The following is a 72,089-nucleotide window of genomic DNA, read 5'->3' as shown; positions in this document are numbered from 1 at the left end:
TTGATTTATAAGTATTCTGCACTCGTATCTAACTACGCAGGGATTCCGCACCTGCGCAGATAGCGACATCCCGTGTACGATCCGTCCAGGAACCTACAATTGGTATCAGAGCCATCGGCTCGATTGTGAGGTTCGGGATTTCACGCGGGTGTAGAAAACGTCTCATTCGACCTATTCGCGGGACGTGTTTTTATTGGGATTGTGTTTTACTCGTGTTTGACAGTCATTTTCAAGCCATTACATCGATCAGAAACTGCTAGATTGACGAAATCAGATCTGAACAGTTTCCTTGTTCATCGGGCGAAGTTACCGTTCTTCAGGCGAAGTTGCCGTCACTGGAAGTAGGGTTTCGGCGAAGATATAAGGATTAAGCGAAGTTAACCACAACTTCGCCTACCTCATAAGTTCGCCTTAGCGAAGTTATCCTCAACTTCGCTTACCTCCCAAGTTCGCTTACCTCCTAAGTTCGCTCATCCTAAGCGAAGTTATTCTTAACTTCGCCCAGTCAAGCGAATTTAAGGCCCTGCAAAGTTACACTTTCCAGCGAAGTTATTCTTAACTTCGCCTACTGTGCTGTTTGGAATATTTTTTTTAAAAATTTTCGGGTTTTCGTGTTTTCGCAAAGATGTCGTCAATTAACATCTCCGATTTAGTCAAGATGGAAGTAGAAGCGGGGTCAGCCACTAAGGCCCCGAGGTTAATGAAAGGAACTGACTTCGTGGCATGGAAGGACAGATTCATCCAATACATTAAATATCAGGATGCAAAAATGTGGGTGTGCATCCAGGATGGATATATCCCTCCAACTATGCAATACGAAGGTCATGATGTGGTTAAGAAGTATAGCAAAATGGAGGACGAAGAAAAGAAAATGTATGAGGCCGAGAGCAAGGCCCATGCTGCTATAACAATGGCACTTCCTCAAGAGGTTCTCCATACGTTCCGAAAGTACACTTCTGCGAGAGAGCTTTGGGATGCTCTTGAAAATAGATTCGAGGGGAACGTGGGTATCCGTGCATCAAAGATTAAACTTTTGAAGACCCAGTTCTCCGTCTTCAAATATTTGAAGAACGAATCACTGGATGATATTATCACCAGATACTATCATCTAATGACAGAGCTTAACAATTATTCGATTGCTTACCGAGAAGAAGAGATCGTTGAAAAGCTTCTCGATGCTCTCCCACCGAAGTGGGAAATGTACACCGTTCTTATGAGGGAAGACAGAGACTTTCCAAATTATGATCTGGAAACGGCAGTAAACAAGCTCAGAACTTATGAGCTTAATATGGTTCGAAAAGAAACACCAACAGATCAGATACAAGACCCTGGTATGTATGGTGCAAAGGTTAACTCAGGCTCAAGTTCGAGGCCTGAATCTGCTGCTTTTTACTCAAAAGGGGAGTCAGGTCCTGACTCTTCTCATGAAGGAAACGTTTCTGTGAACTTGAACGGTGATGTCTGTTTCGTTGCTGGAGGATCAAGTACTTCAAAGCCTCAAGCATCCACAAGTGGTTTCTCTGCACATGCCTCAAGCAATAATTATTCCAAGATGCCTATGAGTGTAAAATCTGCTGAAGAGCAGTTTGCAGTCTATGCATCATTTATTGCTTCCTACGAAAACTACATCCAGGGGAAGATTGTGGACCCTGCTGTTCTGGATGAGGATTACGACCAGATCGATGCTGATGATCTGGAGGAGATGGATTTGCAATGGCAAATGGCAATGATTGTGAGGCGAGTTAAACGGTTTATGAAGAAAACTGGGAGAAAGTTTGTTGGAGGTAGGCCTGGTTTCGACAAATCTAAGGTAAGGTGCTATAATTGTCAGCAATACGGGCACTTTGCCAAAGAATGCAGAAATGAAAGAGTTGAACGTGGACAAGGTCGGCCTACACAACACTCTGGAATTAATAGAGAGATTAATGCCATGTTGACCAGAGAAGCAGGTGAGTACAACTGGAACCTGCATTCAAATGAATCTGGTGAGCAAGCGAACATGGCTGAGGCTGAAGTTGAAGAATGTGAGAAGGTTGATGGAAATGAGAAAGCTACTGAAGAAGAAATAGCTTTCATGGCAGATGACAAGGATAATCGCTCCGAGGTAAGTAATAAGAATATTTGTACTAATTGTGAAAATTTGTCTGAGCAACTAACAACAATAACTGATCAGTACGTCCGTTTAGATGCTGATTTTAAAACTATTAAAGAAGATCACCATTTTACGAAAGCAAGAGAAAACAGTTATAAAATTAAAATAAAAGCATGTGAAAAAGACATTCAAAGCTTAAAAACTAAACTTGCTGAGAAAATTGAAATAATTGATCTTAGTTATGAAGTTTTAGAAGAAAAAACTAAATTGATTGCTGATCGGGATAAACAGATTGCTGACCACCAGGTGAAGGTGGTGGAACTGAACCGCAAACTTGAGCAGTTCAGGAATTCCTCGGCCATCCTTGATCACCTCGTGAGTGATCAAGGTACCTCTGCAAAGAGGGGAGGAATCGGTTATCACGAGGTTCCACCACCCTTTAACCACAACTATACTTATAATCCGAGTGTTCAGAAATCTGTTGATTTCGAGGTTACTCAGACAACTCCCATCAAGGTTACAAATATAGAACCAAGTGTTAGCTGTGGCGAAACGAGGTCGCCTGATTCAAATGTGAAAGTTTCTGTCTCGAGTCCAGTCTCATCGGAATCAGATAAGTTGTCTGAATCTGGTCAGACAAAAGAGAAGGTAGGGTTACCCACCGGTGGAGATAAAAATAAAATTTCTAAAAAGAGTTCTCCACTCAATCCGTACGTCCCACCTTATGTGAGACGAACGGGTGGTAACACTGCCTCTACATCCAAACCAACATTTGACAAGAAAAAGGAGAGTCGGTGTTGCTTTAGATGTAACAAATTAGGACATCTAGTTGCAGATTGCCCTCTGAAGCCGAGATTCAGAGGTGTGAGGCCAAATAAAACTGAGGATAAGCGTCATTTTGTTACTGCTAAAAATGAAAACTTTTCAAAGTGCCAAAATGTAACTAATTCAAGTTTTTATAAAAACAAACCTCAGTTTTTCAACCAAACCACAAGATATAACACTTTCAATTCACATAGGTTTGGGAGGCATTACACTCAATCTGCAAGGAGATTTCCTAACAGGACTTACAGAAATTATCCTGATGCTAACTTGAGAAAGCCAGGGTACGGGACGTATCGATCCAAGACCAATTGGTCTTGGGTCCCAAGATTCTAACTCTTTGTTTTATTGTGCAGGAACAGTTGAACAGGGCTGCCAACAGTCTTTGGATTGTAGATAGCGGCTGTTCCCGGCACATGACGGGCAACAAACACTTGTTGCAAGATTTAAAACCTGTTCAGGGAGCAAGAGTTAGTTTTGCTGGTGAGAGCGGAGGAAGGATTACTGGTAGAGGAACAGTGTCGAATGGGAGAATGACACTAGAGAATGTGAACTTTGTGGAGGAATTAAAGCACAATCTGCTGAGTGTGTCGCAGATTTGTGATAAAGATTACACTGTCCATTTCACGAAGAATGAAGCGATCGTATTGAAGCCTGGTTTTCAGATACCAGACGAATGGATAGTAATGAAAGCTCCACGTGAAACGAATACATATGTGATGGACATGAGGTCTACTGAAATGGCCACCGGAGAATCTTGTTTAATGACAAAAGCAAGCGAATCAGAATCAGAATTGTGGCACAGGAGAATGGGACATATTCATCTTCGGAAGATGAACTTCATTGTCAAGAATGGGCTTGTGATGGGCGTTCCCTTAAAAAGTTTTAACTTTGAAGACAAATGTATAGCATGCAAGAAGGGAAAACAACACAAGAAATCCCATCTCACCAAGAAGATCAATTCAATTGCAGGTACTCTAGAACTACTTCATATGGATCTCTTCGGTCCCGTGAATGTAAAAAGTCTAGGAGGTACTTCTTACTGCTTGGTGATCACTGATGACTACTCGCGATATTCGTGGGTATATTTTCTGAAAACGAAAGATGAGACGGCTCAAATGGTGAAGAATCTAATTACAAAAGTTGAGAACGTCATGAGTAAATCAGTTAAATACATCAGAAGTGACAATGGGACAGAGTTCAAGAACTTTGAAATGGAAATCTTCTGTCTTCAGAAAGGAATTGAACATCAATACAGCGCTCCGTATACTCCGCAACAGAATGGAGTGGCTGAAAGGAAGAACCGAACGTTAATTGAAGGAGCCAGAACTATGCTGGCAGACTCGAAGCTTCCTGTGATGTTCTGGGCTGAAGCAGTTGCTACAGCCTGCTATGTTCTGAATAGGGTGTTAACCGTTAAGAGACTTGGAAAAACTTGTTACGAGCTTATGCATGGAAGGAAGCCCAACTTGTGCGGTCTTGAACCATTTGGGTCTCCTTGTTCGATTTTGAAGACTAATTCGAAATTTGGTGAAGTAGCCGATGAAGGAATCTTAGTCGGTTATGTAGTTGGGACTCCCAACAGACGGGTCTTCAATACTTCGACTTGCAAGGTGGAGGTGGTTTGTAACACCGACATTACTAGTTACCAATCGCCAAAACCAAGCAATGGACCTGCTGAGCTTTTCGACTACGTTAAGCTTTTTAAGTCGTTTAACGTACCTGATTTGGAAATTTCTGAAGAAGACGAAAGAGCTGTGACGAAGATGATACTTGATGAGGAAGAGAATCTATTGCAACAACAGCTTATTGAGAAAAGTCAACATTCCACATCAAACACTTTTGATACCCCTGCTGCCTTACCTGAAGATGAGTTTATCAATCCATTTCACTCTCAGCCAGAAACAACCATTGATGAGATCTCTTCAAATTTGGAAGATAATTTGCATGTCGGTGTTGTTCCGACCACGAGAATTCACAAAGATCACCCATTGGAGAATATTATAGGTGATGTGTCCTCCAGTGTACAAACCAGAAGTAGCTTGAATGAGCACACCTGTGTTTATACAAGCATTAAAGAAACGGGTATACTGAACGAATGTTTGTACTCCTGCTTTATAAGCCAGATTGAACCAAAGAATTATCAAATGGCTTTAAAGGACAGCTCGTGGGTCGAAGCCATGCAAGAAGAGTTGGCTCAGTTCGAGAAGATGGAAGTTTGGACTTTGGTTGAAAAACCAAAGAATGTGCATGCTATAGGCACAAAATGGGTGTTCAAGTGCAAGAGAGATGATAAGGGGATTATCATAAGGAATAAGGCGAGGCTGGTTGTTAAAGGTTTTAATCAGCAAGAGGGTATTGATTACAATGAGGTGTTCGCTCCTGTCGCCCGGTTGGAGGCGATTAGATTGTTTTTGGCATTTGCTTCTTTTAAAAAGATGAAGGTATTTCAGTTGGACGTGAAGAGCGCGTTCCTAAATGGGAAAGTTGATGAGGTTGTGTATGTTGAGCAACCTCCGGGTTTTCCTGACCCAGACTTTCCTGATCACGTATACAAGTTGAGCAAGGCGCTGTATGGTTTACATCAGGCACCTCGTGCCTGGTATTCAACGTTATCGGACTACTTGCTCGAAAATGGTTTTGAAAGGGGATTGATCGACAGTACGTTGTTTGTGAAGAGAGAAGGATGTGACTTCCTGCTGGTTCAAGTCTACGTGGATGATATCATTTTTGCTGCATCAAGAGTATCCATGTGTCAGGATTTTGAGGCTGTCATGAAGAAACGATTCGAGATGAGTGCTATGGGTGAACTAACTTTCTTTCTAGGATTGCAGGTTGATCAGAAGAAGGACGGGATGTTCATTCATCAGACGAAGTACGTTCATGATGTGCTGAAGAGATTCAAGATGGAGGACAGTTCTCCATATGACACTCCAATCTGCGTCAATCACAAATTGGGCGCTGAATAAGATGGTGACGCAGATGTGGACCCAACTCTGTATCGGGCGATAATAGGTTCATTAATGTATTTAACTGCTTCTAGGCCTGATATAATGTTTGCTGTTTGTCTTTGTGCACGTTTTCAGGCAAATCCGAAAGAATCTCATTTGAAAGGTGCAAAGAGGATACTACGGTATCTCAAGGGCAAGCCGAAGCTGGGGTTGTGGTACCCGAAGGGAGGAGACGTTGAACTGGTGGCATATACAGATTCTGATTATGGAGGATGCAATCAGAGTCGGAAGTCAACAACAGGAGGCTGTCAGTTTCTTGGAGGAAGATTAGTTTCCTGGCAGTGCAAGAAACAGACATCAGTTGCAATTTCAACATGCGAAGCTGAATACATGGCAGCATCCAACTGCTGCTCTCAGGTTTTGTGGATTCAGCAACAATTGCGCGACTATGGTCTGAATTTCTTACTCACTCCTATTTTAATTGATAACACTGCCGCCATCTCAGTAATTAACAATCCCGTGAAGCACAGTAAAACTAAGCATATTGACATTCGTCATCACTTCATACGGGATTGTGCTGAGAAGAAACTGATCAAGATCGAAAAGGTTGATACACTGGAAAATTTTGCTGATTTGTTTACAAAAGCGTTTGATAAATCCAGATTTCAAAACCTAATTGAGCTGAACGGGATGATCAATCCCGAGTAACCATGTCTTTGTGTTTATTTAAAAAAAAAAATAATAATAATAATAATAATAATAATAAAAAAAAAATGTCATTATTGCTGAAAATTAGTCGGTTACCTCAGTTTGATGGACATATCCTCAGGATATGTTTTGGTCCTCGTTTCGACTTAGAGAATGAGGATCGCCATTAACCAGAAGACTGAAAGTGATCTGGGCAGTTATGACGTGTGTTCTTTCAGTTGCTGAAAATTAGTCGGTCATTCTTAGTAAGAAGGACACATACTTGTATGTGGTCGGTCCAGTTGATCCATTGGATCTTCAGGATTGCCGTTTACCTGAAGACTTTGACGTGATCGGGGCGATTGAAATCAAAAATTTTATAGGGAAATGAAATTACTTTTCAAGTCTAATACTTCGTAAGAAGTTCTTTGCTTGTTTAACAGAAAATTGATCCAACCTTGGAAAATGATATATATACTGATTGTGTGTGCTTAACTAGTGAAGTTATTAAGCTTAAAAGGCTTTAGAACAGTCATTGTATGTCATGGTACTTTTTATGGTGCGTAAAAGTAGATGTGATACAAACTAATTTTACTTGATTTTACGTGGAAACTCCTTAAGAGTTTTGCGTGTCTTCATATATATCTTTTCGAATGATAGGCAGAAAAGCGATTACCCAGTCATACACGAGCCCATGTGTGTTCTGATTCCCGTGAAGAAAGCGTTTCAAGACACTGCAGTGATCCAGATTCGGGACTTGCAGTAAAATTCTACTTTGAAGTATATGTTCAAAAAAAAAAAAAAAAAAAATGAGTTATTGTAACATATTAGTGATCATAAATTCAAGACTTCTCTATCTTAGAGCAAGATGAAGAACGGGAAACAGAAGAAGAATACATACAAGTTAATCAGACACTATGGGTCGAAGTCAATTCGGGGTGACTTGGGGAAAGCCAAATACGCTTTGAGGATAGATAGGAGGCATCAATATTTCTGAGTTGTTGCCCACTTAAATTTTAAGGATTAATTGAACATAACTCGTATCATAGAAACGATGAAAACCATCTTAAGTATATTACCTGCTTACAACCTGTCTCTATATGTCATAATACAGCTAAACACGGATCTATGTGACAGTCACGTAGTTAGTATGATTCCTGTTAGGATCTTTTCTAAAACATAGCTGTCCCTACCAAGACTGAAATTTGATCCCTTATTTCGTTAAATTTTTATAAGTTTTTCTATTTTTGCAGTTGTATTATTTTATAACTGGTTACTTGGACATGATCATATTTGTTTAACTCTTTTTGGAAGCTTCTAATGTTAAGTGCAAGATTCTTCAAACTTAAAGGGTTGATTTTGAATTTACGGGCGAAGTTGTTGAATCAGGCAAACTTGTGCTTAACTTCGCCTAGGCGAAGTTAAGCGTAACTTCGCCTGACCAACACTGACCCTATATAAGGATTTTTAAACAGTAACAATATCATTATTTTCAACTTTTTCCGGCGAACTTATAATCAGAGAATATTTTCCGGCGATCTTGTTTCCGTTCCGATTTCGATCTTTGATTCCAGTTTCTATTATTCAGTGAGGGTATGTGTTGTCGATATCCTTCATAAACATACTCGTTCTTTATAGTTTTTACCCGGTTCGAGACCTCGGGTCATCGGACCTTCAAAACCTAGTTTTTCAACCTGGTGTTACGTGTTCATGGACAAGCTTTTCGTCTTAATACCATTATTATGTTGTGTTCTTCTCTCCTGGATCGTCAATTAGTGCGAAAACATCGGATCTATGGCCTTATGAATCGGAACAGTCGCCGTTTCAGATTCAGGCGAAGTTAGGGTTTAGGCGAAGTTATCCACAACTTCGCCTGAAGCTCAAATTCGCCTGGGGCGATGTTGTGATAAGGCGAAGTTATCATCAACTTCGCCTATACCAATTTACTTAACAGTTTTTAGACGAACTTACAGATGAAGCGAAGTTGTTCCTAACTTCGCCTCACCTTTAAGTTCGCCTGTAAAGGTTTAATCACAACTTCGCTCGTGGTACAAAGCGAACTTGTGAGTTGCTTAACCGTTCTCTAACTTGTTTGGTTTTGTGCAGATATGGCTGCTGTTGGCGGTGCTGGTGGTGATGACGGTGATGATCAAAGACAGTTCTTTCCGGCCCATAACCAGTACATCACGTTAGATCCAGACGCAAGAGGTGTGGAAGACTACAGGGAGATAATCACGTTTCTCCAGCGCTCAAGGATCTTTCATGCGATCACAAATACCCTGCCCATGTCACTGCCTAACATAGAAGACTTTTGGCAGATGGTATATTATGATTGCAGGCCTGAGCCCCCGGTGATGCGAGCAACCGTAAATGGTCATGATATACAGTTTTCTTCTGAAGATATACGGTTGGCTTTGCAGTTTGGAGAAGAGACAAGGGATGACCCAACGGAGTTCGTAGCTCCTTTTCGTGATGGAGCGTACCTTAGGATGGGTTATTCAGGTCCGTTGGGGGACACACAGAGGAGGAAAGGTTTTTTACGAGATCAGTGGCGCTTCCTAATGCATGTCTTGATCGTATGCATGTCTGGGAGGAAGGCAGGAACTGATGGGATGGGCGCGACGATGCAGTCTGCCATGATTGCCCTGACCTACAACCGACGATATTCATTTAGTCAGCTGATATTTTACGAGATTGATCGTCAGAGGAGGGCTGTGGCGCGCGAGCGATTTATTATGTATCCTCGGTTCTTACAGATGATCCTCAATCATGTCGCTCCGTCGCTACCGCAGAGACGCCCTATAAGATACGTCTAATGTGTGACGAAACGTATCTTCGCTCAGTGTCAGACTTCGAGCACACGTAGCAAGCCTGAGCTGCGTCCCAGGCATACTCCACTGTTCGGGTATCTTATCAACCCGGGGTATGTTCCTGCAGGAGGGGACGAGTTCAGAGACCCACAGCCACATCAGGCGGCAGCACCCCATGCTGTACCAGCTGCTCCTGTTGTATCTACTGTTGCTGCTGTGCCAGCTGCTGCATCTCCTGCTGTGCCTACTACTGAAGAAGTAGATCTTGATGCTGCTTTTAGCGGCCATGGATTGTTTGATATGGATGTCTCGGGTTCTCAGGTCATGGAGGTTACTAGAGCAGTTACTTCGGTAGCTGACTCCGATCTTGACGAAACATTTGCTGAAGCGAGACGACTAATGGTGTCTCGGGAGAGAACGACTGGAAAGAGGCCAAGAACTGTTGACGAGGATGATGAGGAAGTTGATGAAGAAGAAGCAGTTCAACTAGTGCTCAGGCGTTCAAGAAGAGAAAGGACAGGTATGGGTTCGGGAGCTGGAGAATCTTCAAGGCTGGTACGTTTTGCTCCACCTGCCTTGTCTGGTATGTCTCTTATTCCTTCTACAGCACAGGTTACTGTCGTCGAGACGTCGGCCCCAGCAGTTGTGTCTCTACCACCCCAATCGCTTACTCCACCGGTGGTAGTTGCACGATTTGTTGAGTCGACCGTCACTACTACTGCAGGGTTACCAAGTGTACCACCTGCGGTCACTTCTGCTGCTGATGTCCCGCCGACTCCAACGCCTACTTCTGACTCCGAAAGGATTGCATCGCTAGAGCGGATCGTTGCTGAACAGTCAAAGACCATTCAAAGCCTAGTGGAATCCAATCAACTGCAAGCCTCCCTCCTGGTTGAACACGGGAAAGTAATAGATGCCTTCAAGGCATTCTTGGCATCTCAGGGGGAGAAGACTTGTAGGGGAGATGAGTTGAGGACAAAACGGAGAGAAGATCAAGACGATGATCCCAATGCACCGGAAGGTGCAGGTGGTGAGCTGCCAAGAACCTCTCAGGCTCTTGGGGCTTCCACAGCTGAGGGGGAGTCTACAAGCGCAGCCGGTAACGACGTGGTAGATGTTGATGATGATGCTGATGTTGAAGATGTGATCGACGCGTTAAAAGAGCTGGATGAGGATGATGATGAGTTTATGATTGAAGAAGATGTGCTGCCGGTTGATGAGATCGAGAGGATCGGAGAGCAAATTACTGTTGAAAACGTGATAGAGGAAGGGGAGATTGTAGATGACTCCGTGGAACACGAGATTCCGGAGGTTGAGAGACCAGAGTTGGGTGATGAGAGCGTGGTGGAAGATACTGAATGGGAGGAACAACCGAATTGGAAGGAAGGTTGTGCTCACTGGTTCATAAAGACGAAGAAGCCGGCGGTCCCTAAAATGTTCAAAACAAGTTACAATATTAAGGGATACGCAGAAGCAAAGAAAGGTATTATCTGCTGGATATATGATGAGCAGCTGCGGCTCTTCGTGATCAAAAGATACGATGGAATTCAGTACTTCAGGAGAACGTTGAGATCTTTAAACACACTGCCTGAATGTGAGGTAAAAGATTTAGCCAGATTGGGATTGATAAACCGAAGTGAAGACAACATGGCTAGAATCATCGGGAAGATCGTGTGGAAGGAGTGTATCAAGGAGAAGAAGTTTGAGCTGATGAGACCACAAAAGGGGAAACTTGTCGAAGACAAGGATAGAGGTCTGAGAGCTGATGGAAAATCTTGGATGGTTATGAAATATAAACCGATCCGGTGCCTTAAAGAAGTACCGATGAAGCTCATGCCCAAGGACGTGCTCAAAGACCTAAAATGGTGGTTTGTGGACTGTGAGACAGCGGAGGCGGTAATGGAAGATGAGGATGAACAAGAAGTGCTTAGGGTTTACGACCCGATGCATCTTGTTAATCTATCGCAGGCTGATCTGAAGGTGCTCAACGAGAAGAAGATCTTCTACATTCCTGCTTGGAAGGATCAAGCTAGGAAATATCAACGGGTGGTGTCGGTGTGTGTTAGAGAGGGAGCGCACGCGTAGAGATGCAAGATTACAAAACTCAAGATTTAAAGATCAAGATATGAAGCTACTGCCAAGGGGGAGTCTGTTGGTACATGTGTGTCAGTAGTTCATAGTCTAGCATTTGTAATCGAGTCTGTAATGTAATTATGTTTATGATTATGTTTATGTTTTTGTATGTGCGAAGTTGTCAACAAGTTCGCTTAGGCGAACTTGTCAAACAAGCGAAGTTATGGACAACTTCGCCTGAGGCGAAGTTGTCGTGCTTATTTAAACTGTTCAGCCGTAACAGTTTGGTGTTGATCAGTTGAGCGTTTTGAGAGCTAGTTCAGTAAGTAACGTGTTTTAGAGTCTGTAATAGTGACCTCGAGTCACGGGTTCGGTTATCAATAAAACGTGTTCGTTCATTGCTCGTGTGTTTGATTTATAAGTATTCTGCACTCGTATCTAACTACGCAGGGATTCCGCACCTGCGCAGATAGCGACATCCCGTGTACGATCCGTCCAGGAACCTACACTCCTGAGCAAAGGTCACTTTAAAGAACTCTTGGGTAGGAAGAAATCTATGATCCAGGATCCTGAAGATCTTCCACAAAAAAGCGACACCACCACCGCCAGACACTCACGTAACCAACTTCGTCTCCAGACAATACGACATGATTCAAACTTCTTGCCCCACAGAAGAATTCGAGTTGGATGATGAAAGAATACCGCTTATCCCCACTACTCGATTGATTGATCAAAGAATCTTCTTCGATTCGAGGATCCAGAATCCTCACCAGAATAAGCTGGATGTCCGAATTGTCAATTTCATCTCTGGAGGTTCAGACATTTATGGAACTTCTTTCTCTGCAGCAAGAAGACTTGCCAAAGAGATCAAGATGGATAACGAAAACCGACCAATAGTATCCACCACTCTAACAACCGACAAAAGGATCTTCTTCGATGAGGAAGATAAACTAAAATCCAGGATCCTCACCACGACGGTTTGATTATTACTTTATTTATCGCTAACCATTATGTTCGCATGATCCTAGTTGATGGTGGAAGCTCGGTCAACATCATACAACATGATGTGCTCTAGAAAATGAATATCCCAGACTCGGAGATCATCCCGAAAACGTCAGTGCTAGTTGGTTTCAGTGGAGAAACCAAGAAAACATTGGGGGACATTAACCTCCCAATATACATCAAAGGGTTAAACTCTTACCAAAAATTTTGTGTTATTGACAATCTGTCTTATTGCAATGTTATTCTTGGCAGGCCTTGGCTACATGGGATGAAGGCTGTAGCTTCTACTTACAATCAGTGTATTAAACTACCAACTCCTTGGGGAGTAGTAAGGATAGATGGTGACCAAGTGGAAGCCAAGAATTATTATTCTTCATCCATGAAGCCGACAGCTAAACAGACGATAGCATAGCAATTACAGCAACATCCTAGGGATGTACTGGAAGCTCAGGAGAAAGACATTAAAGAAGTATTCTCAGATCCCGAGGATCCAGATGTAAAGGTGTTCCTAGGATCCTGTATCCCTGACGAGATCGAGGAGGATATAATATCCTTCCTAAAGCGACGAAAATCCACGTTTGCCTTCAGACATTCAGACATGACAGGTATTTCTAAGGAGGTAATTACTCATAAATTGGGCCTTGATCAGTCTATTAAACCCGTCCATCAGAAGCGAGGGAAATTCGCTCCTGAAAGGAAAACGATCATACAAGAAGAAGTTGAAAAACTTCTTAAGGCCGGTATGATCAGAGAAGTTAAGTATCCTCGATGGTTAGCTAATGTGGTTGTTGTTTCTAAAAAGAATGGAAATTGGAGGGTGTGTGTCGATTTTACTGATTTAAACAAGGCATGCCCCAAGGATTCTTTCCCGTTACCACATATAGATTCCATGGTGGATGCAACGGCATGACATGAAATGCTTACCTTTATGGATGCTTCCTCTGGATTTCAACAAATTCAGATGGAACCATCTGATCAAGAGGATACAGCATTTGTGACTCCTACCGGCATATATTGTTATACTGCTATGCCATTCGGACTAAGAAATGCAGGGGAAACATATCAAAGACTGGTGAATATGATGTTCAAGGATCAGTTAGGAAAAACCCTGGAAGTATACATAGATGACATGGTGGTGAAATCGAAGAAAGCTAAGGATCATCTCAGAGATCTTGAAGAAGCATTCAATATCCTCGATCAGTATAACATGAAGCTGAACCGTTAAAATGCCATTTTTGTGTTAAGGCTGGAAAGTTTCTAGGATACATGGTGACTAAAAGAGGGATAGAAGCAAGCCCTGAGCAAATAGAAGCCATTATCAACCTAAAGTCTCCTGCAAATGCTAAAGATGTCCAAAGACTGACAAGAAGAATAGCTGCTCTCAACATATTCATTTCCAGATCCTCCGAGAAGTGCAAAGATTTCTACGACTTTCTTAGGAAAAATAAGAAGTTCGAGTGGACGGAAAAGCATGAGGCTGCACTCAAAGCCTTGAAGGATTACTTATCCTCAGCTCCAGCTCTGATGAAGCCTGTGGATGGAGAATCCTTATACTTGTACCTAGCTGTCTTTGGAAACGTTGTAAGTGATGTCCTTGTGAAGGATCATGAAGGTGAACAACATCCCGTTTATTATGTAAGTAAAAATCTTTTAGATGCAGAAGCCAGGTATTCTCATTTAGAAAAGTTAATTCTTGCACTTATTATGGCTTCTACTAAATTGAGACATTACTTTGAAACACATACTATTATTTTGAGAACTAACTATCCTGTTAAAGAATGTTCTTAGAAAGCCAGAATTATCAGGTAGAATGGCCAAGTGGGTTGTGAAGCTGAGTGCATATGATATTCAGTATGAGCCTAGAACAGCCATTAAATCACAAGCGCTTGCAGACTTTGTGGCTGATTTCAGTAGTGACATGCAAAATGAAGCTGATCTAGAGGTCCAACAACTTGAAGAAACCAAGGATCCTTGGATCCTCTTCACAGATGGAGCATCCAATGTAAGAGGAACAGGTTTGGGCATACTACTAAAATCGCCACAGAGGGACATAATACCCCAGTCCATTGCATGTGCATTCCAAGCCACTAACAATGAGGCAGAATATGAAGCTCTGATCGCAGGTTTGCAATTAGCCAAAAGCATGAGGATCAGGTATCTTCAAATATATATAGATTCTTTGTTAATAGCTAACCACTTTAACGATTCTTATACTGTGAAAGGTGAGAATCTGGTCAAATATTTAGAAATTGTGAAGGAATTGGCAAAATCCTTCGAATTGTTTAGTATAATACAGGTACCAAGGGAAGAGAATGCTGGGGTAGATGCCTTAGCAAACTTAGCATCATCGTTGAAGATCCCGGATGATGTAAAGATACCCATCATTCATATATTGTCTCCGGCAATGGAGAACAAGAATCCGTGAAGATAACAGTGGATTGCGCAGGAGAACATACGGATCCTCCATCCTCTTCAAAAGTAGGATCTTGGATCCTTCCAATAAAAAAATTCCTACAAGATGGAGAGATCCCTACAGGGGAAAATCCTAAAGCTTTCAGATTAAAGGTATCACAATTCATTATTTTACAAGATATTGCGTATAGAAAATCTCTTGCAGGTCCCTATCTGAGATGCATTGAGGATCCTGAAATACAAGAGGTACTTCAAGACTTCCACGAAGGCGATTGCGGAAACCACATAGGGGGAAGAGCATTATTCTCCAGGATACTTAGGACTGGATACTTCTGGCCAACAATGAAGAAGGATGCTATGGAATACTCAAAGAAGTGTGATGCTTGCCAAAGGCATGGAAACATTCTTCACCAGCCAGCAGAACCTATGTATCCTATATCCTCTTCATGGCCTTTCATGAAATGGGGAATGGATATTGTAGGCAAGCTACCAAAGGCACCTGGCGGAAAGGTCTTTATGCTTGCTATGGCAGACTACTTCTCTAAATGGATTGAAGCAGAAGCATTCGTGCAAGTCCGAGAAAGGGAAGTTATATCCTTTATTAAAAGAAATAGTATAACTAGATTTGGTATCCCTTTTGAAATTGTTTATGACAATGGTTCCCAGTTTATCGGGAAAAGAACCACTAACTTTTGTGACAGTTGGGGCATCAAGATGATCACTTCTACACCAGTTCATCCTCAAGCCAATGGTCAAGCAGAGTCAAGCAACAAGATTATCATCAACAACTTGAAGAAAAAGCTAGGATCCAAGAAAGGCAAGTGGGCTGAGGAACTTCCTTATGTTCTTTGGGCTGATAGAACAACACCTAAGAATGCAACAGGTCAAACACCCTTCTCATTGGTGTTTGGATCAGAAGCTGTAATCACTACAGAAATGGTGGTTTCTACTGCTAGAACAAGCATCCGTGATCCTGAGACCAATAATGAAATCTTTCTCCAAGATCTAGATACTGTTGATGAGCTCAGAGACCTAGCTAAGATCAGAATGGCAGCATATCAACAAAGGGTAGCTGGGGCATACAACAAAAATATAAGGATCAGAAGATTTCAAGAAGGATATTTGGTATTGAGAAAAGCCTTCCAAAATACAACCAACCCGGCAGATGGAAAGCTAGCACCCAAGTGGGAAGGTCCTTATCTTATCGAATCGGAGGCAGGAAAGGGGGCATATCATTTGCTCATAATGGAAGGCAACAGGTTACCAAGAGCATGGAATGCTATCCATCTCAAGAAGTACTTTTTCTGATCAGGATCAAGTATCCTGAGAGGATCGAGTATCCTTAAATGATCTAGGATCCTAAAATCGGTAACATCTTAATGATCACTTACCCTTTTCAGATTCTTACTAATTTAAGGATAATATATTTTTAACGTTTTTCTTTTCCAAGTTTTTAAGTAACAATGCAGGTTTCAATAAGAGGTTCAATGTCTAAGAGGTTGGCCATCTCTCCCTCACGCTTAAGGTACATTGCTATTTTCCTTGGCCTAGCTCACGATTGGATATGACCCCCGATGGTCATATCCTCCAAGGTTTAAAGGTTTTCACATTTCTTATAAATATAGTTTCTACACTCTCACCTGGAGCGCACACTATCCAACGTATAGTCCGGGGCAGCGAGACCAGTACACGCTTAGTGGCTGACAATTTCGTTGTCTTCGACTACATGGAGGATCCTACGATTTATGGTAGACGTACCATACCACCGGTTTATAACGTTTTCACGTTATCTCAAGACAAAGGTTTCTAACATTTTCATGTTAGCTAAGGTTTATAACATTTTCACATTATCTCACGTTTGGGCTAAATCCCGGTTTGGGCGAGTCCCCAGTTGACATCCGTATATTTGGGCTTGTCCCCAGTTTAGGCTTGACCCCAGTATTTGGGCTTGTCCCCAGTTTTTGGGCTTGTCTCCAGTTTAACACTAGTTACACGGGCTTGTCCCAGTTTATTTTATGGGCTTGTCCCCAGTTTATTGAGTTTAATCCTAGATAATATCATAAGTTATTTGCATCAGGTATCATAAATTAGATTCTGAAGATCACCAAAGGATCAATATTTATGGATTCAAAATCCTTTAATTCAGTTTTATAAGGATTTCAAAAGGATCAATAATTATGGTAACTTAGGTCTAACCAGACCTTACGGTATGATTTCTGTTTATCGGTTTACACTTATTTGATTTCAGTTTATATCTTTATAGATATAAGGATTCATTATTCTCAATTTATTTTTATAAGGATTTAAGATCCTGTTTTATTTTTGCAAGGATATTTTATCCTAAAAACTTTTTACTAAAGAATATTTCTTAAAACTTTCAACAAGTCTAAAGCTATATCAGACAAACTTCAAAAATAACAGACAATCAACAGATAGTTAAAAAATATTATCTATTAAACTTACTTGCAATTACCAAAAATCTTTAAAACGGATTTCACCATTTAAAAGTGGACCATCCACCCGGGTTACACATGTGTTACTAGTTGTTCATGATTTGCAGGAAAGAGGATATACAGCCAGAAGGGAAGTTCCCAAGGAAACTCCATTGATATGTGACAATTATATCCAGCTTGTCAAATCTCATATGTTTTTGCAGGAAGTTTGAATTCAAAGGAAAAATGACAGTTGTGATCTTATCACAACCGCCATTTTGGGGGCAATTGTTAGTGCACAGAAATTTGACACTGTGGATACGTTATCCTGGCATATGTTCTTGGATCAGTGATCCTTAGTTAGATCCCCTCAGGATCAAGGATCCTCAGTACTTATTATTTACTAACGATTGTTTCATGTGTATAACATTATATATAACAGATGTAACGACTAGAAGACCTGGTCTACCACCTATTTCGCAGCCTAAGTGATGGGGCACGTGGTCAAAGTGGCTGTTACAAGTATATTCAAGATAAAGGCGGATTTTTAGGAAAAATAGTTAATTGTCTTTATTATTGATAACTCCAATGAGTTATTATCTTATATATATAATTGAGATATGATCGATTAGGACTACACATGTACTATCACACACACTAGAGCAGAAGCAAATAATTCTCTCTACTCACTAGTTTACTTTGTAACCTCGATCATAAACTCCACAACACTTGTAACCACCTTTTTTTATCAATATAATCGACGGTGATAGTTTTCACTGTCCAGGGGTTTTTTGTGCCGGAGATTACTATAATCACGTACTATCCGACAAAGGTTACCTCGTTGATCCTTGACCGAAGTGATTCGACCAAAGATTATCTAGTTAATCCTTGACCGAAGTCAATCGATCAAAGATTACCTTGTTAAGTTTTGACCGAAGTAAGATTATCGTATTCAAGGGATTTTTCCCTCGTGATCAAATCCTCGTGTTCATCAAGATTTCGATTATACATTCACTATTATCGTGTTAGCACTAGACCTCACAATTACGAATTTGGATACATTATCCTTGAGTGATTTTTGTCCAAAACAAACACAAGCTCAACTTTTAACATTATCTAAGATCAATGTAAAAGTAAAAAAAGAGTCAATCACAACATACATTATTAAGATTTAGAGGAAAAATAAATGAGAGTTCAAACTTTATATTTTTAATTACCACATGAATAAAAGGTGTAGGTGTATAATAGTCTTTTCATTGGAATTCAAACAAATGGTAAACAGTGGGGGTATGGGTGTTTTGGATAAAAATCTATTAAGGATAATTTATCGAAATTCGTAAAAGTGAGGTATAGTGCTAACACGATAACAGTGAATGTATAAATGAAATCTTGATGAACACTGCGATGTGATTACGAGGGAAAAAAACCCTTGATTATGATAATCTTGCTTCGGCCAAAAATTAACAACGTAATCTTTGGTCGAATTGCTTCGGTCAAAGACTAACAACGTGATCTTTGGTCGAATTGGTACGTGATTACGATAATCTCCGGCACAAAAAACCCCTGGACGGTGAAAACTATCACCATCAGTTTTATTAATGACAAAGAGGTGGTTACAAGTGTTGTGGAGTTGTTGATCAACGAATGCTATATGTGTGATTACAGATAACTTAGCAGCTAGAATCTGTGTGAATATGTGTGTTCTAGTGTTGATCACAACTCGATATATAAAGAAAAACACAAATAACTAACTAACAACTAAGTCCTATAAACTCGCTAGTCTTCCACTCTCTTCCATCGTGCTCTTTGACCACGTGCTAGTAGACGTTTAATGTCAAAATAAGTGGTGGACTAGGTCTAGGAGCCATTGTTGTTATTTAAACATCGGTCTTCATACGAAAATTATCCATTAATAGCTATGTTAAATAAGGATCCTGGATCCATACTTCAGCTAGAGAATACTTCATGAGGATCATTGATCCAAGAACCTCTCCAATGATAACATATCTTCGTCTTTAGTACTCAGTAATTGGTCTTATCATCTTGCTGCTTCTTTTTTTAGCTTACTCTTCAATCTCGATCATGCACTACAGATGCCTTGTAGTGGGATATACGGTAGACTGGATTATTAAGTTGTTATACCTGGCTAACACATCACCATACTAAACGCTTTCATTAGTAAACAAATAATATCGAGGATCATTGATCCTTCATAACCTAATACATATCTTAAGGATAATCTATCCATAAGATAGTTAAGGATTAAGGATCCTCAGCATAAAATTCATGCCCTAACAATTGCCCCCAAAATGGCGGGTGATTATGTAAAACAGCTGTCATTTTGAATTTCAAATCCCTGCAAAAAAGAAGATGATTAGACGTGTGTCAGGCGGTTATTATTAATAAACCATAATTATACGCCGCCTATACATGCGATGATCATAACTTTCTTATAACGACACATCCAGCCGTCTTTCAGGTATCCTTCTTTCTTCTTGTTTATTTTCTTTCAATATGTCGACTGTTTCTGTATCCTTTTCCTCTTCTTCTTTCAATCATATCGACCCCGATGATCTCTACTCACAAGGTATCCTTCAAGCCCCTTCCTTTGAGATCAATAAGTTCACATATCCAGAGATTGACAAAATCCGATCACACTTCCCGGCCAACACAGTTTTCCGACCCTTCGATTCTTCAGCCCGTAGTGACAGTATTTCGAAAAACTGGGTTTGCTTTCCGTCCCAACCGTTTCTCATAGGCTACCGGTATCCTTTCCCGATTTCATCCAAAGGTTCTTTACCTTGACGGGATTAGTTACATCCAAACCATGCCGATGTTGCGGAGAGTCCTTCATACCATAGAAAGAATAATCGTAGAGGAGGGTGTTGAGTTCGGCTTGGCAGAGTTATCATACCTATACAATCTGGTTACCCATGGTTCCAAACGCTTCGTCTTCAAAACAAAACCTCACCAAGTGATCCCCATTTCCAAAGTTACTCTAAATGGTACCCTCTGGAGGAACCAATTTTTCTTTGTTAAAAGGGATTCCATTCTGGGTGGAACTGACCTTCCCAAAAAGTGGATACCAAAGGGTAGGATCTAGGATCCTTAGGTAACCAAGGTAGGATACTTTATTCTTTTGCTAATATCTTTCATTGCTTGTGTAGTTGAAAATTTCGATTTGTTGTCTGATCTACCTAGAGTTGAAGATAGAGTCGAGAAGTTCTTATCACTGGATCCTGCAATCAGAACCTTTCAAGCCAAGTTTATTGAAGCTTTTCAAGAGTCAAACTCAGAGTCAATCATGTCAAGTAAGGATAACATTTTTTAATATAAAAAAGATAAATATTTGAAAACTTATCTGTGAATTACTGTTTACAGGCGCTCAAAAGTCAGGAAAGTCTGCTTCCAAGTTCTCCCTTGAGGATATCGATTGCATGTTTACCAAGAAAGAGACCCCGAAACCAACTCCTACGTCCGTGCCTCGTCCAATCACAACTCGATCCAAGTCAGGAGCTAAGAGGAAGAAGAGTTCAGATCCAGAGAACCCCTTTGATGCCGAGAAACAACTTCTGGAAATGCTTTCTACTGTAAGGATCCTTTCAATATTCACTGTCTAAGCATCCTTTTTAACTTATCCTGTTTTCTTGTTATAGGTCATCAACTCTGCTCAAAGCCATTATGAGAAGACTGTTGGAGAGTATGAGGAGACCCTCGCTGCGATGAGATCCATGGCTGCTACCAAGGACAAGGCCCTCTCCAAGATGAACAAGGAAAAGAAACATGCAGAAGACCATGCTTCCACACTTGCAGTCCAAATGCAGGACGAGATCAACCGAGCCACTGAAGAGGCAAAGGTCTGGGCAGCTAAGTCAGTTCTCCAAGCTAGAATCAAACTGGTGACTGAGGCCAATGATCCATCCTTTGACAAATCTTCATGGGAAATCAAGAAGTGGAAGCAAGCCTTGATCGACTTGGGTGGAGGCGAGGATGAAGCAGAAGGTGAGATGATTGATGCAGGTGAAGCAGGGACGAGCGGTTTGAAGGATCAGAATGAAGCTGAAGGAGGCAATGAGGCAACGGTGGAGGTGGAAGCTACCGCATGAACAGGCGATGAAGGATACAGAAGACAAGGCCCAAGCCCGTTTTATTTTGCTTTATGATGTTTTTATGAACAATAACTTTGGTTTGTAATAGACAATAGTAAATAGGGTAATGGATCCATGATCCTTAAGACAATTTGCGGGGGTAACAAAGGTGGATGGATCCTCTGTTTGTGGGGATGAAACCTTTGATGCCCATGTTTTTAATTTTCCTGAACTCATGAACAGTTAGTAGTACTCACTTAACCCGGGTGGATGGTCCATCTTTTGCATGGTGAAGTCCGGGTTAAGAATTTTGGATAAGTCCTGGTGACTTATTTTAAATAATATATAAAACTTTTAACTATTTACTTGTTATTGTTATTTTGAAAGTTTGTTTAATTATAGCTTTAGCTTGATTGAAAGTTTGGGGAAAATGACTTTGAGTAAAAGATTTTTAGGATATAATATCCTTATGAAAATTATTTAGGATAGAATATCCTTAAAGAACAAACCGTAGGATAAAGTATCCGTAAAAATTGATAAAAGTTTATATAATAGAACATCCTTAAAGGGATAACCCTTAAAACGTTATAAAAATTATTGCAACTATGACAATATAAATTTGTTAATAGAGACCATTACCAAAAGGTCTAGGTAGACCTAAGTCACCATAAGTACTGAATCTTCAGTGATCCTTGAAGAAATAACTTTAGGATTTTGGATCCTTAGAATTTTGATCTTCATAATGAACTTAGAAAATCTGTTGCAAACAACTCATAATGTTAACTGGGATTATACCCATTAAGCTGGGGATAAGCCCAAATAATAAGCTGGGGACAAGCCCGTGCAACTGGGGACAAACCCGTGAAACTGGGGACAAGCCCGTGAACTGGTAACAAGCCCAAACTAGTGTTAAACTGGGGATAAGCCCAAATACTGGGGACAAGCCCAAACTAGGGACTGGCCCAAATATATGGATGTTAACTGGGGACTCGCCCAAACCGGATTTAGCCCAAACATAAGATAACGTGAAAATGTTATAAACCGGTGGTATGGTACGTCTAACATAAATCGTAGGATCCTTCATATAGCCGAAGACAACGAAATTGTCAGCCACTAAGCGTGTACTAGTTCCGCTGCCCTGGACTATACGTAGGATAACGTGCGCTCCAGGCGAGAGTGTAGAAACTCTATTTATAAGATAGGTGAAAACCTTAAAACCATAGAGGATATGACCATCGGGGGTCATACCCAAACGTGGGCTAGGCGAAGAGAAACAGTATAGTACCTTGAATGTAAAGGAGATGTGGCCAACCTCTTGGTTATTACACATCTTATTAATATCCTGCAATAATACTTAAAACTTGGAAGAAATAAATTGTTAAGAATATGTTATCCTGTAATTAATAATAGGAAATTGTAAAGAATAAGTAATCAGATAGATACTACCAATTTGGGGATCCTGGATCCTCTAAGGATAACGTATCCTCAAGAATACTTGATCCTGATCAGAATAAATACTTCTTGAGATGTATAGCATTTCATGCTCTTGGTAAACTGTTGGCTTCCATCGTGAGCAAATGATATGCCCCCTTTCCTGCCTCCGACTCCATCTGATAAGGACCATCCCATTTGTTTGCTAACTTCCCATCAGCCGGATTGGTTGTATTTTGGAAGGCTTTCCTCAAAACTAGATCTCCTACTTGAAATCTTCTGAGCCTTGTATTTTTGTTGTATGCCCCAGCTACCCTTTGTTGATATGCTGCCATTCTGTTCTTGGCTAGGTCTCTAAGTTCTTCAACAGTATCCAAGTCTTCAAGAAGGATTTCTTAATTGGCCTCAGGATCACGGATGCTCGTTCTTGCCGTAGGAACCACCATTTCTGTCGGGATTAATGCTTCTGATCCAAATACCAACGAAAAGGTGTTTGGCCCGTTGCATTCTTGGGTGTTGTCTTGTCGGCCCGAAGAACATACGGGAGTTCCTCGGCCCATTTTCCTTTCTTGGATCCTAGCTTCTTCTTTAAATTGTTGATGATGATTTTGTTGCTAGACTCCTCTTAACCATTAGCTTGAGGATGCACTGGAGTACAGGTTATCATCTTGATGCCCCAGCTGTCACAAAAGTTAGTGGTTTTTTTCCCGATAAACTGGGAACCATTGTCACAAATAATTTCCGACGGAATACCAAATCTAGTAATAATATTTCTTTTAATAAAAGATATCACCTCTTTTTCGCGTACTTGAACAAAAGCTTCTGCTTCTATCCATTTTGAAAAGTAATCCATCATTGCAAGCATGAATACTTTTCCTCCTGGTGCCTTAGGTAGTTTGCCTACAATATCCATACCCCATTTATGAAAGGCCATGAAGAGGATATAGGATACATAGGTTCTGCTGGCTGGTGAAGGATGTTTGCATGTCTTTGACAAGCATCACACTTCTTTGAATATTCCGTTGCATCTCTCTTCATTGTTGGCCAGAAGTATCCTGTTCTCAGAATCCTAGAAAACAGGGCTCTACCTCCGGTGTGATTACCACAATCTCCTTCGTGAAAATCTTTGAGCACCTCTTGGATTTCAGGATCCTCGATGCACCTCAGGTATGGACCTGCAAGAGATTTCCTGTATAGCACATCATCTAATAAAATGTATTGTGATACCTTGAGTTTGAAGGATTTGGGATTCTCAGGGGTTGGAATTTCTCCTATTTGAATGTACTTCTTGATCGGGAGGATCCATGATTCTTGATTATTTTAGGATGATGGATCCCAAAGTACAATCTCTTTGTTATTCGTTATCTCCCCAACTTCTTATTCTCCTATTGCTGGTGAGAGAACATGAATGATTGTAATCTTCATATCTTCTGGAATTTTCAGAGCTGAGGCTAAATTTGCCAAAGCATCTGCCCCGGCATTTTCTTCTCTTGGTACCTGTTCAATGCTAAATAACTCGAAGGATTTTGCTAATTCCTTCACGACATCTAGGTATTTGATTAGTTTTTCTCCTTTAACAGCATATGAGCCATTAAAGTGGTTAGAAATCGATAATGAATCTATATATACTTGAAGATACCTGATCTTCATGTACTTAGCTAATTGCAAACCTGCAATCAAAGCCTCATATTCTGCATAATTTTTCATTCCTTGGAACTCACAGGCTATAGATTGGGGTAATATGTCCCCCTGTGGCGATTTCAGTAGGATCCCCAATCATGTTCCTCTTACATTAGAAGCGCCGTCAGTGAAGAGTATCCAAGGATCCTTAGTCTTTTCTAGTTGTTGGACCTCCAAGTCAACTTCTTTTTGCAGGTCACTAGTGAAATCAGCCACAAAGTCTGCGAGTGCTTGAGACTTGATTGTTGTTCTTGGCTCGTATTGAATATCATATGCATTCAGTTTCACAGCCCACTTAGCCATTCTACCTGATAATTATGGCTTTCTAAGAACATTCTTAATAGGATAATAGGTCACAAAATAATAGTATGAGTTTCAAAGTAATGTCTCAATTTAGTAGAAGCCATAATAAATGCAAGAATTAACTTTTCTAAATGAGAATACCTGGCTTCTGCATCTAGAAGACTTTTACTTACATAGTAAACGGGATGTTGTTCACCTTCATGATCCTTTACCAAGACTGCACTTACTGCATTTCCTGAGACAGCTAAATATAGATATAAGGATTCTCCATCCACAGGCTTCATTAGAGCTGGAGCTGAGGATAAGTAATCCTTCAAGGCTATAAGCGCAGCCTCATGCTTTTCCGTCCATTCAAACTTCTTATTCTTTCTAAGTAGGTCGTAGAAGTCTTTGCACTTTTAGGAGGATCTTGAGATGAACCTATTGAGAGCGGCTATTCTTCCTGTGAGCCTTTGGACATCCTTTGCGTTTGCAGGAGACTTCAAATTGAGGATGGTTTCAATTTGCTCAGGGCTTGCTTCAATTCCTCTTTTAGTCGCCATATATCCCAGAAATTTTCCAGCCTTAACACCAAAGTGGCATTTTGACGCATTCAATTTCATGTTATAACGGTCAAGGATATTGAATGCTTCCCCAAGGTCTCTGAGGTGATCCTCAGCTTTCTTCGACTTTACCACCATATCATCTATGTATGCCTCCATAATATTGCCCAACTGATCCTTGAACATCATGTTGACTAATCTTTGATATGTTGCCCCTGCATTTCTTAGTCCAAACGGCATAGAAGTATAACAGTATATGCCGGTAGGAGTCATGAATGCTGTATCCTCTTGATCAGATAGTTCCATCTGAATTTGTTGAAATCCAGAGGAAGCATCCATAAAGGTAAGCATTTCATGTCCTGCCGTTGCATCCACCATGGAATCTATATGTGCTAATGGGAAAGGATCCTTGGGGCATGCCTTGTTTAAATAGGTAAAATCGACACACGCCCTCCACTTTCCGTTCTTTTTTGAAACAACGACTACATTAGCTAGCCATCGAGGATATTGAACCTCTCTGATCATACCGGCCTTAAGAAGTTTTTCAACTTTTTCTTGTATGATCTTATTCCTCTCAGGAGCAAATTTTCTTCACTTCTGATGGACGGGTTTAACAGATAAATCAAGGCCTAGTTTATGAGTGATTACCTCTTTTGAAATACATGTCATGTCTGAATGCTTGAAGGCAAAGGTAGACTTTCTTCGCCCCAAGAATGATACCAAATCCTCCTCGATCTTGCCGGGGATACTGGATCCTAGGAACACCTTTACCTCTGGATCTTCGGGGTTCAATGATACTTCTTTAAGATCTTTCTCCCGAGCTTCCAGCACATCCCTAGGATGTTCCTATGGTTGCTATGCTATAGTTTGTTTGGTTGTTGGCTTCATTGATAAAGAATAGTAGTTCTTGGCCTCCGCTTGATCACCAACTATCTTTACAAATCCCCATGGAGTAGGTAGTTTGATGCATTGGTGATATGTTGAGGCCACCGCCTTCATTCCATGCAGCCAAGGCCTACCTAAGATAACATTGCAACAAGAAAGGTTATCAATAACACAAAATTTTTTATATGAATTTAACCCATTAATATAAATTGGGAGGTTGAAGTCCCCCAATGTCTTCTTGGTTTCCCCACTGAAACTGACTAGCACTGATGTTTTAGGAATGATATCCGAATCTGGTATGTTCATCTTTTTGAGGACATCATGCTGGATGATGTTGACCGAGCTTCCACTGTCAACTAGGATCCTGCGTACAAAATGGTTAGCGATAAATAAAGTAATAATCAAACCGTCATGATGAGGATCCTGGATGTTCAGTTTGTCTTCCTCATCAAAAAAGATCCTTTTGTCTGTTGTTAAGGTGGTGGATACTATTGGTCGGTCTCCGTTATCCATCTTGAGTTCTTTGGCAAGTCTTCTTACTGCAGAGAAAGAAGTTCCACAAATGTCTGAACCTCCAAAGATGAAATTCACCATTCGGACTTCCAGCTCGTCCGGGTGAGGATCCCGGATCCTCGAGTCGAAGAAGACTCTTTGATCAGTCACTCACGTAGTGGGGATGAGCGGTCTTCTTTCATCGTCCAACTCGAATTCTTCTGAGGGACAAGATGTTTGAAATATGTTGTATTCTCTGGAGACGAAGTTGATCACGTGAGCGTCTGGTGGTGGTGGTGTTGCTTTTTGTGGAAGATCTTCAGGATCCCGTATCTTGGATTTCTTCCTTCCCAAAAGTTCTTTGAAGTGACCCTTGCTCAGGAGGTAGCCGATTTCTCTCCTCAAGCCAATACACTCGTCTGTCATGTGGCCAAAATCTTCGTGAAAGGCACACCACTTAGACATGTCTTTGAAGGTATTCGTCTTCGCGTTCTTCCAGGGCCACCTTGCTTTCTCCCCTAGATCCTTCATGGCACAGATTAAGCCATGAGTATCTACGGAGAAACAATAGTCGGAGATGCAGGGATAGTCTTCATCATCATCTCCCTCTTCGACTACTCGTACGTTCTGGTTGTTGAACTTGTTATACGGCTTTGTGTTGTTGAACTTGTATGAGGATCCTTTACTCTTGTCGGGGGTTTCTTGCTTTGTCTGAGCCCCTAATCTTTCATGGACCCTTTTGTCATATTCTAGCCGTATAAATCTTAATGCTCTGTTCCTTACTTCATCTAGAGACCTGCAAAGAGTCATCACAAGATCATCATAAAAGGGGAGCCCCTCTGAAGTCCCATCTTGAAGGCCTCAACAGCCGTAGCCATATCAAGATTAGGGATTTTCATAGCTTCCTTGCCAAACCTCGTAACAAAATCCCTAAGGGATTCATCACTCAGTTGGATAACTCGGTATAAGTCACTAGTTAACTTTTCAAATTTCCTGCTACAGGAAAGTTGACTGTTAAATAAGTTAACTAAATGAGAAAAAAAAGTAATTGAAAAGGGGGGAAGACTTAGTAGCCATTTTAATGCTGATCCTGTCAATGTGGATCCAAAGCCTTTGCACAAGCAAGCTTCCTTGAGTCTCTCAGGAATGGGGTTGATCTCCATCCTTTCTCTGTATTGTGCCACATGTTCTTCAGGATCAGTGGTCCCATCGCAAGTCTTCATGTTGGGAGTTTGGAATCGCTTCGGGATTTCAACATCAAAGATAGGTGGAGCAAATCTGGATAACTTGTGGCTTCCCTCAAGTATCTCGGGGATTGGTCGTATCACCCCGGGAACACTGGATATCATATCCTTGAGCTTCTGTAGCTCCTTGGCCATAGTTTGGTTGATACCTGCATCCTGTATGGAACCACGGTTAGCATCTAAGGATAAAGGATCATACAAATTACCTCTTTGTTGGGCGTAGGTTGGCATCTCGGATGAGTATCTGGGATGAGAAGAGTCAGCGATAGGAGTTGGACCACCCGACGCGATAGTCTGCATGGGGATGAAATCTCCTTCATGGACCTCGGAAGATCGTTGATGTTGGGCTCCTGAGGATCCTGGATTCTGAAAGAAGGATCCTTGAGGTTGAGAGTTATAGGATCCTTGGTGATATGATCCAGGGGATCCAGGTTGAAGGATGGATGATCCTTGCTGAAACAATGAGGATCCTTGAACCTGTGGACCCATGGACCCCGGTTGAAGGATAGATGATCCTGGCTGTAACAGTGAAGATCCTTGAGCCTGTTGACCCATGGACCCCTGTTGAAGGATAAATGATCCTGGCTGAAACAGTGAAGATCCTTGAGCCTGTTGACCCATGGACCCCTGTTGAAGGATAGATGATCCTTGCGAGAGCTGAGCCATGGATCCTGGACTAGTGAAATCCAGCATCCTGGGCATCAGGGGAGTGTGATCTTCCGCTGGCCTCTTAGTCTTCTTGAGATCTTCTATCTCACGAAGGATCCTCTGGTTAGTCTTGTTCTGCTGTTCCATGTATGCTTTAACCTGCGAAAACATAGATGAAACATCACTGTTAGTATTAACCACTTGGGTAGCAACAGCGGTTTTCGAGCTCTGGAAGACTGGTAGTTGCGTCTTGCTTCCAGTAGTAGCAGGCCGTTGTGCTCCCGTGATTGGCGGAGGCATCGGTGGCAAAGTCCTTGATGAGAGAAGGACCGATAACGGCATGGTTGATGAAGCAGAGGTTGATTGAGAGGCCATTGATAGTGATATGGGTATGAAAAGTTCGAGAATTGATAGGAGTAATATAGATTATAGCACCAATTACCCCACGGTGGGCGCCAAATTGTTTTGGATAAAAATCTGTTAAGGATAATGTATCCAAATTCATAAAAGTGAGGTATAGTAACACGATAACAGTGAATGTATAAATGAAATCTTGATGAACACAGCGATGTGATTACGAGGGAAAAAACCTTGATTATGATAATCTTGCTTCGGTCAAAAATTTACAACGCAATCTTTGGTCGAATTGCTTCGGTCAAAGATTAACAACGTAATCTTTGGTCGAATTGGTGCGTGATTACGATAATCTCCGGCACCAAAACCCCCCGGACGGTGAAAAGTATCACTGTCAGTTTTATTTATGACAAAGAGGTGGTTACAAGTGTTGTGGAGTTGTTGATCAACGAATGCTATGTGTGTGATTACAGATAACTTAGCAGCTAGAATATGTGTGAATATGTGTGTTCTAGTGTTGATCACAACTCGATATATAAAGAAAAATACAAATAACTAACTAACAACTAAGTCCTATAAACTCGCTAGTCTTCCACTCTCTTCCATCGTGCTCTTTGACCACGTGCTAGTAGACGTTTAATGACGAAATAAGTGGTGGACTAGGTCTAGGAGCCGTTGTTGTTATTTAAACATCGGTCTTCATACGAAAATTGTCCATTAATAGCTATGTTGAATAAGGATCCTGGATCCATACTTCAGCTAGAGAATACTACATGAGGATCATTGATCCAAGCACCTCTCCAATGATAACATATCTTTGTCTTTAGTACTCAGTAATTGGTCTTATCATCTTGCTACTTCTTTTTTAGCTTACTCTTCAATCTCGATCATGCACTACAGATGCCTTGTAGTGGGATATACGATAGACTGGATCATTAAGTTGTTATACCTGGCTAACACATCAGCATACTAAACGCAATCATTAGTAAACAAATAATACCGAGGATCATTGATCCTTCATAACCTAATACATATCTTAAGGATAATCTATCCATAAGATAGTTAAGGATTAAGGATCCTCAGCATAAAATTCATGCCCTAACAATGGGTAGGGCTCAAACTGCCCCATTTTGAAAGATCAGGGTGTAGGATGTCCAAAATTGGCCATTGGGGACGAACCAGCAAAACCGTGTTTACCACAAGATTGCAAACTGCAATCAACTCTTTTTAGTTTAATATTCTCAATATTCCAGGAAGAACATTTTCTAAGAATTTGAGAAGGAGGTGGAGAGACCTACCACAAACATAAGGGGTACGGTTTTAGAGTTAGGCGAGACGGCCCATGAAGTTGAACTGTTTAGATGGATCATTGTAGTAACGAATAGGAATTAAATTGATGTTCCTTTTGATCCAAGTGGCTCATGGTCCAAGTTCGTGTTGCAAAGCTTACGCAAACTCAAGATCGATTTTCTTCGAAGATGTGGAGTATGCAAAAGAAATCATGATACGAACCAGATCCGGAACGAGATGCGTGAAACATGGGGAATAAAACTTGTCGGGATTCGGAAATATATTAATTTGATTTTCTTTAGTTAGCCCATATGCTGGGCGGCAAAAAAGGCGACAAGGGGCAAATTGGGGCGCGAACACCGCCCCTGTGGGCGATTTTTGGGGAGAATTGTAGGGACCACGGGGTATTTCTCGCCTGTATTGTGTGTGTGTGTGTGTGTGTGTATTATATATATATATATGGCTACAACACCATTACACCTTAAAAACAAAAACCACTCTTGCTAACTGTCACCACATGACACAAAACTCCCAATTTTATATCTGCTTCACTACACATAGCCTTATCTGTTTGTTTTTTATTAGTTTGTCTCCCTATTTTATTAGTTGTATTTTTCTCAAAGTTTCGTAGACCTACAAATATTGTGGGATTAATTGTGGAAAGGGGCTTAAATTTTTATATTAAATATTATTTGCATAAATATTTGGGTTTTGATACTTTTGTGAGAAAGAGACATGTAGTCATTTGATTTTTTTCTTTTTTTCTTTTTTGGATTCGGTGTCAATTTTCTTGTATTGAAATTACCGGTTCATTAGACTAACGTAGCAGTTCTTGTAAACATTTAATTATCTTAAGCTAGCAGGTTGGAAATTCGGATGTATCGCACTTTGATCATCTAAAAGTCGTATAGCACTTTCAGATTGAAATTATTTAGTAGTTCTCCATATATTTAATTGAATAAAACGCATAACGACAAGACCTTCATATAGTGTTCTCTGAGCAAATTTTGAACCAGAGAGATGACCAAAATGGCTATCAGATCGTATAAACGAGATTAGGGTTGGAAATAATCAGTTACAGCCGTCCTCTTTTAATTCGAATTTCATTAATATTGTGCTTATTTTGACTTAATGTGACAAAATCCCAAAAATCATTTTTTAATGCAAAGATAATTGTCAAAAATTCAAAGATTTAATTTGGCTTTGCTCATTCTCCTAGGGATCCGGATTGGCTAGAGGTTCATCTGCAACATCTTAAGGCTATGTGTGGTGGAGAGGCTATAAAATGGAAAGTTTTGTGTCATGTGGCGTTCAATTGGAGTTTGTTTTTGTTTTAGTAGTGTAATGGTCAGTGGCGGACTCAGGAATTCTTTTCTTGGGGGACGACATCGGAACTTAACACTAATTTTAAGGGGGCGATCGAGATTTTCACATACAAATAACACTAAAAAATATTTAAGGTGGGCAGCCGTCCCCAACCTAACACATAGGTCACCCTGGTAATGGTGTTGTAGCCCCATATACATATACATATATATATATATATATATATATATATATATATATATATATATATATATCACACAGACACACAACAATAAAATATTAATATTTTCTCAAACATCTCCGGCGACAAAATCTCCTCGCCCTGCCCCTTTTCGCCCCTCTTATCGACCAAGGGGGCGGTGTTCTTGCCCCCTATAGCCCCTTGTCACCCCTTTTTCTCGCCCATTACACATAAACTCAAACAAAAATATATCCTGCACATACTAACTTATTTATGTATATTATGATTTATATTGGCTGACAAGTTACATTAATTACACTAAAATGTATAAATAGCATGTACATGTATTTGTATTTTTGCGTTCTTAATATTAATAAAATCGATGATAAAAATGTATGACCATCAAAAGTTGTTTTAAACATTTTGTATCGGTTGATTGTTGTGATGTTCTTACCCACTAAAAGTAGATTTTTCTGCATATGCAAGAGTGCAACCGGTTATGAAGTATTCTATTCCATTGGCCTCATGAACAAACGATAGGATCATAATTTGCACCTTTTCTATGTATTGAGAAGGTATTTTGATGAGCTTACTTCTTTAGCTTAAGAAGAGACATTATTAGCATATTAAACTCATATTAGTGAAGTTGGTACTTTTAAGCTTATTGTTTTATTTTAATTAAAATGATTATATATAATGTTGAGCCTCGTGCGTTTCCAAAACAGTTATTAAAACAGCATGGTCTTAGGTTTCTCAACGTGGGATTATATTACTAATACTAAAAGCAATCAGACTATAAATTACGTGGACGTGGCGATTGCAGCGACTGAGACTGAGAAATTTATTTTTTATTTGATAGAAAGATTAAGGCAATAACCATTCGAGGAAGTCATTGGTTTTGTTGAGCCACTACTCATATAACAATTAGTTCCGTAGTTCGACAACAAAGACATATGGTGACGGTATAGATTCCTTATGCATGTAATAGTGGGCAGCGATGTTGCTATCCTTGTACAAGTTAAATGATGTTTGGTCGACTATACGATTTTCGTTCTTAACTGATATTAAGAGTAAAGTGTCAAAATCGTTCTTGATGTTTGGTCGACTGTGATTTTCGTCCAAAAAGTTGTTTTTTTTTCAATTAGGCCATCGAAGTTTCCCATTTCTTGTCAATTACGTCCATATCGTTAACCTTGTTAGTTTTTTATGTTAAGTGAGGGATAAATTTGTATTTTTATATAAATAAAGACAATATATAAAACCTAAAAAATACAGATAACTAAAAGAATATGACCCATCACCACAACTTCATCTTCTTCATTCTTACTCACACCCACCACTACTATGGCAAGCCTCCATCTCCAGTCAACCACATCATCGGAAAACTAAGCATCAGAAATTTTGTTCTCTCCTTGATTTTTTGACTTTATGTTGCCACCCTAAATTCACATTCCACCCCTACGATCAGTGACGAATACAGAAAATTTTGTCAGTGGGTGCAAAAAACGGTCAACATAGAACGGGTCAAGTCAAACGAAAATATGTCAAACCAAAATGGGTAAGGTCAAATGAAATTGCATTAACTAAACCACCTATAAAAATGTAAGCAATAAATTTCCTCAAAACACAGTAACAAAATACGTATTACAGTTGCTAAAAACCTTTGCATAATTGTTACGACACAAAGCGTTTTTATGTACAAATAAACAAAAATTAAAGTTAAATAGTGTATAATTATAAAAAAGAAATGATACTCTGAATACTATCATGTTTTGGTCTATTTTTTATAATGGTCTGATTAAACTAACAAAATATCACTATATGAATAACTAATTGATGAAGTGGTTAGAGTATTAAATAATCAAAGCTTAAATGTTATTTTGTGAAAGAAAAACTACACTTGCATTTGAAAAGTTGGCTTGGAAAGTTGAGTTTGGGGTACTAAAAAAACACGGATGGGGCACTTGGGGGTCTTTGAACCTAATATAGTAGAAGTTTATAGAAGAAAATACTAATTTGAGGGGATGCATACGTTCCCCCTGGCTCAATACTTAATCTGCCCCTGCCTACGATGTCCCCCCAAATCACAACATCTTACCCCGCTCGATGGCACGTCGCTCTCCTCCACCTCCACCACCTTATCATCCCACCTATAATGCTTCTTCAGTGACGATAATCTTTGGTCCAACATCTCCAAATCCACGTGAGGCATTGTTGGCATCATCTCCGTTTTCTCCTCCGGCCGCAGGAGCTTCTTCGACTCATTCCGGCTCTAGTCACCTATGTCAAACCACTTTCACCGTCAATATACGCCGCAGAAACAACTTCACTGTCCATCTAAATTCATCCCCAGTGTCGATATCGGAACAACGTCGTTTACTCCGCTGTACAATCTAGATCTGAATCAGAGGTGGGGTACAATAATAATCAAGTTCCTATTCATCATAAACTAGTTAGGGGAAGCAGTGTGTCGAACCACGAGGAGCATGCGGTTAGTGTGCAGTGAGACCGGTTTTTAACATTATGAAAATTATTGTTTATGAAGATTTAGTTGAGTGCTGATCACACTAGCAATAACTTAAGATTTAAATTACACGATCGATCGCTTGACAAGTTGTAAACAATTAATGAAAGACAAATCACACCCGGGTTCAGAAATATGCAACACTAGAGTAGCCTACACAGTTGACTTGATTTCAGTTAAACACAATTGAGAATTCAGGTTAATCAACATACATTCCTAATCACAAGTGTCAACAATCGTCTATCATATGTAATTGGCGCAAGAAGACCTTCAATATATGAATCACACACAATTGTACACTTCATAAACCAGAAACAATTTACAAACCTAATCTAAATCATTCTTAATAGCAATCCTCATTTCACAATGTTACTGATGCAAGGAAATCTTAACAAATATGAACCCAAGACAATATTAACAACTTAATTTAAATTGTTTAGTCTATTACAGATGTTCAAATCAAAGCAAAAGTGTAGACCAATAAATCCTAGGTTACATAATCTTACACCCAGATGTGACTCGAGTGGAATTAGTCTCTCATGGTAGCCATTAGATCTTCAATTGATGATTGGAATTTGTTAGGCATCGATTGAATGATGTTTACTGGTGTTTCCTAGCCCCAAAAGTCGTCCCAAGATGGCAAAGAGAAGTTCCGAACGAGTTAGGGTTTATTTTTGCCTTTTATACCCTAAAAAACTTGAGTTCGCGTCACATATTTGTACCCGGCGTAAGTTACTCCCTACCCGACGTAAGCTACGCCGTATCTTTTTTTCCAACACCAAGCCAAATTGTTTTAAAATTGATTACGCCCTTTATGTTAGGTCCTGGAGTAAGCTACGACAGGCCTGAAGTAAACTATACTAGACCTGAAATTATTTTCATATCCTTTCCAATCCAATGCTTGTATAACTCGCTTAAGCTCAATTTTCTACTTTGGTTAGTTTCGACTTACTCCTCGAGACTTAATCCCATGCTCGTACAAGTCCCAATTTAGCATCTTTAACGTTCAACGACTTGCAACATAAAAACACATATGAAGTACCATTGTTCATGCTAAAAGCTAATTAAAACTAATAAAATAATACAAATAAATACATAATTTATAACCGACCATCAAGAATGTAACTTTTGTTCTTTAAACTTTTATCACAATACATTTAGTCTTAAATTTTTTTTTAGTCAAAAGCCTTCCCCACTAATGTTATAAATACTTGTTATATTTAAATAATAATAATAATAATGTCCACTTTTAACTGAAAAAACGGTGTATAAAAATAGACAAATAGTTTGGTTACACCACACAAACAAAACCATTGTTTTCTTCCCCCCTCACACACACTTCAAATAATCTCTACCTCTCAACACATTCCCTTTCTCTCTCCCTGCCATTCAATTCCCCTCTTTCTCCGTCACCGCCACCGTCACCGTCGTCGGAGCTTCGGGCCATCATATAATTATCAAATCAACATTTCTTCAATCCGGAAAAGGAAAGAAAATATCCCACTATAACTCAAAATGAAAGGTAAACTAACTGTAGGTCGCCAGAAACTCTCCGGTCGTTTCATGAACCGCGAAAGCCGGAAGGAGTCAGATGAATTAGGCTTGGAAAGTGATGATCAATCGTCTCCACGAGGTGTACTGGAAGCATCTGGATCATGTTCAGATTGTGATAATGGCGATGGGGCGCGGAGGAATTTGATTGATAATTTGAAGCGGAGGTTTTCGATGGCGGGGTACGAGTTTTCACGGAAGGGTTTCATGAAGAAACTGGGACGGCGTAATAGCTCCGATGCTTCCATTAATGAGTTCTTTATGCCTAAACCTTCATGGAGGAATTTCACGTTTCAAGAACTTGCAGCCGCGACTAATGGCTTCTGCCCCGGTAAGTGTCACGAAATACATACCGGTTTTGAGTTGTCATATTTAACATATTTGATATCTCAAATATGAACTGTGCTAAATAATATTTATTAAATGGGTCGTGACTAAGCCGACTTGTCTAACAAATTTAATTAAACAGGTCGGCCCATCAACTTATTTACCTTTAGATAAATAAGTTAAGCGAGTCATTTTATTGTATAATTTTAATGTGTATTGGTTAGATTGATGTTTTTTACGCACAAAAATATGCGAGTTGTATCTATAGGATGATGTATTTCAACTCGAGTGCAAAAAATGCATCCAAACTAATTATTTTTAGAGGTATTATTCATATTTCTATTTTAAGTTCTATAAAAATAGCGGTTCCCTTTTACATTTCCAATTCTAACATTATTATATATATTACAGATGAGTAATGTCACAAAATTTACATTTTATTTATTTAATTTAATATTAGTATTTAAATACATAGAATTATTTCTTTTTATGAAAAAATTCTTTGGACTATTGATAAAAAACAAAATATAAACACATGTGAAATGGCGACAAACAAACATGAGGGAGCAACTTTATTTAAAAAAACCGTTACTTGTGTTTATTGTTACACATAGTTAATGTTATGTAATTTAATGACGTTAGATAAATTAATATTATTATTATTATTCATAATAATTTAGAGCTTTAGTGCCGTAAATTCTCATTGGGCCACTTTGCAGCACCTTATTGGTGCAATTTTTTTTTGTTTTAGATCAAGTTCGTAAAGTCGTAACAAAAATCGATCGAAAACCTATTTTGTTTATGTTTAGTTTTGGTTATGATATCGTAACGAACATGACGAACATTCACCAGATTCGCGTAGACTCACCGCGTTTTGTTTTAATTTTAGTACTATAGCGAACGTGACGAAAACCAACCGAATGCTAATTTTTTTAGTTCCGTTGCCATAACGAACATGATGGAAACCGACCGAATTCGCATAGACTAGCCGCTTAGCCGCTTCAATGCCTGTGATCGATAACAGCTAGGTTTTAACAACGATCGAGTTTTACTGACCGACTCCATCCCGTTGGTCCGCCTCAAGATTTTACTTCTTTTTTTCTATTAGTTCCGTACAATATACATGTAACCGAAACCGTCCGAATTAGTGTCGACTTACCGTCTCAATGCTTAAAACTGACAACGCTTGGATTTTATCACAACCCGAATTTTACCGACCTGCCACGACACAACGCGCCGAATAAAATACTAGTTATAAATACAAACGAAGGGTGATTTTTAAATTGCACTATAGTTATAAATAATATAGAAGTTGAATTTTTGTGTTTAATTTTACAAATAACAATTGAGATATCTTTTGTTTAAACGAACATCGAATTAATAAAGTCTGGTTAGTTGGGGTAACCTAATGCAAAAGACAACCCATACACACGTTATCACATACAACAATGAGTAGCTCAAACTCACCGTCTCCGGTACTGGGAAAATCCCGCCACCAAGTGAGAGATCAACAATCTTTTCTGTACGGGCCATATTTCAACTAATCAATTTCAACTTTTTTGACGTTAATACTAAACACAATAATGAAGCATTGTGGAATTAAAGAGAGAAAATGAATACTGTTTTAGCCTCAAGGGCACGCGCAATTTATTAAAGTTGCAGAGGTTTTGTTCATTGTGTTACCTTTTAGTAATTCAACTTTCGTTCTCCTATAGTCTTCCGATTTACTTTTATTAATTTTATTAACATCTGTTTTTCTCTGAACTATGTTAATCTTTTATTTATATATGAATGAACTAAAATGAAAACCACTAAATATTTAAAAATCCTTAAAAACAATTTTATATACTATTTTTTATGAGCGGCTAGTTTTATTTACTGATTAACACATTTATGTATCAACAATTGCACCATCTAAATTATTTTTAAAGTAACAGTATACTCACCGTGAATACATATAGTAACATATTTAATAGACAACTAGTTTATTCACCTGTTAATAAAATATTTATATATTTTCAAATATGAATTGCTTTTCATTTGAACAAATATATATATATATACATCAATCGGATCCTAAGAGAACCCTAGGCAAATTGAGAACTTTGAGAACCATTTTGAACCACTAAAAACACATTTAAAAAAAATATTTAAAAAAATCATAAAATAAAAAATAATAAAAATTTTAAAAAAGTAAAAAAAACCAAAATTCTTATATTTCATTCTGGTTTCATTAAAAAAAATAAAAATAAAATAAAATAAATAAAAAAAACGTCGTATTATACACATATGTATAATTTTATATAATCTTTAGTTACGTAATATACACATATGTACAGTATCATTTATTTTAAATTATACTCTTGTGTACAAAAAAAAACATGTAAATGTACATATATGTATATATTATACATATGTGTATATAATTTAGCTAAACCGAGTTTTTTTTATGAAACCGGGATGATAAAATAAAAATTTTGGTTTTTTTACTTTTTTGATTTTTTTGTTTTGTTTTATTTTATGATTTTTTTTATTTTTGGGTTTTTTGTGATGTAAAATGGTTTTCAAAGTTCTCAATTTCAAAAAGGTTCTCTTATGATCCTGATCATATATATATATATATATATATATATATATATATATACCCACATATATTTTTATAATATACCATAATATATATCATTTAAAACAAATATATATAATATTTTATATTGTACGTGGGATCAAGAGAACTTGACAAAACTTGACAGTTGAACCGGTAGAAGAGCATATGTGGTAATCAAATCCAGGTGTTGTGTCACTTCACATTTCACACTAGCTTGCAAGTAGTTGCACCCTGCTTTCATGACAATTTATTTGCGTTGTTCCTTAATAGTTATCTGAATTTTAAATTTTTTATAAAATCAAAATATGTTTTTTATATTATCTTATTTTATGATTTAGTTTACCACTTATATTTGATAAAGCAGAGATCGATCTATTCAAAGTAGCCCATACTTCGGTTTATCTAATTAAAAGTAACTTTTATACGGTTACAGATTTTATTGCACAAACATATTCAAGTGTAGGTTGTTTTAGAACAAAATTAATTTTAGTTATAATATTGTGAAACCTTGTCATATATGAAATAATTATGACTTAAGACAATGAGACACGAGTTGCTTGTTGTAAACTAGAATTATTATATACATCAGTATGTTAGGACTTAGGAGCACTTAGGATATTTATATTAGTCACCTCAAATTTTTTAGACTCCATCCAATAATATCCAATAATAGGTGTAAATCCACTTGTGAGTGACTCAAGATTAATTTGCTAAATGTTTAGCATCAAGCCATTAACAAGGTCTAGTCCGTGATTGAGCTTATATTTGAGTTCTTTAAACAAACGAACTCAAGCTTTGTGTTTCATATATTGGCTTTGACTAGGCACGTCACCTTAAGCAAGTCTAAACTAATCTATTATTTATATATTCTTCATTTTATACATTAAAAACAACTTAAAAATATGTAAACAGCCGAACTCAAATTCATATGAGTCGGCACATTTAAGATGCTTAGAAATTCTGACTTTTTGTATGCGGAATTGTCCAAAAAAACCCCACATGTTCTACACATCAATTCTCTTCAATCCCATCATATAAATGTACATGGCCAATATGCGCCATGTGAGCATGTTTCATTAATCATCACCCATAAACAAAAAGAGAGTTAACTTTTTTGAGTCCCTACAGTTTTATAAAACAACTGAACAGTCCCTCACTATGAAAGAACGTAGCTTTCAACCATAACTCATCGTTTTCTTTTACGATCTATATGTAGACAACTTGCTCGGAAAAGGTGGGCACGCGGAAGTGTACAAAGGATGTTTACCAGACGGTCAAATTGTGGCGGTCAAGAAGATTACAAAGAAAGAGAAAAAGGACGAAGACAGGGTTGGAGATTTCTTAACTGAGCTTGGGATCATCGCACATATCAATCATCCAAATGCTGCTAGGTTGATTGGTTTCAGTTCTGATAATGATTTGCACCTTGTCTTACAATTCGCGCCTCATGGTAGCCTTGCAAACGTATTGCATAGTAAGAAACCACGACTTTAAGTTATTATACATGAAAACCTCATACGTATAATGTATTATTAATTAACTACATATAAAGATCTAATTATATAACTACACAAATCGTATCCAATTATATCTATTAAGTTATAGTAAAAGTTGATGTTGTACACACACATAGGGTTTTGATCAAATATAAATTAAATATATGTGTTAACTATACGAATCAAGTAATGTAATTATAAATACAACATAGTGTAATTAAAGTGTAGTGTGATTACAACATAGTGTAATAAAAGTACGATATAATTACATAATTACACTACTTATATATACAAGTATGCTACTGGATTCGTACAGTTAGCACACTTTTTTAGTTTGTATGTTATTTTCTAGCAACACACACACACACACACATAAGTCTCTTAACGTGAAAAGTGTAAGAAACATTAGAAAATTTATGCTAGCACTAATGTAATTATTATTGCATTATATATTTAAATTAGAGTATTTATAATTACTTTACACTACAACTAGTAGTTTCTAGTTAAAGTGTAATGATAATTACTCTAATACTTCTTAAACTTTTCATGTGTAAATGTTGTGTGTATCAAATCTCATCTTTATACACACACCCACACACACACATAGGGAAGGGTTCAATGGAGAACTCTAAAAAAATGGGTAACTTTGGAACCATGCATTTTACATGTAAAAAAATAATATAAAACTTGATTTCACATGTAAAAAAAATTAGTTTTAACATAAACTTTTTTGGAGTTTTTGATTATAAGTACATGTGGAAGACAATTTAATAAAAAAAAACTAAATTTCTAAAAAATATATTTTTTTCTCTTTTTCTAGACGAAATTTTTTAAGTTTTTTTTTAAAATGAATTCTACATGTGTTTATATGTAAAAGTTTAAAAAGATTATACAAAACTGTGTTTTATACATGTAAAAATGATTTTTTTTATTATTTTTTTAAAATATAAAAGACATGGTTCCCCAGTTCTTTATTTTTTGAGGTACCATTTTGAGGGTCAAGTTATTCTAAAAATAGTGACAAAAATGAGAATGATGAAAAAAATTTATAGGCGCTTAAAAACCCCCCCTAAAAATAATAAAAAAAGGTCATAACTCAAAATTTAATAAAAAAACCTAAAAAAGTAAAAACACAAAAATGTTTCCACCATCTTCCTCGTTTTAAAATAAAAAGAAACAATGTTAAGTGAAAATATCATTGTGCCTTTTGGTGAGGGGTGAGCAAGATAGGGGTCAGACCCTTGAAACCCAGTTACCCGACTCGTAAAACCCTTAATTAGACCCGAATATATAATATAGGTCAGGTTAAGAATATTTAAATTTCAACTTAAATGGTAAAAAGGTTTCAAGGGTCCGACCCTTGACCCGTTTACTAATTTCTAGATAGATATATATCAGATTCGCGATTAATCTGAAATTTAGGTGAGATTTGTATTTCATATATGATTCATTCATCTGAAATTTTGCAATTACTAATAAAAATAAAAATAAAGGGCCATTCTACTGATTGAAAACATATATATGAGAATCACTGAATTGTTCTCTACATATAATTTGTGAATGTAAATATTTTTTGCATTAGTTCAAATGGTTGATAACTTTCGAAGTTTGACTTTACTATATTATTAAATGAAAGTATAATTGTTATGGGATTCATATATTAAATTCATATATAAAATATGCAACAAGCAAATGTAAATAAAAGAGATGTGATTACTGCCTTAAAGGGTTGAACCCTTGACACCCTTATTTATACCCGACCTTTCATTGTTTAGATAGTAGGGTCTCAGGTCCACGTTTCTTCCTAAAGGGGTTAAGGATCCGGGTAGGGTGTTAGGTAAAAGGGTCAGGTCTTACCCTTTAAATAGTCATACTTTTTGTGTTATTATTGTGTTTTGTGTTTATTTTCTTCATTAATTGTATCTTTTTTCCTTCACATTTTGTCTTTTTTTCTTGATATTGTGTTATATTACTCAACATTGTGTTATATTTTGTTTGGCATTGTGTTATATTTTGCGATCTATTTTGTATGTTTTAGTTATAATTTTTATTGTTTTTTGAATTTTTTGTTGAGTAGTTTTTGTGTGGCTATAAATCGTTTTTATATTTCTTATTTTTGTCTTCATTTGTATTTTAATTCCCTCTCTTTGTTTAAACCTACAACTATATATATATGAATGTATATATGTATTTATTATGTATGTACATATGCATATATATACAGGGCCGACCCCGAGAAAGCGAAAAATATTTTAGGGCTCAAGTAGAATGAGTATTTTGTTGCGTTTAAACAATTTAATTTTTAAATGAACATACTTGGTTATGATTTGGTTTGTGTAAAAATTTTTTATATAAAAATATGCTTAAACATGTCTCAAAAGATATTAGAACTCATAACATTTTGGTTGAGAATCATACCCCTTTGCCACTAAGCCAAACTAGTTTTCATGTAATTGAGTTTAAACATTAAATACACCTACTATATTTCAAATATATACATATAAATATTCTTGTTAACAAAATTCGAGCATATCAGGGTGTCAGGCAGGGGGGCGTCGACCACCCAGCGCCCCTTAAGACCGGCCACACACAAACACACACACACTATATATATATATATATATATATATATATATTCTATTTATTAATTTAATAATATGATATTTTGTAGCCGGCTCGGGCTACCTTTAGCCAATGGGGGCCGCGTACAAAGTACCCGGCGTCACTTAGTTGGTCGTTAAAAAAAAAAGAGAGAGACACATGATAACTACATACCTATATGTATGTTTGTCGATTACTCTATTCATGAAATACTCTGGAGCCATATAATAGTGGGCCTAAATAACTAGACAAATTACCACTCGCTCAATAGTGGGGCTAAATAATATAGAGGTGAATTTTCAAATTTATTTTAATTTTTTTGAGAGGCAAATAATATTTCATTAAGTTACACTAATAGCTCAAAGCTCTTCAACGGTTTTGTATTAACTTCAAATAATTTTGATTTTCAGCTTCAGAAGAGAACTTAGAATGGAATATAAGGTTTAAGATTGCTATTGGGATTGCAGAAGGTTTGCAGTATCTCCATTACGAATGTAACAAACGTATAATTCATCGCGATATCACGGCCTCAAACATTTTACTAGTTAAAGATTATGAACCACAGGTTAGTTTCTACGTTTCACTACATCAATCAACACTTTCATATTTCCCTACAATGTAACATTTGGTTATCTACATTTGATCAGATATCAGATTTCGGTCTAGCAAAATGGCTCCCAGAAAGGTGGGCTCAACAAATAGTATCACCCGTTGAAGGGACTTTCGGGTACTAAAACTCTCATCAAATTATTCTTTTACATGTAACCAATAAGATCTGTTAATGTTATTTTATAAATTTAAATATTTTTTTCTAGATATATGGCTCTAGAGTATTTCATGCATGGAGTAATCGATGAAAAAACCGATGTATTCGCTTTTGGTGTTCTTCTACTCGAGCTTATCACAGGTCGTTGTGCTGTTGATTCCCGTAGACAAAGCCTTGTTATATGGGTATGTACGAATTTTGACCTATTTAGTATTAATAAGTTGATTTCTCTTATTTTAACATTAACATGTCACATTGGTAAAATATTATTTAGCTAAACAACAAAACCAATCGAATGTGTACGTATTTTTTTTCTTCACAAAGCATAAAAGATTTTACAAAATAGTTATTATGATAATACTAACGTACGTAGTTTTTATAATAATTATATACAAAAATTAAAATGTAGGACAAAACTATTTTATGTTAGTAAGTATCAAAATATATTCGTTTTAATTAACATATTACCCAACCTCGTTTGTCTCATTTATGTACCAAGAAACTATTGACAATCTTGGAAGATTGCTACAAAATGTCAAATATTTACGTTTTCTCACAGGCAAAACCATTACTTGAGCAAGGTAATATAACGGAACTTGTGGACCCAAAATTAGGAAACCTCTATGAACTTAACGAGGTAAAACGGGCCGTTGTGATTGCTTCAGCATGCATTCATCACACGCCCGACATGCGCCCAAATATGAAACGAGTGGTTCAAATACTAACGGGAGAGGGTGCAGCCATGGAATTGAGACAAAATACATTTGATGGGAAATCGATCATTTTAGAAGGTTGTGATTTGGAGGGTTATACGTCTACAACGTATCTACAAGATCTCAATCGTCATAGACAACTAATTATGGAATGATAATTAGAGCAAGAGGACGGGCAACTTTCCGCTCATTTGTACACAAAACCTCGATGGTTGGCATCAAAGATGCTGTGTAGCATTCAAGCATCACCGAATACAAGCTTTCGCAAGTGTTCTTATGAAATTTCCTTCATTTTCCGTTTTCATTTCTCGAATGAGCACTCGTTTATCTTGGAATGAGCACTCATTCGAGTTGATTTGGGCTGCAGTTTAAAGCTACATAGGGTTTGTAAGTTCTATATTTAAAATACATAACATATAACTTGTACCTATCGAACCATGCCACCATAAAAGTTATTTTGCATATTTTATCGTATTCAGGCGTACATTATGTACGTGCTCCCAAAGGAACAATGTGCTTTTGTACCTTTTAGCTTTTATCACTAATGCTAAGACCGTTCGCTATGGGAGCGGAAGGGGCGGCCATGGGGTGCCTTCGGCCCTGCACACCGTTAAGGGGCGCGGAGATGTGGGTGGGGGGCTTCTCAACGACCGGGACCTTTGATGGATTTTTGTGGGCCCTCCTCCATTCCAAAGGAATTATTACCGTTTCAAAATAAAATAAAATAAAAACAAATTAACCATTTTCTACAATTCAAACCATTTATTCTCAAACAAACACCCTTTTTTACTCAAACAACTCTCTCTACATTATCATTTTACTCTACAACTCTCAACTTTCCACAACCATGAATCCGAGCTCAAACCGAAACCCAAACCCGAACACAAGCACGAGCTCAAACTTGAGCTTCTATTTTTAAGTTTTTTTTATTTGTTTGTGTTTTATTTTTATTTAAATTTTAATTTTAGTATTGTTATATTATTATTTAGTTTTTATTTTGTTGTATTTGCTAAAACAAATAAATAAAAGGTTTAAAGCCCCTCAGGGCGTTAGCCATAGAGGGACATTATAGTGGAGGGATTTTAAATCCTCTAGTGCCTACGTGGTGCTGACGTGCCATTATGGAGGGGCTTTAAAGCCCCCCCACCATAGTGAAGTGCTTAGGGGGTATGACTCATTTGAGTTATTCCCCTCATTTGTCACATGCGCCACTGTCATTTTTCCTCCATAATTCAACCTTATCATTCACCTAAGAGTATACATCAGTGAGCGGTGCCTTGCTGATCCTACGTGGCACACATTTTTCATAATGGTCGTATTTGAACACCCACTCCTCTTTCTCATTTTAGTAGTGAAAAGAGGAGAATGACCATAAACGGGTGTCTCATTTCAAAGGGGAAGGATTTTTTTTTTAAATCTTCAAATAATGAAATGGTGAAGAATGAATGCCCGCTCACTGATGTATACCGGCCCTTGGCCTAAAAATTACTGTAATGAAAATGAAAGTCATTGTATTGTTAGTGTCAACACAATATGTACACAAACAAATATGACATTTTGCGAAATACTTTTAATTTTAAAACATGAATCTAGTTATATAACTAGTATTGAGTTGTGCACGTTTACAGCTCGTTAAGACATGTACTTACGAAATTTAAACCGAAATGTAATACATTATTGTAGAAGACAAAAACCAAGTCGTAAGAGTAAAAACCCCACGTAAAGGTAAGTAAAAAGTTTAATATTTTTTAGAGTTGTTCGCCTATTTTAAACAAAACTAGTTTTTAGACCCTTCACACTGTGGGGTTGTGAATATTTGTAGAGGTGATTTTATTATTCAATTAGTTATGGTCGAACATACATAATACTAAAATTCATTACTTGAATGAGCACTCGTTTCTCTTGGAATGAGTATTTGTTCGAGTTAACATGGGCAGTAGTATAAAGCTACATAGGGTTTGTAAGTTCTATATTTATAAATAATACATAACATATAACTTGTACCTATCGAACCATGCTACCATAAAAGTTATTGTGCATATTTTATCGTATTCAGGCGTACATTATGTACGTGCCCCCAAAGGAACAATGTGTTTTTTGTAACATCCTACTTTTGATAATAATTAATAAAATAAATTTCGTTTATTTTATAATGTGTCGTGTATCGGTTTAAATAAGTAAACTAATAGAAGGTGGGCTTGAACTTTAGAAGATGACATAAGAAATGGAATGGGCCTTAGGTCCATGGGCTTAAGGGAGTATAAATACCCTTAAACCCTAAACCTTTTCATTTTCTATCAATCTCTACACCAGAGCCTACACCTTGGAAAAACACACACAAACCCGAACCAAGATCCGAAGGCGAAAACCCGAGCTTGTTGGTGCTAGAACGTCGTGACGGACCAAAAAAACATCAAAGACCAACTCGTGTTCGTATACCAACTCGTTTAAGGTACGTTTATAACGGGATCTTGTTTATATAGGTTCGAATACATTTAATAATCCTAGATCTGAGTTTATTAGGTAAAAACGAATCCAACGAAACAAAACCCACTCAAATTGGTTAATATTCTATGGGTTAATCGATAGATAACGAGCTGTAGGTATGTATGAACAAATCGCACCCACTAAACGCGAATGTATGGATGTTTGGATGGATAGGGTTTCTAGGCGAGGTGAATCCGAGTTGATTGATACCAAACTCGTGTGTTTTCGTTGAGATTTGAGGCTGAATTGCTAATCTGGTTCGTGTTTACTGTTATTGTTCTTGACAATTTTGAATTTGACCCAAGAGTCAAAGTCTGGATAAGATTGGTGTAAGGTAACGAATCAACTAACAATTCGTTAAGGCGAGATAACGAATCAGTTCGCCAATTCGTTATGCCCAAACAACGAATCAGTTAACCCCTTTCGTTATGCCCAAATAACGAACTAGACAGCGAACCAGAATAACGAATCAGCTAGCGAATCTGATCAGGAAAGGTAATGAACTAACCTAACGAATCCAATGGTGATAAGATGACGAATCAGGTTAACGAATGGGGATTTATCAAAGACGAACAAGGGTAACGAATCGGAATAAAAAGTAACGAATTAGTTAACGAATCAGGCCTAATTCGTTATAGAGAATGAGTTAGCGAATTAGAAAATAATTAAAAATCCTAATGGAGAATGTGTTAAGACAGTTAATGAAAATAAATTAGTAACCCCAGTCAGGGGCTCTGCCCCTTGGAACCCGCTAGGGGCTGCCGCCCCTACAACTCCGCTGCCAAGGGCGCTGCCCCCGGACCCCCGTTCGTTGAGGGTAATAATTAAACTAGAAAGACGATATGGTAGTGATAGTAATTAATACGTGTAATTGTTATACAGTTAGTCGTGCAATGCTAAGGAAAGGGATTACCATTAACGGTGAACGTAACCGCATTCAGGTGAGTTTCTAGCCCCATTTCTTTGTTATGTTTTCGGGGCTGTGTGCATACTCGATGTGATAGTTAATACACTTGCCTTAAATGGTAAGTGTATGCCTTGTATGGTTTATATGTTATGTATGTATATCTTAAATGTGAATGAAAGCTTGTTGGTACGTGAACGATCTTCGGATATTGCACTTGCTATCAAGGGAGGTATTTATATGATAGATGCATGTGTATGATAGATATATATACAATATATGAATATGTATGAATGATTAAAGAAAGTATGTATGTTATGGGTATGTAAAGACAGTATACACGAAGATGAAGAAAGGGGGATCAGACCCTAATAATATCTGAGATAGAGAAGAAAGGGATCAGACCCTAATAATATCTGAGATTGAGAAGTAAAAAGGGATCAGACCCTAATAATATCTGAGATAGACAAGAAAGGGATCAGACCCTAATAATATCTGAGATTGACAATGGAAAAAGGGATCAGACCCTAATAATATCTGAGATAGAAAAAGAAGGTATCAGATCCTAATAATATCCGAGATAGTAAATGACAGTAATTTATATAGTATGAAAGTATTAAAGTAAGAACGTGTGTATGAACTTATGTAATGAAAGTAAATTAGTAAAGTAATTATTATGTATCTTCGGATGCATAATTGAAGGTAAGTGTATGTATTGTATTATGTGTGATTCACTAGAACTCACTCAGCGTAGCTAACTTTTAGTATGCACGCAGGTGAGTAGAATGAAGTAGTTCGCTTGACGAGGACACATGGCATCGAATTGAAGACACTGGCGTCTCAAGGAAATGTTATAATGTTTTAAAGACTATGTTTTGTTTTTAAATGACTATGAATGTTTGATGAGACAAGATTTGAAAGTTATGTAATGTTTTATGGTTAAAGTTTTATATTTCGCGTAAAGTTTAAATCAACTATTTAGATCTATGTTTATAAGTAAATCCAACACCAAATGTAGGACACCGGTAACGGGGCCTTACACTTTTGTACCTTTAAGCTTTTATCACTAAAGCTAAGGGGTATGGCTTTTTGAGTTATTCCCTTCATTTGTCACATCTGCGTCATGTGAGATTTTCCTCCGTCATTCAACCTTACTCCTCATTCTTCACCATTCCATTATTTAATAATATAAAGTAGGGATGAGATATCGGTACCATACTGGCACCGAAAATCCTGATCCCGAAATCACAAATTCTAGGAACCGGTACCGAAATATTCGGTTCGGTACCGGTATCGAAGGTAAAAATTCGGGAAATACCGGTACTGTACCGTACCGATCCCAAAACTCAAAACTTTGGTTACGATTCGGTACTGGTACCGAATTTGTTCATCCCTGATATAAAGAATTGAAAAAGAAAAAAATTGTTATTGGCTCTCACCCCTTCCCCCTTGAAACGAGGCACCTGTTGATGGTTATTCCCCTCATTTCACTACTGAAATGAAAGAGGGAGTGGTGTTCAAATAAGACCATCATGAAAATTGTGTGCCACGTAGGACCAATGAGGCAGCTCTTACTGATGTATACCGATCCTTAGCCTAAAAACTACTGTTAATCAAATATGATATTTTTCAAAATACTTTTAATTTTAAAGCATACATATAACTATATAACTAATATTGAGCCGCGCACGTTTACGGCTCTTTAAGACATGAACTAACAAAATTTACACCAAAATTTAATACACTATTGTACAAGTCAAAAACCAAGTCGTAAGGGTAAAAACCCCATGTAAAAGGCAATTAAAAAAAATTCTATAAATGATAGGAGTTTCACTCCTTAAGAAATAATCCATTCCATTAACACATGATAATCAAACATGTTTAAATTCATTCCATTCCACCTTTCATTCCTTCATAACAATCACTACCTAAGTTTTTAAACCAAAACGTATAATTACATGAATGTTGAGGGTATTTCTTTGTTCTTTTATAAATAATGTCAATATAAAATAATTTATACCTATAATAAAAATTTGTAACAGTTTGATTATTTTAATGAATGTTGAAAGTATTTTTTTGTTCTTTCTTAAAATATAGACATGCCATTATAAAAGAATTACATTGAATGTTGATTTATTGTTTTTTTTAATTGGCACCGTTTACTTCAATGATGCATAATTGCGCAAAGGCGGGCTACGAAGATGATGTAGTCATCAGTAACGAACTCAGGGCTAATGCTATTGCATATGGTATTTACAGGCTAGTATTGATATTTTTAAAAGAAGTGTTAAATTAATATTAATTTTTTAACTTTTCTTTTGTTATTTATTGATATGCGGATAATTTTGTGATTCCACAATTGAATAAAATTTTATGTGCGGTATAATATTATATTGAGTTGATTTTATTCTTATGGTTTTGTAATTTGAAATGTATAATTGGGAGGGCTGGTTTTGTAATTTCATAGTTATAATGTAAAATAGAACGAGCGGTGTTTAAAAACATTTTATAGGTTTTTAGTTGCATATATAAGTTGTACTTTAATGCTTCATAGACGTGTACATAATAATCTACAAATCGGTTTTAAAATATTTTTATATTGAAACGTCGACAAAAATAATCACGTCGTAATGTTTGGTTAAATTTTTTTAAGAACATTATATATTTAAAAATATGGACGAAAGCAAAAAAACAAGATAAGTTTGTCAAATAGTTTAATAAAGATGGGGGATAAAATGTGTAAACAATTTCTAGATATTACAAATGTTAACTAAATTTTAAGGGTATATATTGTAAGTTTTAAGGGGTATATATTGTAAATAGAAAATGATAATTAGAAGTTATGGGTTAGTGATTTGTGTAAAGTCAAAAATGCCCATAATATATTTAAAAATTATGCATTAGAAATTGTACAAGTTGCATTATTATTTAGATCTCTTAAAAACAAAGAAGTCCGATGATGATGATGATGATGATGAAAAATTAAGAAGTCCTTGCCCTGCTGGCGGTGCACGCATATAATGTATATATGTGTGAACTCTCGGGTGGGCAAAAGTAAAATTGCACTAATTTTGACGTTATTTTACTAATCTCGTGAAAATAACGTTAAAAGTGGGGGAATGTTAATCATGCATCATGTGGTGGCGTTGATAGCCGAAAGACAAGGGCACATGCATCAATCAGCCGGTGTCCCGATGATTGAGTGCTATGTGCCTTATGTCCAAGGCTTGATGCAAAACTACTATCGAGCCGGGGGTCTCATCGGAAGCAGCCTCTCTATCCCTATGGGGTAGAGGTAAGGTTGTCTACATCTTACCCTCCTCAGACCCTACCATAGCATTGCTATTGGTGGGATATACTGAGTACGATGATGATGATGATGATGATGATGATGATGATGATGATGAAAAATTAAGAAGTCCTTAAAATTCTCTTTATATATAGTATATATGGATTGATAAGGCAGTGTTGAAGACTAAGTTCTTTCAAATGGTGGAGTATACGTGGTTCTTATATTTTTACCTAAGTTTGAAAGACACTCAACCTTTTCATCCCGGCCACTTTATATAATGGAATTATTGTTGACATATTTGAGTTATATTTATTAGTCAAAATCGAGGGTGGATATAAGTTTGTGGCAAAGTTCTATTTGTGGGGTATCATTACCGCTAACATGGGAAATAGATTGAAGATAGAAATACACCGAGTATGGATGTCCTGATGTGACATTATAATGAACACAATATAAGGGAATTGGAACGATCAAGTTAAAGGCGAGTGCAGTAGCCCAACACCTCGTGGTACACAAAGTATGGATGAGTTATACAACAGGACCGAAGGAAACTATGCGCCCTACATGGGCCATGAAAAGAAGGGGCAAAGAATTTTGGAAACCGAAGATGTTTTGATTTCCAGGCCATAATTGAAACCGTGAAGGAAGCACATGCATCTCCTATCTCATTGACTAATGCTAAGTTTAGGGGATAATGTTGAAACATGATTTAAACTTGGCGTTTACGAACTTATTTATTATTTATGTTTTTATGTTTGTATTAATAATGCTACATATTAGATTATCCTAGGTTAGATGTTTTGCAATTAACAATGACAACGATATTATCTCTTCAAACTGTCATAACGGTTAATCTCAGATACACATGATTCAATTGCCGCCAAGACATCTATATGTATTCTATTAGCATGTATTACTTGTATTGATATTGTGTATACGTGTAATAGTTTAGCAGATCTCTTTTTCTTATTTATGGTTAGGTATTCCCTATATTATAATCATATATGTAAACCATTGAGGCAATCAACAACAGACATATTTTCATAATACTTTCATGGTATCAAAGCCACACCTAACTATAGATAAATCCTTGCCAACATATTAAATTTTTTTTTCTGTTCTTGCTCATGGCCGGCGATGCAAATAATTCCGGTGGCAACCCTCCCAAACCAGATACCAAACCCATCACCCCGTGTATTCGGTTACGAACATATAAAACAAAATCCGGCTCTTGGATGGTTAAGAAGTTACATATTCAGCCTGGATCAAACTTTTTATACTACATGCCAAGGGTTACAAGATCTTGCATCATATTGATGAAACACCACCGCCGGCTGTCACTGATGACACATACGAGTCTTGGGCTGAAATTGATGCCATTGTTTTACAATGGATCTATGGCAACATCAATAATACAAATCATGGGTCGGGTTCTTGAAGCTAACTCAACCGCTCAAAAAGCTTGGAATACGATCAAAGAAATTTTCCTCAACAATATGGCAGCCTGAGCACAACTACCGAACACAGGTTTACTAATCTTACTCTTGTCGCATGTTCATTGTTATATGATTAATCTCAGCAGTTAAAAGACCTAGCATACCAATTGGAAGATGTTGAAAGGCCGGTGGACTAATCCCGACTCGTACTTCAGACGATAAACGACCTTCCAAGTGAATATAACTCGCGACCGCCATCATCAATCAAGGTCAAGCTACATGGGATCATGCCCGAAATCAGGTCGGGTTGGAACAATTACGGTTGTTGGCTCAAGCCAAGGCTTACGCTACTCAGGCTTCCTTGCCCCTGCCCAACCATCTTCTACTACCACGGCTCCACCAAATCAAAACCCTAATTCGAATCATCAAGGAACTCCACATCTAGGTAAGGGTCATAACAGGGGCGGTGGTCACGGATACTATGGCCGTGGTGGTCGAAACTCGACCAACTAAACATGGGTGATTTGGGCCTCCACATTGCCCATATCCAGCCCAACTGGAGTTCCCCATGGACAATTAATCAGAAGCTTCAAATATGCCACCAGGCTTTGCGGCCCAACCACTGCAGACCCACGTGACGTCTAATAGGTATGGTCCGAACCCTCTTTGTCCAACTAAACTTGGGGCTGCCCTTCAAGCCATGCAAATCAATCAAACTGGCTCGCCACATGGACTCCAGTGCAACATCTCATTTGACGACCCACCCAGCTAAAATTCAATCCCCATATACTATTCCTTTTAACGGCAATATACTCGTAGGTAATGACCATACTCTACCTATATCATATCTGGATCGGGTAATTCCACTTACCACCTCCTGTCGAAAACCATTCATTTAAATAATATTCTTCTAGCACCCAACATTTAAAAATTTAATTGCTTTTCGTAAATTTAGTCGTGAAAATCTTGTTTCTGTTGAATTTTACCCGCATGATTTTTCTTTGAAGGACCTTACAACAAGAAAGATTATTTCGCGCCATGACAACACGGGGACCTATACCCATTTACCGAACCTACGGTCGCTTACACAAGCTTCTTACTCACAACTACTACCAACAATTGGCACAACTGTCTCGGACATCTGGGACATCCTATCTTATATTTACCTTCTAGTCTATTTCCAATGTTTGTCATTCATGTCAAATTTCAAATTGTAAATGTTTACCTTTTGTTGAATCTAGTTTTATCACGGTTGCACCTTTTGATATTGTTCATTTTGACTTATGGACCTCGCCGGTCCATAGTAACTCAAGCTATAAGTATTACATGGTATTGACGATAACTTTACCAATTATGTGTGGGTTTATCCCCTTCAATTTAAATCTGAGGTGTTTGCCAATTTCATGAAATTTTATAAATTTGTTCAGACCCATTTTCATCGTAACATTAAAATCTTTTAATGTGACTTGGGTGTCGAATTTGATAACCGTGACTTTCACAATTTTGCCTCTACCCATGGACTCGCTTTTTGGTTCTCATGTCCTCAAGCTTCACCACAAAATGTTCGTGCCGAAGGTATGATTCCGCATCTTAATGACATCATTCGCCCACTTCTTATGCATGTGCACCTACCACCACCAATTTGGGTTGAGGCTCTTCACACCTCAATTTACCTACACAACATTCTACCCACTAGAATACTTAACTACCTCACCGCAACTTATGCTTTATACAATCACCGCCCCACTTACAATCATCTTCGAGTGTTTGGATGTGCATGCTACCCAAACCTTTCTGACACTGTTCTACATAAACTCTACCTTCACTCTACCCGATGCATCTTTCTTGGCTCCCCGCAGATTTTCGAGGCTACTGCTGTCTAGATCCTAATCCCGATCGAGTTCATATCTCGCTTCACGTCGTCTTTGACGAGTTCTAATTTCCCTATCATGAACCCATTGCCAATACTCAATATAACTTCCTTGACGATGAACCATTTTCACACCTGGTCTCATTCCCTAAGCTGATACCCAGAACCCGAACAATATCACCATGCCCAACACCGCCTCCACCTCCACAAGCCCACATCAACCCAATCCTTCAACCTTCCCCTTCAACACAAACTAAATCCATAAATCAATCTTCTTCGCCCCAGTACACCGATCCACAACCCACTGCTACTTTTTCTCCACATTCTGCCACAAATATTAATACACCACCTCCACCCAATATTCACACATGCAAACTAGAGCTAAATCTAGGATCCCTAAACCAGATCCTAAATATAATTTTCACACTACCCGTTCCGCTAGTCCGATCTCCCCAATACCCACCACTTACCAAAAAGCGCTATTCGATCCGAACTGGAAACTGGCCATGATAGACAAGTTTAAAGCGTTAAAAGAAAGTGGTACATGAGATTTGGTGTCTCTAATCATCATGTTATCCGTTGTATATGGTTATTTCGTCATAAGTTCCATTCTGGTGGAACTTGGAACAATATAAAGCAAGATTAGTCGCGAACGATCAATCTCAAATGTTGGGTATTGATTGGGACGACTTTTAATCCGGTTGTGAAACCTGCTACGATAAGTACCGTTCTCTCTATTGGGTTATCAAATTCTTGGCCGATACATTAACTCGATGTGAAGAATGCCTTTCTTCACGGTGACTTACATGAAAATGTCTGCATGCATCAACCCGCTGGTTTTGCTGACCCAAATGCACCTCATCTAGTGTGTAAATTACGGAGATCATTATATGGACTTAAATTACGGAGATCATTTTCTAATTCATAATTAGCAAAAGTTTTAAGGGAAGCACTTGTGATAACTCATTATTCATTTACGGAGATCATTTGCTTTTGTATGTTGATGACATTGTCTTAACAACATCTTCGACAACATTTTTAAACAGAATTATTCGTCGTTATCACAAGAGTTTTCAATTAAAGACTTGGGGCCACTGCATCATTTTCTTGGCATCACTGTCACACGTGACAGAAATGGCTTATTTTTATCTCAGTCTCAATATAGTTTGGATATCATGGAACAAGCCTCCATGCACTCTTGTAAACCTTGCGCTCCTCTCGTGGAAACCAGTGCTAAACTTGGTGCTACTGACGGCCGTTGCTTGAAGACGGAATATTATATATCGCAACTTAGCAGCATTTCTACAATATCTCACATTCACTCGCCCGATATTGCCTACGCGGTACAACTGGTATGCTTATTTATGCACGCTCCTCAGAAACCTCATCTTGCTTTCATGTAAAGGATATTACGTTACATTCGAGGCACAGTTGATTACGGTATACGAGTTAAACCGTCAGCTCTTACGTTTATGACTGCGTACTCGGATGCAGATTATGGGGGTTTCCCTGATTCGTGACGCTCCACGTCCGGATATTGTGTTTATTAGGGAAGCAATCTTGTATCGTGGTCGTCGAAATGTCAACCCACAATTTCTCGGTCTAGTGCAGAAGCGGAATACTAGGATGTAGCTAATGTTGTTGCTGAAACTACATGACTTCGTAATATGTTGTTGGAACTTCATGATTCCATTACTCGTGAAACGATCGTGTGCTGTGATAATGTATCTATGGTTTACATGTCTGGTGACCCCGTACAACATCAACACACAAAACACATTGAGATCGATATTCACTTTTTCAGGGAAAAAGTCTGCATGGGTCATGTTCGTGTTCTCCATGTTCCGGCTCCGTATTAGTACTCCGACATATTTACAAAAGGTTTACCACGTGATTTGTTTCAGTCGTTTCAATTCAGTTTGAGCATTGGTCAAGACCCCACTCGAACTGTGGGGGCGTATTAGCATGTATTATTTGTATTGATATTGTGTATATGTGTAATAGTTTAGCAGATCTTTTTTCCTTATTTACGGTTAGGTATTCCCTATATTATAATAATCTATGTAAACCATTGAGACAATCAACAACATACATATATTTTCATAATACTTTCATATCCATTGTGTAAACAACAATTTACCAAGTATTATATTAAGATTTTGTTTTCTGTTTGTTTCATCATTGTTAATCACATATGCTCGATTACAAATCTCGTGTGTTCTTCAATAATCACTTTGTTAATTCCCAAACAAAAATGAACTTTCTATCCCCGTTTAACTTTGTCCGCTAAGTCAGGGGTAGTTTTGTTACTTCGTTATATTATTTATTTTTTACCTTTTCTTTTAAATGTCTTCCCGTTTTAATTCTTTCAAAATATAAAAAGAATAGAAAAGAATAAGCTATCTTCAACCCTCTTTTGTCACCACCATGAACCGCCGACCACATTCACGATAGTCTCCGACGATATGTCGAATCTCGCCAGCCACATCCACATCACTCTCCGAAGAGGGGGGGGGGGGGATTACAAGTTTACAACCATCTTTCTCTTTGCTTGCCACCACCACCACCACAATTGTAGGTTTCCGGCGAGAAAACGACCACAACAGTTGTCGATTCCGACACCTTATCTCATTTCCGGAACTAGATTAGAATTTTTAATGAGTATATGGTGATTGTCCACTAGATCTGGTGGACACAGAGAGAAAGAGATCACGGTGGCCGCCGGAGATGGCGGAGGCCGGAGATGGTGGCTACCGGTGATGATGGATGTCCGAGATGGTGGCTACCGGCAATGGTGTTTAGCTACAGTGGTTACTAGTAGTTGATGCTGGCATCATAGCATGAGTTTCAATGGTGGTTTTATCTCAATCTTGATCAAAAATGGGTCTTAGACATTTAAAAGAAAACGGTAAAAAATAAATAATTTAACCAGTTACCAAACTACCCCTAACTTAACGGACAAAGTTAGACGGGGTTAGAAAAAAATACTAAAATGATAAATTTTAGAAAAGTAAGGTAATCGTTTGCAATAAATTCAAAATCGATACTAAAGTTATGTAATTAGACAAACCACATGCACTAAAATGACACTTAACTCAATAGGTTATCTAAAACATTTTACTTTATGTTTATTAATTGGGCTAAATACTTGTGTTACAGACCAACCTTCACGCTTTGTAATTAGGCCATTAGTTTATGTCACACTTTATCGAAACGAAAAAATAGAGCACAGAAGTTAACACTGAATCGGCGTGTTAACCAAATCCAGAAGTTTCGATGTTTCGATCACTGTGTACGATATTGCACATTTGTAAAACATTTGGAAGTTTTCAATCTGTGAATAGATGTTCTGTGTTTATATATATACAATAGCAATTGAGTTTGTTGAGTGCCACCGATACAGAACAAGAATCTGATTCTGGGAATACTTCTGTGTGCTAACAGCTACAATGTATATAAATCTTGAAAACCCAAACAAAACGGGAAAATATATATAGAAATCTTGAAAAAACTGCACAACTTTTTGTTACATTCGACCACCTTTTGGTCTCTTATTAATAACATTGAAGATTGATGGCTTTTGCTTCTTTGCTTTAACCCCAAAAATGAAGGATCTTAATGGTATTCCTGGTCGAGATGTCGGTGACGGAACCGAAGTTTCCTGGTTATAGGGTTTCTGATTATCTAAAAGACCAAACTCGTCTTCTAACTTTCTCAACGTTTTCTTTATATCAAGGTGTAGAGCCCTGACATGATCTAATCCAGCTTCAAGTTCTTCGTTTACTCGATTATTTTCTTGCTCCATATTTAATATTTCACCTTGAAATTTTGCTGCTTGATGTGTACTGAACTTGATTTCATCCTCTAACATGCCTTCCTTCAACGCCATCGTTATTTCTTCTTGGATGTTTGATAATGATGTGCATCGCGTTTGCAGTTCATCTTTAAGGTTTTCTGCTTGTTCTATCCATAATGTGAGTTCACTTTGAATCTCTTTAAGGTGTTTGTATATTGGTCGAATATCAGATCGTAGATCAGTTGTGAACATAGATTGGCTGGTTTTGTCGTCTGAGGATCTAGCCTCTGCGCCTCTAGATTTAACTTTTGTTATCTCTCGTTTTAGATCTTCTACTTCTGTCTTAAATTTTTGTACCTGGTGGAATTGAGTGCTGAATCGTAACCAGAAATCGAGGTTTTCATCCAGGATCACGTCGATATCGGTTCTGAACTTCTCTTCGATCTCTGAAATGGGTTCGGAATAATCGATTGAGAGGGTTATTTCTTCATATTCTTTCTCTTCCGCTGATGTGTAGTCTTGTTTTAGGTCTTGCGGCCAGTTCTCGACATCTTGAAGCTGATTAAGCTTCTGTTTTAGCATTTGGATCTCACTGTCTCTTTTAACTATGCATGTTTTTAATTCTCGTACTTGTACTATGAGTTCAAAGAGGGTACCTAATTTTTTCTTCTCTTCATCACTTAGTTTCTTCTTTATTTCCTTGTAATTTTTGAGATTTGTTGTGTATTGTTTCAATGGATTCTTTTGAGGTTCATCATCGGTTTCTTTTATGTCCCTTTTATTAATATCTTCGGTTTCGATTCTACTCGCCTCATCTGTGTTAACATCAACGTTATTCAAATCTTCGTCATTTGAAACTTCCTTTTTAATAGAATTTGTATTCTCAACCAAATTATGTTCGTCTTCAATGTCACTAGCATTGGCTCTAATAGTGACACTGGCACCGTCGTTATCACTTTTAATGCTACTATCTCTGGCCGTTTCACTGTTATTGCTACTGTTGCTATTAATGTTACTGGTACTTGGTCTGATATGGGCATTAACACTAGCGCCTGCATCGTCACGGTTTCTATCATTGTCATTGTTACCGGTAACATTCATACATGGGATTTCTTTCTCTTCAACAGCACATTCATCCAAACCCCCCACTTGCTCTTTGGAATCATTACAAAAAACATCAATAACGCCTTCTTCCATATTCAAATGCTCTTCTTCGGAGGTAGGAGAATCCGTCTCGACCTCCTCATCCGGCTGGACATCGTGAAGCTTCTCAGACAGATGTTCGATTCTGCAATTAGCTTCCATGAAATATACTTTCAGGTTATGATTTTGCTTCTCAATTTCCTTTTCCAAATCCTCTAATCCTTGCAACTTCTTATCCAAGTTCTTCAACTTTCTACGCATGAGAGCCCCATCTGCCTTTGAAGCTTTATCACTTTCCAAAATTTGAATTTGTGTTTGAAGTTCACTGGCTTGATTTCTTAAGTTATCTATGTTTGCGGTTTGAGATGAAACTGTACTCTCCAAACTAATAACTTTATTCGCAATCTTGTCTATAGTATTTGCCAATTCTGAAACCCTTAATTGCTTTTTAGATGATCCATCTAAGCTTTCTTTAATCTTTGCCATGGCATCATTCTCGTTGTCTTGATTCATGATTTGTGACTCCGGTTCACCATCTTTTTGGGATTCGTTAATTTGTTCTGCCGGAAACTTACGCTTCAATGCATTGATTTTTATTTTTGCATTGACAATCTTCTCATGCTCAGATATGGCAGCTTGGCTTGAATTCTCTTGTTTTTCTATTAATTTCTCTAGTGTCTCTTTGCATGACTTTAATGCAGCTTGTGCCATTACTGTTCTAGCATCACCATCTTCAATAGCTTTCCCGACTTTAAACTCGTCTTGTAATCTACAAACCTTTTGTTGCATTGCGTTTATCTTGTTATCAGTCTCCCAATACTTAGAAAGCCCATTCTCATACGAGCTTTTCGTGAACTCTTTCGTCGTTTGCAATGAAAGTATCTCCTTTTGAATCTTGTCAATTTCTTCAATGGCTTCTTCTTTACTCAAGCCGGATTTTGGTATGACACGATTCGGATTATCTTCTTTGGATGTTTTGGTTAGTTGCATTTTCTTTGACGCATTGCTAATAAGACCCTTTAAATTCTTATTAGGAAGTTGTGGTACTTTTGGAATGTTTGCTGCATTTGGACCCTGGATTTGTGGAGGCATGTTTTTGGGGATTATAGGAGGACTATCATCATCATCAAAATCATCATAGGATACTTGATCTGGGAAGATTGATGCAATTGTAGTGTTGGCTTTTTGTAAGTTTTTTGAAAGTTTATCGTAACGCTCGGCTAATGATCTGTAGGCCCGAAAAGTTTCCTCTATGAAGCATATCAGATCCGGGCGGTGCCGGTAGTACATTTCTGCCCTCTTTCCAAATGAATCACCATCTTTTTGAACAATGTTTAGTGCGTAATGAACCTTGTCTTCCATATCTACATAAACATAAGTAAAAATGCAAATGACAAGAGGCACTTTTAGATCATGATATGAAATATAAATAGATATGTCACAATTTCTTTGGAAATCAAAATAAACAAAAGTATTGTGATTTCACAGAATACAACATCAACTATCACTTCAATCGTTATAGGCTATTGGTTCGTTACCTAAAAGGCTCTGCTCAAGCCATTTGGATTGCTTGGTTCGTATGTGGCTAGCCCACCACCATGAAAACGCGTTGCTAGCCGCTCTTTGTAACATCTTATCTGTCTAAAAGCTGTTCTTCTCTTTCACCTTTCTCTTGCTCTCCGTTTCTACTCGTACAAATCCTAGAAAACATGTATGTACTCTCTTTCCTGATGGACAGGTTTACGTATGAGATTGATAGAAAATGAGATAATGGAGATGTTTTGTTGTTTTGATTCAAACACGCTGGTGTATTGTATCATGCAACGAAGCATGGGATTGATGAAAAAGATGGTGAGTACCTAATATCAACAAATATTATGGAAATCAGAAAAAGAGAAGTTGGGGTTTGAGAGTTGTTTTGGTAGAACAAATAGAGAAACATTGATATATAGGTTTGAGGTTGAGAGGTGGTATAGGAGCCTGAATATGTGCACTACCTTTATTGATATAAATAGTATCTAAAGTATAAACTTTATTTTTCGTTTTACCTACTGAAATGTGTATTTCTATTCTATCCGGTTGTTAATTGATATAATAGTATCTTTCATTGAGACACCAGCTTATTCATTTAACCGGTAAAAATTTACGAAGACAAGGGTTGGTCTTTACTTTTTACCTATTTTTTTTCGGAAATATATAGAAGTAATGATTTTCTTTTTAACGTATAAAAAAGAATTGATGATATATCTGTAATATTAATATAATTTCTTGAACATGTTCTTATAAACTTTTCTAATGGCTCTCACAAAAATGTACTATATTTTATCAACTCTAGTAAATTTAAGGATTCTTGACAAGTATCCAGTTGGGAACCATGGCAATAACGTTAAAGAGGATATACCATAACTTACTGGTATTGTGGAATAAATCAATAAGTCAAACCATAATTTACCCGCTTAGGCAAATTATACATCATTGTTGACCGAAGTGGTTAAGTGACCTCTGCTGATGGTCGGTAATTAAGGAACCCAATGCTAGCTATCCCATGCGTGAATCGTGAGTAAATGACTTCTGCTGATGGTCGGTAATTAAGGATGTGCTAGCTCATTGTCTTCCTTCACTTATTCTTTCTTTTAGGCAATGAAAGAACTGGTGTGTTTCTCGTATGGTTGACATTATGGTAGAATGGTACAACATCAATCGGGCGAATGAGCAGGTAGATTGTATCATTAATATGGTATAACCCTTATAAATGTAGGGACATGATATTTAAAAAGAACGGCGAGTTTATAGTATTAATCAATTTCCACATCTTCTATATCTCAGTGATGTACCCAAAGGTGAATACAGTCTACATTTCTTAATCATGGCCTAGGAGTTTCGGCATGTTATTCGACGACACATTACTCTACAATTGATTTTTTCTAGCAAGGATATCCTGCAACTATCTTGTTATTTTTGTTATTATATAATTTTATTACATTAGAAATATAAATACTAAACCTTTTTGTTATCATATTAATTTTTTACCCAGTGGTGGAACCGAACTGATATGATTTGCAATCAACATGTCGATATCTTTTTAGACATGTCACGAATTTATTTCTTGGGACGAAAGACAACTTTTGTTCAGTCAAACCATTTTGAGTTAACTTTTTAATTGTTAATGCATGTGAGTATTTTCGGACTATGATACTGAAGTGGTAACTCACACCTTTATGTTTGTAACCTCTATTTGATTACGTGTAATAAAACTGCAAACAATATATATTATATGTTTTATGCATATACCGAATTCTTCACACAATGAGTTCTTTTTGCAGCGCGCAAAAGAATTCCACTAGTTAACTACATTTATTTAATGTATGTATGTATGTATGTATGTATGTATAACTTGCCCATAAAAATGATATAACTAAAACTGAAGATAGATGATCCATTTAAATGCATTTATTCTCCAAAATTGCAACTTCTGATAAACATGAAGCATGCTATAACACATTAGCAGTTGCTATCTTCCACAGGGATTGCAAAGTGATCAAGATCAAGAACTTCTTCACGCAACGTAAGAGGGTTTCTTTCTTTCTTGAGTCTTGCTTGTAAAAGCTCTTTATAAAAGAACCCTTTATACTTGGGTGCTTCACCAATCTCATCGGCAAATTTGGGCAATGGTTGAATCCACTTTTCACCACCAATATTGTAGAAAAATGCAAACGAGTGACGATTTCTTCCTTTAGGTTTCCACACTCGATGATGTGGCGCTACCATCTTCTTATTTGTTAAAGCCTTTTGAACAAAACAATTGTTGCAAATTAAGCAAGTCATGTTGTCATATGTTTTGTTAGAAACAATTGCTTTTTTCAATCATTTACATGCAAATTAACTAATTAGTCGTCTAGTTAATATATCATTAATGTTACAAGACCTTCTTCAATGGGTGTCCATCAAGCCCGCTCATGGAGGATGCGCATAGGAGAGCGTACATGGGCGATGGGGCGTGGGCTTAAGGTGACGGTTATTATAAGTTTTTCATTTGTCAATTTCTTTTGGTGTGCATTAATGAGTTGAAATTGCGTCATTTACTGACTTTTACATACGTTATTTTACCAAAATCTATTTGTTTTTACAACAAGTTGTATAATAATTAATAATTTGGTTTGGTAGACAAAAACAATTTGATTATGAAGAATAATGGGGAAAAATATTGGCTTTATAGGTTGGAGATAAAATAAGTGTTTTGTATGATAAATGGAACTTCAGCATTGTAGCTGATTGTGTGCATTTTTAGGCTTTTGCTTTGGAGATCGATGGTCCAAGTCTGAGAAACGCGTTACCTGAATGGTTGAGCCAACATTAACCACAAGAGATCCCGCCACGGGAGGTACAGGAATCCAAAAGCCGTCTTTCTCATACTCAAGACCACCAGCATCATCTTGAAGCAAAAATGTAAAGCAATTAGTATCTTGGTGTGCTTCCCTTCCTATCTCATTAAGGTCATCTGCGGCCACAGGTGGATATCGCCAACACATGAGAACATCCTTGGATCGGTCGTCGTTGAATTCCTTGAGAAAATTGGGCGGGAGACCTAAGTAATCGTTAACCAAGTTCTCCACCATTGCTCCAAGCTTCTGAAAATGAAGGAAGATCTCCTCCAACCTTTCACTGTTAATTATAAATTATATCTTGTTATGGTTGCTTACATTTTTTACTTAAAACATATTGATATAAAAAAAATCATAACAAACACTTCTTAATATAACTATTATAATATTTGGCATGGTATAGTTTATCAATTATCAATTATCAATTATCTAATAACTTCACAAAAGTGTAACATATGTAAATTAATTAGTTTATTATATTAATTATACTAGATTTCATCCCCGCATTACGAGGTTATTTTATATTATTCGTTTATAATATTTATATATTTTTTTGAATTTTAATCTTATTTATTGTAAGAAAGTGAATAATATACTAAGGATTTGATGATAAAAGAGTTTCACAAATAAATAAGATGTTATAATCAGTGTAAAAGCTATATGGGTTTCAGTGAGACCAGTGACCCGCTTATTTTTTTTACTTTAAAACTGTTTATTTATTATAATATAATATCTTATTTTTTAAATTGGATATTAACTTTTAATATATCTCTAATTTATAGAATTTTTATATCAAATATTTGGTGATTAATTTTTAATTTAATGAGATGTTATAACACGTTTAAGGATTATCTGAGTTTGGTGAGACTCATACCTGTGAATTCGGGTTAAATGCATGAGGAGACTTCATTTACAAATAAAACAATTTAGTGGTTTGCGAAAATGTAGAAAGTAACCAGAGACCTTTGAATGTTCTGTTTATATATATATTTGAGATTAAGAATCTTACAATACTAATAAAAGAAAAATTTGAAGCTTAGGTGACAAGCCTACATTTATTCTAAATTTAATCTCTAATCTCATTCATTCTAGCTATTCATGGGTCATGGGTCAAAACCATTTTGTTAAGTGGATTATAACATAGTTTGGATTTTATTCATTATTAAATAAAATTTCATTTTTCATACTTGAAGTTTGACCAATTACGCAACTTTAGTACTTTTTTAAAAATTTCTTACAGATAATCACATGACGTTTTCATTAAAACCATGCTATTTTAGTACTTTTTGTTAACCACCCGTTTGTTTTTTTCCATTAAATCTACATTAAATTAATTAATAAGTATTTTGTGAATCACAATTGAAATAACGGATCTAATTTATTTTTATTATTTGACAAATCCCGTGTAATACACGGGTTCAAAAGCTAGTAAGATATATATTAATATAAGGGTTTGGATCAAATACAAATAGAATTAATGTGCTAAAATGAGAATTAAGTAGATTAATTATACATACAAGTAGAGTAATTATGTAATTACTCTATAAGAATTACTCTACTTGTATATATAATTACTCTACTTGATTCTCACGTTTAGTACGTTAATTTTATTTATACGTTAACCTTCCCTTAATATAAAATCCTCTTTAAATCGGAAAAATCAATTTGAAAGGAAGAAAAATAACAAACGAAGGATAGATATAAAAGCCGATCACTTTGTTCTTTCTTTTGCTTTACATAGTGGATTAAAGTATTTATTAGATCGGAAAAATCAATTTGAAAGGAAGAAGAATAACAAACGAAGGATAGATATAAAAGCCGATCACTTTGTTCTTTCTTTTGCTTTACATAGTGGATTAAAGTATTTATTATCCATCTAATTTCTGGACTGATCGAATTGGTGTTGCATAGCAAGAGTAGACCCACAATAGAAAAAATAAATTATCTACTCTTTTTCTTATTAAATTAGCAATAACAACAATATATTCTTTATCTAGAAACATACATAAAAGTATAGTTTATTTTAATAAATGCAGCTTTTGAATTCCTCGGGTAGCCGTTTGATAAAGTAGCCTCGATCTAGATACAAATATACATATACATATACAAAATATATGTAGAAGGAGGTTTAAAAGTCTATTTAACTTGCGAAATGTACGATACTATTAGAGCGTGACACATTTTTTAAGCGAGGGGCATACGCTTCAATTTGAGTCCGCATAATATTTACCCTCAAGATTTAGCGTTGCATATAAATAATCAAATTACATAAATAAATCTTTGCGCACGAAATTGTAAATTTATGTGATGCATGTATGTAAATAATTACATAGCATATGTGTGTAGATGATAACGCGTAGTTATATAAGAAGGGCACAACATATATTCATACACGTATATATTTGATACTTACGTAAAATACTGCATATTTACACATGTATATTACTCAATTACACAACGTATAGTAAATAATCAAGCAAGATATATTGCATAATACACACATTACCTTACACTAAAGCAACTCTTTTAAAAGGAAAAAAACGCGTTTTCAGTAGAATTTATATAGTAATACTAATCTTATATTAAAGATAATAAAATTGCTAATTATGTGATCTAATTAAAACATATAATCAAACAGTATAAAAGTTATTAGAGTTTAAATTTAAAACATGATCACGTTCTAGGCTTGATTGATACTCCGTCTGTCCCTCTTTAAATGTCATGGTTTGAAAAACACAAAGTTAAGAAAGTTAAGGTATATTGAATAATTACTTTTTTTGCTTACCAAATGACAATAATGTCTTTGAAATTGAATCCATCAATACTGTTTATTAATGATAGTTATATGTGTTTAAGGGTAAACTAAAAAATTGGCTAATAAATTTTGAAAATAAATATTTGTAATGAGACAAACAAACAAAAAAAATATGGACTTTTAATGAGACGGATGAAGTAATTCTTTTTTTACCCTGTTGGTCATTTCTAGTTTTGTATATGTGGACTAACTCCCAAACATTGTAGAATAGAATCACTTTGGATTCTTCTTCATCTTTTTTTATGAGAGTGTGATGGGAACATGTTGGAAACTTACCGAACCACACATGAAGGGAAGACATTGAAACCCAAGATGGGCTGACACACCATTAACCATTCATTGCAGCCAAAGCTACCATTCATCTTGCCATAACCTGCTGGAAGAATAGTTGAAACAGGTTTACACTCAAGTTTCTCATCAATGGGACGATCAAAAAACTGTTTAGTGAGTTCCCGACTGCGGTTTATCAATTCATCCGACAGGCCATGGTTTATGATTTGCAAAAACCCGAAGTTCAAGCATGCTTCCCCGAAATCTTTCACCACCTTCCTTCGGTCCGCCTCATTGGAATGCTTGAACATGGAGGCAAGGTCAACTACTGGGATTTCCATTGGAAGCTAAGTTTTCTAATTACAAAGTTCTTGTCTGTCTTAATGGGCATATATTGTAAATTTATAATGAAATTAAAAATGTAGCAGATACATATTTGACTGCCTTTTCATTATATATTTATTGGGGGTGACATATTTGTTCCTTTGTGATACTAGGTGTAATCTAAATGTATCGTTATTAAAGCCGTTATAAGCATTTGTTTGTTTTTATAAGTTTAAATATTCGATTTCTAAAGAAATATAAGGCGCAATGCATTAAAGAGAAATATTCTTTAATTAGCTCATTTTCTATTTGAAGTATGGTCACATATACTTTCACATTAATTACTATAGGTGTAGGGTACGTCAAACTCGGTACGACCTTTTATTTATTATATTGTGTATTATCTTTACTACATTATTATTATTATTGTCTACTAATTATGCCCATTAGACTGAGGGTTTTTAGAGGTAACCCCTAACCGGGCCTGACCCAATAAAGGTTAGGTAGCCATGGAGTCCTTATATAAGAAGCCTTCATCATTCATTGAAAACACCTTCTCTTAGACTCTTGGCTCCTATACATATTGTTGTGTCTGTAAACAAGAGTTCATTCTCTTAGCAGTCACCTTCACTCCCCCACTTTTCCATGACAGATCTCGAGCAACCGGAGAAGAAGACCAAGACGGTGGTTCGTTCATCTCGAAGACCTGGGAACTTGGACTTGGATCCGACCCAGATCCATTCCATATTTCTTCATTGACGCCATCCGTGGGACCATCATCCGTGGGACCATCATACCACCCAAAATTGTACTCCCCTTTTCATGAGACATTAATATTATAAGAGTTCTCAAACTTTAAAAATGGACTCACGGTGTAATGGATAAACACATATCTGATGAAATACGAAATGGATCTCTTATATGTCAACAAAAAATCCTAATTCAAGGAAATTCAAGAGTTGAATAGAAACTTAGATCTGAAAATTTTCAATTTGAAATTGAGATCCATAACTTAGATCTGTAACCGTGATGTATATAATTCCCAAATAACAGATCTTAAACATTCAATTAAAACCTTAGAAATCCATTGGGATTCAGATATGTAAATCTTCACTTTGAAATCCAGATATGTAACTCAAATTTGTAATTCTTCTCATTGAATTATGTGTAAAATAACATAAATATAGATCTGAGGCTTGGAGTAGAGAAGAACAAACTGTGACTCGTTGCCGTGTATATGAGAAAACAGATCTGTACGAACACAGATATGGGGATACGGGTCGGATCTGAAACGAACTCAGCAACTCAGATCTGGAAAAACCATAACCGGATCTGGCTTCCACCACTCAAGAACACAGATCTACATGCGAAACCGGGAAGATTCGGGTGTGATTCTCTCCCATTTTTCCATCATGTGATGCATAGAAGTCAAATATCCGCATGCTCAAACAAGTGACTTAAAGCCTCACCATAATGTTTGGCGCCTACCTTGTAGACTTGTAACTTTCTACTATAATGCCCAAACCAATGTCAACCTTTCATATTGATTTTAACGTTCTAGGTCTAACTCACCCAAAAAATATCATCCAAAAGAAAACTCATCACTTGAGCCAGGTTTCGAACCTAAGACCTCAAGGATCACAAATCAAACATTAACTATCACTCTCATGCCTATAAACAAGTGACACATAACATTCTAATGTTTATACCATAGGTTACTAACCAATAAAATTATGTCATCATTTGTGATTTAGTACGAAGTTTAAGATTAAGTACAGAAATTATGTTTTGATACCAGTTTATCACTTATTAGGGTATTTTCTTTCATGAGATTAATCTTGCTGTTCGTTAATTCTATCTCTCTCAACCAAAGTCTGTCTTTTCATTTATAATTTGCATAGAAGAAATATAGGAGTTTGTGAATGGTGTTGTTTGAGACGTGCTATATGCTTACATACCAATATCACTAGTCTGGTATTAATCACACTCGTTTTAAAAAATGTAAGGCTATAAAAAATGAAATGTTTTAAAAATTTAACAATATCATATTAACAAAAGGATATCTTTACACATCTAACAATTGCAAAATTAACGACCGCCTTGCGACCGAAGAAAACAATCGCAAAATTAACGTCCGCCTTGTGACCGAAATCATCAGGCTTGCACTGACAAGGTCGTTTGGATCGTTCCTCCTTTGGCTCAATGGAGTTATCTAAACGCCAATTCCAAAATTGAAGCCGCCGTGCTAGCGCTCGATCAACTTAGCACTTCGTTGACTATGATTTTGTTATCATCCGACACTAGATGTGGCATTTGTTTGAATATTGTAGAGTTAGATCATATTAATTTGACACTTTGCGTAGAAATCAGAAAATTAACATGCTCTATCTGGTCAAGGAGGAAGGAGGACCGAGGAGCTTCGTACTTCATCATCAATGATTTAGTAACAGTTCGATAAATATCTTAGCATCCTTGATATGTCTAAATCGTGTTATGTATATGCCTACAGTTATCTTATATTGATCTTGCTGCTCTTGAAGTAAATTGAAAAATGTAGGCTGATTTTGACTCCAATTTGTGCGTTGACTGTACAATAATTGAAATCACCAAAGGATCATGTTTGTGTAAATTACTGATATAGTGGGAAATTGGTGTACTGATTGAGTGTTGCATCATAAATTGGTAATGGAAATGACTCTAGCATCAGTCTAAACATGTTGAGCTATGGTTTCAAGTATTGTACCATTGATTCCTACAAGGAGACTTAGGGGGTGTTTGTTTACCATTTAATGGTATCATTCAGAGGTAAACATCTAAATCGCTCACACGTAAGAGCGTTTGGCATCTTCAAAAAAATGCATCTGAATGGAACTTTGAAGCCCTGATTCAGTCAGACAAATCAAGAGTCTGAATGAGAAAGAGGACCAAAATAACCCCAGATGCAATGCTCCTTTCTGTTCCTCGCAATCGCCCCTCAGTTCCTCCCTCCCAATCAACAAGCATTTCTCATCTGCGATCCCTCCCAACCCTCAACCAGGTGATTTTTTTCTCCAATAGCAATGGAAGTGAATTTTATTTATGAAATTGATGAACCGTTTGGTTCGTTCTTTGTTCTATCATTTTCTAAGGTGTTTGTGTGTTTATAGTTTGTAACATGGACCAATTATATTGATGGTATTGGTCATAAATGTTAGAGATTAGGGCTTCAATGGTGTAATAAAGTTGGATAGTCGGAAAACACATATTTCAACCGTCGAGAATGAGTTTTGTTTGGATGTTAATTGCATATATGTTTTTAGGGCTTTTGATTTAATTTAGGGGTTTCGGAAATTGACTGATTTAGGGTTGATTCCTTGCATATTGATAGTGATTATCCTCATTTGCTATGTAATAAGTGTATTAGTTGTTCCTAACATTTTCTATTTGTTAAATATGTATGAGGTTTAACCATTATAGGGGGCATCATTTTGAGGGCTTGGCCGAAGTGGGAAGAACCTTAAACATGATTTTCACAACTTTGTATTCAAGTTTGATCCAATGTTAAAAAATCATATAAAATCAACGTATATCCGATTGAGGTGTTTAATATATTTTCAGAAAGCTTGTTGAGTGTATTGTTACAATTTTTGATCATATGAATCAACTTGGGTAATAGGGGCGGTTAAAAATAAATCGAACAACAGCTGTGTAGAAAGTTGTAAAAGATGAACAAATTTTATCCTAACTTCAAAAATCATATAAAATTGGTTGTAGATCCAACTGATTCATATACTATATTTCGGAAAGCTTGTTGAGTCTGCTTTTACCAATTTTGATCATATGAATCAAACTTGGGTAGTAGGGTGGGTCAAAAAAATCTCAAACAGCAGCTGTGCAGAAAGATTTTAAAGCTTAAACTTGAGTAATTGATTTCAGAATGGTTAAAATACCAAATTGAGTTAAACATGAGTATGGTGGTATTAAATGGTTAATTGAGTCTATTGAAATGTGTTTGGAGAGTTTAAAGAGAATTTAGGGATAAACACAAAAATCTATGCAAATTCCTTTAAGCGTGTTAACGGATAAAACTAATGGGTAAGCTGGGAATTAGCCCAAAATGTCGTTGAAATGTTAGCATAGGCTCACGCTTGATGTTGATATGTTTCAAGTTATACATTAGGTGACACTTCCAAGTAGAATGGGAAGGTTGAAGATCAAGTACTCACAACGTCAACACACATATTTATATTGGAGTTTTATTCTTTTGAAATTTAGAAAATGTTGTTTTGGTCAAGTTTCTTATATAAACGTAATGCATGTAAGGGTAAAGTGTTGAAATTAGGATAAATAAAATCTAGTTTGTTGATACATTTCATTTGGATTTTCTTTGATGTTTTGTATTTTCTTTTTATAATTATTTATCATTTAGAAATCTAACCAAGCAGATACATTTTATCCGACACAAATTAGTTTAGATGTGTAAGATAGTCATTTGCCATAGTTATTTAGATGTTCAACCAAACAAACTTAATAGTTCAACACTTATTGGTTTAGATTCTATTAATCATTCAGACCTCTTAATATTTTAATGGATAGCACTTTCCAAATAGTCCCTTAATGTATATATCTTATGAACTTAATTTTGGTGGTTTCAGGTTCGTTTTTCCTGTTTGTAAATTGCAGTTCAATTTCATCATACATGAACAAATTGATTACAATAAAGTAGCTGTTAACAGGCAACAAGCTATGCCGCAACCCCATTTTATATAGAAAAATCAATTATATTAAAAACAAAGTTCTGGTTCTTAGGGGCCGAATAAAGCACAACGTCAAAAGTTCCACAGCGTCCGGGGCTAGAACTTTGTCTGATTCTGCCTTTAATGCCGTTTTATCTGATCCAAACAAGAGGGGACATTCCTGTAAGGTCCACACAAGCGTGTTGATGGTCAGGTCTAAATAATGTATTAATTGTTTATTTTTATTAAGTTTTTGGTTAGAATTGTGATACTTCAAGCACACTTTCGTATTTTAGGTTTTTGAACGTTAATGATGCTTATTGGGGG

The 72,089-nt window shown here is 37.1% G+C and overlaps 2 protein-coding genes and 1 pseudogene across 2 annotated transcripts; 1 reads left to right on the top strand and 2 right to left on the bottom strand.

Moving 5' to 3' along the window:
- Positions 1–35,552: 35,552 nt before the first annotated feature.
- On the top strand, positions 35,553–44,958 carry LOC143599807 (receptor-like cytosolic serine/threonine-protein kinase RBK1). Its single transcript, XM_077077679.1, has 6 exons — positions 35,553–36,151; positions 39,969–40,226; positions 43,260–43,414; positions 43,497–43,576; positions 43,665–43,800; positions 44,175–44,958. Exons 1-6 carry the CDS (start codon positions 35,785–35,787, stop codon positions 44,481–44,483), a joined length of 1,305 nt encoding a protein of 434 aa, XP_076933794.1. The 5' UTR covers positions 35,553–35,784; the 3' UTR covers positions 44,484–44,958.
- A 12,396-nt stretch (positions 44,959–57,354) lies between these two features.
- LOC143599469 (kinase-interacting protein 1 pseudogene) lies at positions 57,355–61,390 on the bottom strand (annotated as a pseudogene).
- A 1,367-nt stretch (positions 61,391–62,757) lies between these two features.
- On the bottom strand, positions 62,758–67,064 carry LOC143599087 (1-aminocyclopropane-1-carboxylate oxidase 1-like). The gene is made up of 3 exons (XM_077077136.1): positions 66,730–67,064; positions 63,591–63,918; positions 62,758–63,042 (listed from the first exon to the last, which is right to left on the bottom strand). The coding sequence occupies exons 1-3, from the start codon at positions 67,062–67,064 to the stop codon at positions 62,758–62,760; spliced, it is 948 nt and encodes a 315-aa protein (XP_076933251.1).
- Positions 67,065–72,089: the final 5,025 nt, after the last annotated feature.

The sequence above is a fragment of the Bidens hawaiensis genome, unplaced genomic scaffold (assembly GCF_021521415.1).
Source record: "Bidens hawaiensis isolate Kalapana, Puna unplaced genomic scaffold, B.hawaiensis_p1.1 tig00001920_1, whole genome shotgun sequence".
In the NCBI taxonomy this organism is placed as follows: Eukaryota; Viridiplantae; Streptophyta; class Magnoliopsida; order Asterales; family Asteraceae; genus Bidens; species Bidens hawaiensis.
Note: the sequence above shows the minus strand (reverse complement) of the source record. Positions and strands in the feature narration are given on the sequence as shown.

What these genes read in the sequence shown, in the direction of transcription:
- LOC143599807 (XM_077077679.1), top strand. Translation starts at nt 35,785, where the DNA reads ATGAAAGGTAAACTAACTGTAGGTCGCCAGAAACTCTCCGGTCGTTTC. An exon ending in GACTAATGGCTTCTGCCCCG is followed by an intron (nt 36,152 to 39,968) that starts GTAAGTGTCACG and finishes ATCTATATGTAG; the next exon opens with ACAACTTGCTCGGAAAAGGT. An exon ending in CCCGTTGAAGGGACTTTCGG is followed by an intron (nt 43,577 to 43,664) that starts GTACTAAAACTC and finishes ATTTTTTTCTAG; the next exon opens with ATATATGGCTCTAGAGTATT.
- LOC143599087 (XM_077077136.1), bottom strand. Translation starts at nt 67,064, where the DNA reads ATGGAAATCCCAGTAGTTGACCTTGCCTCCATGTTCAAGCATTCCAAT. An exon ending in TTCCCTTCATGTGTGGTTCG is followed by an intron (nt 63,919 to 66,729) that starts GTAAGTTTCCAA and finishes TATAATTAACAG; the next exon opens with TGAAAGGTTGGAGGAGATCT. An exon ending in ATGTTGGCTCAACCATTCAG is followed by an intron (nt 63,043 to 63,590) that starts GTAACGCGTTTC and finishes TTTGTTCAAAAG; the next exon opens with GCTTTAACAAATAAGAAGAT.